At 41.9% G+C, this 72089-nt stretch overlaps 1 protein-coding gene across 1 annotated transcript; it reads left to right on the top strand.

Annotated features, from left to right (window-relative positions):
- Positions 1-14863: 14863 nt before the first annotated feature.
- efna3b (ephrin-A3b) lies at positions 14864-66638 on the top strand. Its single transcript, XM_026370058.1, has 6 exons — positions 14864-15254; positions 15545-15757; positions 55052-55344; positions 57028-57093; positions 58178-58252; positions 63481-66638. Exons 2-6 carry the CDS (start codon positions 15648-15650, stop codon positions 63597-63599), a joined length of 663 nt encoding a protein of 220 aa, XP_026225843.1. The 5' UTR covers positions 14864-15254; positions 15545-15647; the 3' UTR covers positions 63600-66638.
- The last annotated feature ends 5451 nt before the right edge of the window (positions 66639-72089 follow it).

Below are 72089 nucleotides of genomic sequence, written 5' to 3'. Positions count from 1 at the left end.
CGAAAATTTGAGGAATGGAGGCAGAAGAATTGATGGATGGATGGATGTTAAAAAAAAAGTCAGTTAGGTCTCAGGCCCGTCTGTGTCTATGTGATGATGATCACAAACAGATTGAGCTCCTATAACAGAACTATACACAGCCTCGTTTCAACCCTCACACAACACGGACCAGGAAAATTATAGACAAAGTTTAGTATAACATGCATTTCTGAAAATGTTTGGTGTGAGATTGTCTGTGAAAGACACAAGTAGAGAAAGTAACTGCAACTGGCAACAGAGACAGATCTGGCATCCCACAAAAACAGATGCATTGGCCCCATTTCTTACACTAATGGTGGAAACTGTTCTGCAGTTATTATACCAGAAATCAACATATGTTGCCATTTCATACCAACAGGAAACAGTACATGCAATATTAAACATCAGTCAGTTAGATACATAACCACGCCCGACTCACACTTAACCCTGCTTGATATGTAGTGTGCTCTTGGGACGTGACTTGAGGCTCAACTGTGTCAGTTTGTCAGCTAACAACAAAAGGCAGAGATGGAGCATCACTCCTGCGCTGCGGCCTGCATAAAGAGATGAGAGACAACTTCTTTACCAAAATAAAACCCAAATACCAAGTGTCTGACACATTCTCAACCCAAAACAAAATTTAATGTTTACTAGGGGAAGGAACTGACCTTGTCATAGACTCAGCAAAATCTGTCAAACTGCAGAACAACCCAGAGGAAAACCAGCAGTTTTCCATAAAACTCTGTCCTGTAGTTCCCAATTTTTTGTATGGGCAGTTTGTTTCTGTGGTTCCAGCCATTGCTGTGACATTGAAATGTTAAAAACAAATATCACACATCTTGACAAATATATTCTTTTGTTTTTGCTCATAATGAAATCGTACCTTTCAGTCTTTTGTTATTGTAGGATATATAGATGTAGATGTACAGTGTTATAAAGCAGAAGGAAAATGAATAATCACTTAATTAAAAGTTCACTTTTGGAAACAAACAATCTCACAACACAGCTGTTTACTAGCTGTCCTGAAGCATTCGGCTGTATCCCACATGAGTTTTCAGTTGCTTTGGAAATATTGATGTCTGAATCTTTCCAAGAACCTGTGTCTTTATGCTGAAGGATCTAAAAGAGATGTGGGAAAAGGTTGATGACCAGTGTTGAGAATTAACCAGTTACATGTATGGTAATCATAATCAGTTACAAAGAAATATGTAATTAAATATGACATTAAATGACCAATCAAAACGTTGGAGAAGTAATGGGTTACATCTGGATGTGTTGTTTTTGGTAAAAGTACAATATAATGTGCATCCTGTTGTTTTGAAGCTTGTGCTTAAAAATCTAAAAGTTTTTGTGTAACTTCATGTTAGGTTGGCTACTCAGTGCTGAGTATTGTTAGAGACTTTATACTTCCTGGTTTAGATGGTTGTGTAGAATCACTTTCAATTAACAGTTTTATTGATTATTACATTTTTAAAAAGTATTGTCAGAAAAGTAACTTGCATGAATAATAATAGTGGATTCATTGTTCTCTAAGTGCAACTTCTTATCTAAATTTCAAACTTGTCTGTGTTTTTCTATCATTTTAAATTGAATCTATTTGTTTTTAGACAATTCGTTTTGGCAATAAGTTACTTACTTATGGTCATAATGAGACTATGAATTCGAGACAGACGCAGTATGGAGGAGACACAGGACAGAGGACGCACTTTGAGCGTGTCATTGACACGGCTTCGAGGTTAAGTGGTTAAATTGTTTAGGGCCTCATAAGTGGCTGTTATTTTTTCTCCTTCATCCCTTGCCCTCTGCCTCTACCCCATTCATCTTTAAATGTCTAATATGAGGAGAGAGACATCAATCATAACTCACAGACACACAAATACACACCAGAAAGCACGTCCACAATCATTATTTTTATCCACATGGTGTATATTATGCACTTTTCACAGATGGTCACTGTGCTCGTGTGTGTGTGTATGTGTTTTTTTTAGAGATTCTGGAAACTTCCAGGGTAATAGAGAGATCCAGGGAGCGTGAAAGAGAGATGGAGCAATAAAGAGCAACACTCTTGTTCTCTCTCCTCCATCTCTTCTCCCACTGGACCATGGGATGGGCTGTATTTCACTACATGCATTTAAAACTGAAAGCAATTATTATTTGCCAAGTCTGAGAGTGATTATGTAATTTTTTAAACAAGCTTCCTCTAAGGGCAGTGTTTTGTATTTTAAGTGAAGCCATTTTTTTGTTGAAGGTCTGACTTGATAATGCATGAAAATAGAATTTAGGAATCCCCCTGCTGAGAGCTAATTTAAGCCACTGTTATAAAAAAGGAAACCAGCTGATCAGAACAGTGTTTCATAATGGATCAAGAACTGGAGAAGTCAGTCATTGGTCCTGTCTGAGGATCTGAGGACAGCCAGAAATTACATACAACATTTGACAGTTCCTCCAAACATGAAAATGCTTTCCTGCTTAACATTGTGATGATTAAATTCTTTGAAATCTTAAATTTGTCTTCACTCAAAAGGAACCAAAGCCTAGCTATAATTTAAGGTAGTTCATAAGTTCATTTTAAAAAGTTATAACACCTCTTCAATCGTCTTCAAAACCCACAATGAAATTCTATTAGTGTTATTGTTTTAAATAAATGCCTCTGGTCAACTCTTTTTGAATATAATTAGTCTTAAAAATCTGGAAACACTGCAATACTTCTAGCCTTTGGTTAGATGAGTGAACCTTTCATGCCTTTTCCTCCATGTGTTTGGGACTGAGGCAGGAGTTGACCCCTAGAAACAGACTTGAAAGACAGTGGCATCATCCTGCTGCTGTGAGCATGGAAAACAACTGTGAGTGCAGAAAAACAAGATAATGAATAATGGAAAACTACACAGTGATCATCTGGAGAGGACATTAGCTTGAGACTACATGGTTAGGCTATTGTTTGCTGTTTTTGTCAGTTCATTTTAAAATGCTAAATTGCAAAAGGTTGATTCAGTATTTTTGCCACCAGAATCTTAATTTACAAGATAGCCTTTCATTTTCTATTCTTCTGTATCTGTCGGCCTTTCTCTTCAGCATACAAATGTCTGTCTCTTTATGCTCAAGGATCTAAAAGAGACGCGGGGAAGCAGCACCATATATATATATAAATGTTTTTACATTAATGAATGGACTTGTATACAAGCCCACACACACTAATATGTCATACACACAAGATATCTGTCACTTCTGTACTGTATTCCGTGCTAGTAATTTAATCACATATTACATTTCCTGGAAGATTAGTTTAGCCTGAGAGACTGGCGACTGCAAGGGTTGTAAGACAGTTGGCATTTGTGCATCTCTGTGTGTATTCTGTGTATTCATTGGAATAGATAACCTACATATCAATAATTCATTTTGTGAGGTGCTCAATCACATACTCGGGAATCCATCTCTGCCTCTTTCTCACCTGCAGGGATTACAAGAGGTCTGGTGATGGGACACTCTGGTGGTTTCAAATTAGCATGCTGTTGCTGCAATGGCCACGAGAAATTGTGAATATGCCACAGTGGTGCTGGTTTTCCTGGGTGATTTGTTGATGCAATAGAATATCGTGCGATTGTGTATAGCTGGAGGTATTTCAACCATCAAGACCTGGAAGGGGGCATATAAATTATAAAAACCTATTCTTGGAAGCCATACAGACTGCTGAGAACATATTGAACAATAATTTGAAGAAACATAACCATTTGGGTTTAAAGTGGGGCCTGTAGATGGAAATGATTTTTTAAATATAGCTCACTCAAATGTACTTTTTAAAAAAACTCATGCTCATATTATTAGCACAGCTGAGGAAGTGAATTCTAACAGTTCTGCAGCTATTTGGTTAAAAACACAAGACAAAATAAAACCAACTACTGCTAAATGTGTCTGAATGTCTGAATGTATGTGGAAATATTTCTACAGCAAAATGTCAAAGCAGGTCATCCAACACTTTCACTCTAAACACCACAAATGTCATCCTCATTAAGGCGCTAAGACTATGACAGGGCCTTCACTGTAACATGGCCAAAAAGTTCATCTGAAGAAAATTCCTCAAACAATTGTTTCTGATATTCCTCTATAGTGTTTATTAGAGCCACGGCTCTGTGTTTCTATTTTCTGCCTTCATAAATCTTTATTTTGTATAAAGAACTGCAGTCGTTGCATTATCATACTGTAGGTGTCCTGGGGTCACCTACACGTGATGGGCAGGTGGACAGTAGCTTGCTAATAGGCACCAGCTGTGAGTGCGGTGTGACTCTTGAACACAGTTTGGACCTGCAAAGAGTTGGGACTCATCCACCAGTCTCCTGTTTCTATCTGTTATCCTGCAGCAAGAGGTTTATACGAAGTTTGGTCCCAGGTCAAAGATAAGGGGAAAAAGGTAAATAACAAATATTCACACAGGGACCACTTAAGAAAAGCTTAATAATAGTGACATTTGGTTTTGCCATGTTGACTGCTATTAGCCCACCGCTGCTATTGCTTACACAGTTGATGATACTGTACCAGCTCATTTACTTCTGAATAGCACTGCCACATCTTCTACTGAAACGTTGCCCCTCAAATAAGCAAATTACAGCTGTCTTATTGACTCACTGTGACAGCACGTGCCAGTTGTATCAGGGATAGTGTGCTTGTGTGTAAATGAGGTTTCCATCTCTACACACACAGATGATAATGCAACTCTACGAACACTAAGAAGTACTATACAATTCAAGTGAAGGTAGGCTTTTTTTTAAGATAAGAAACCTCACCAACTACAACACAGTTGTTGTAGTTGTTCTGGAGTTTTAAACCGTCATGATTGTATTTTTATTGTAGTACAAATTAAAATTTTTACTGAGACTTTTCATTGGAATAGCAACTGAACACACAATAAAACCAAGATCCATTTACAAGCTGTTCTGGAGCTTTTGATGATATCACACAAGCTTGACATTCTGAAAATAGCTGTAATAAAACAAAACTATAAAAAAAATAATAATACTAAATGTTTATTTTTCTCTGTTATACAGATCAGTGTCTCATTGTTTCAAAAACACATATTTCAAACAGTATCAGTACAGCACTAAATAGAAACATGCTAATTGCATGTACATGGATGTTTACTGATACTGGGCAAGTTTTATATCTACAAGTTGATAGTACTGATTTTAAATTAAGCAATTAGGTAAACAGTGAAACCCCCAGCTCTGTGCATGGCGCTGCCTCAGTGTGAATGTGTACATAATTAACGTAAATGTAGATAATGGCCTAAACATGTAAAATCAGCAAATACTTGGCTCATTTAATTACATTGTTGCAATCAGTTGCTTTGTGACTGCACAGTGCATATGGTATTATTTTGCTTCATGCTGTGTGTATGTATATGAATGCCAGAAACAAGAACTGGCATGGACCACCCTCAACTCCATCCAAAGTTATCCCTCTATCCCTGCGGGCTCTTGAGGGGAGAGAGACACAGATGACAACAGTATGAGGCATAGAAAGAGGGATGAGCCAGAGGAGGACAGTAAAATGATAAAGAGGACAAGAGTAGTTCTCAGAGAGTGTGTGCGGAAAAGAGAAGGAAGGGGAAAGGAAGCGAGACAAGAAGAGGTAAGTGGTTTACAGTACTGTGTATACTGTTTGTAGGAGGGGTGGAGTGGGAGCAGCAAGACTAGAGGAGGCATTGACTGGGTTGGAAAGACAATAAAAATAGCGCTGACATGGTACACTTAGTGTGTGTGTGTGTGTGTGTGTGTGTGTGTTTGTCAGCATGAAACAAGGAAAAGGAAGAGGGAGAGAGGAAATGAAATCCTTCCCAGAGCAGGGATTAAAAAACATGGAAAGATGTGGAAGCAAAGGACAAATCTAAGAGAGAAGGAAGTGGAAGCGCACAAGTTGCTTCGATTACGGTTCCAGGTGTTAAATGGCACCTATTTAGTTAACTGCAGATGGGACTGCTGGACTGGGGGAAATTGAGAAGGTGGGAGAAAAGATGGAGTGGAGAAAGAGCTGGATGAAAAGTGGCAGAGAAAGATTGGAGATGGTGGGGGCAGCGAGGAGAACTGTGGGAGAAAATACGGTTGCCATGCACAAGCAAGAGCAGGGGAGAACAGAGGTGTAGAAGGAGGGAGGGAGGGAGGAAAGAGGGATGGAGGGTTGAGATGATGGATGTGCTGCTCTCGTTTCGTGCCCCCTAACGAAGACTCTAATTAGTGTTTGTGTAATTCCACACTGTCTCCTCCGCCTGCTCATCTTAATTAACTACATTCATCTTCTCCTCCCTCCATCCATCCCTTTCTCTCGTGCCCCCTCCCTCTGCCCTCCTAAAATAACATACTGACTGTCTGAACCCCACCTGGACCAGACCTGCTTTTACTTACTCACTATCTCTCTTTCCTTCTCCTCCTCCCTGCCACCCCGCTTTACTCCCTCCTTCTCTTCATCCTTTTCTTTTACTGTATGCATTCTTCCGCCATCTGATGTCTCTCTGCTTCTGTTTTCTCACTGCCTCACCTTGAAAAAACTCTCTAGTCCTCTTTTCTTTTTTCTTTTTTTTTGCTCTGTCTCTCATGCGAGCACTGTGTTAGTGCTTGGCTGGTGTAAAAGCCTGCCCACCCCTGTGAGTCTCCAGAGCCATGTATTGTGACGGCCCATTTAGTCACCTCAGTCATTAATTTCATCAATAGGCTCAAGAAGTAGCAGCGACACCACCAGATATACATGGCTACTCCAAGTGAGTCATACATTAAAGCCAAGTGACATCCCCCCTGCCCCTCACCAACATAACAAGCCAATAAATTCAGCACTAACTCTAAAACAAATTGAGGATGACACGAGGCAAACAAAACAAGGAAACAAGGGAAAAGGAGACACCCAAATGATTTCACTGAATCTGGCTCTACTTCAGCTATATGAGGGCCAATTGGGTTTAGGGGACAGTTACACAAGTGTTTGAATAGCAATCCGAGGAGCAGGAGAGATGGAGAGGGCTGTGTGAAGTGCATTTACAGACGGAGATGACAGAGCTGTTGATGACTGGTCTGTATTGTGTTATTGCAGCGAGCAGCGGATGGATCGGAGTACCTGTCATCATTTAGCCCCAGAGTCTGAAATGGCTTTCCTGCTTTCAGCCTTTCAGCAGTCAGTCAGTGTGACAAAGGAATGCTGGGAGTCAGAGCACCCCATCTCTGCACACACACACACACACACACACACACACGTGGATGCACTGTTGTAAATATTCTGCACACATGAGTACCCATGCACACAAACCCAATCAGACAAGCTGTAGAAGAAGGCCCTTAGCACTCCCTTTTGCACAAATCAGGTGCCATTCAAAGTAGGTACAAGGGGAAATAATACATTTCTTTTATATTAATGTCTTTCTTATGCTGGATGTGTATGTGTGTGTGTGTGTGTGTGTGTGTGTGTGTGTGTATATATTGATGCTCTGGACACAGTGATAAGCTCCACTTTGCTGAGAGCAGCAGAAATGTTTTTTTTTTATTATTATTACCTGTGGTATGGACACCAAAGACCCGCTTACACCCATAATGCACCATCACAACCCAGAATGCATTTCACCCTTTAAATTTGAAGGCTGGCTGTGCTTTGCCAGATATCTATCTTACTGCACAAATGGAGAAAAGACACAAAAATGCCTGACCTACACCCACACACACGCTACATTGATAGCAATTACAAGCCGATTGGTGCCACCTCCTGCTGAAAGGTCAGAGGTTAATTTACCAGGGTTTTACCTGACAGTGCTTCCACACAAGCTGAGAAAAGGGATGGGAGGTGAGAGAGCAACCCGACGGAGGAGGAAGCCAGGAGCAATAGGACGACAGAGATAGCGCCGTAGACAGAAATAAGGGGATTGAGATAGAATGACAAGGAGGAAGCTACAGGCAAGAGGAAAAGAAACAGAAAGAGAGATACACCCATAGAGGACGACCAATATCTACCAATCACAATTGTCCATATGGGCAAAAATCTCCCCACTGTCCTTTAAGCTACATGCGAAGAGATGTGATGTCACCATCAGAAGCTCCAGGAAGCCGTCCTTGAAGGTGGAAGGTGCCTTTAGGCATTGATCTCAGATCAGCTTAGCCACTAGAATACCTAACCTTTAACAATAAAAGGAAAATGCAAATCTGACCTTAGATGACAGTGTAAGTTAAACCTCTTCCCACTCTCCTAATCTCAGTTCCCACTGGGCTCGGCGTCACCTGCGCTGCTGCTGCTGCTGCTGCTGCTGTGGTTGATGAAATGTAGATGTTACGAAGAACTGGTGGCATCTGGCTTTTTCAACCTGCACCTGTACCGTTTCCATGTGTGTGCCTGAGCGCTTGTCTAAGGGAGGAGCTGGTTCTTTTGTATGTGTTTGTCTGTCCGTGTGTGTGTGTGCACGCCTGCTGTTTTCAGTGTTTTGTGCTGTTTGCAGAAGTACACTCAGGGGGAATGATACAGAAGTGAGAGCTGTTGATGTATGAGGCGTCAGGTAGATTTGTCTAAATATCCCCGAAGTCCAACTAATCTTGCAGCCGTTCACACTTGCTTCTAGCAGATAGATACACGGCGGACACACGCACATTTTGCTAAATATGTACAAAAGCGTAAACCTTTTACATTTTTTGCCAGATCTGTAAATCTGCATTTACAAGTATAAAGAAGCATCTCATGCGTTGCATGGTTGCAGCCACCTTCAGTTAAATGTAACCTTCTTGATGTTGACTTATAGCCATCACACTAGTAATTAAGTTTAGGTTTTACTTTGTTTATTAACATTTTTACATGCATTATTTTGTAGAAGAAGCTCACACATTCAAGTTCACCTTTACGTCCAATGTATATTTCTAACTATTGCAGTTATTTTATTTTAGAAAACCATCATTGGCATTGGGGGTAAGTAGTAATTATTATTCTCTTACATACCTGAAATCGCAAACCTGTGGACTCATTTCTACACGCTTGCTGTGTAACTGAAGTTTTAGTTCACCCCAATTGTCAAAACATCACATAACAAAACATCCTTTGAAACAATGGCGCTCCCTCTATTCAAGAAACCTTTTATACCAAAGAGCACAGTTGTTTCCTTTCATTTGTCACTCATCTGTGTATATGTGGCATATAGTGTGATCTATCCCAGTTTCTCTTTTGCGGGAGTATAAACACACGGTGCAAAGGACTTTTTCTCCCTGTGAAACAAATGTCATTACTGGTATTGTCGTGTAAAATGAAAAGAATGAACTCTGGATTGAGGAATTGTTATTATAAAGTGCATAATTACTTTAGTAAATAAATGAACTATGTGTACTACTCCTCCATTTGGTCATTTATCTGTCATCTATGTATTATTTTGTATTATACACATTTATACAAACTAGACATTTGCATTATTTTAAATGGATGTGTATCTACTTTTTGTCATTCAGCAGACAAGTGAATCATGTTCAGGTGTCTTTACAGCCCAGTAAACCCTGGTTATAACTGTAGCCCGTGTTCTTCCTCATTTTCTTTTTTCAGCTACTATAAAACCATCTAACCCGTCACTGATGCGCTCTATTTGATTTATGTCGGGGTCTTTGGTTAAAAATGCAGACTAAGTGAATACACGACTTTGTGTGTGTGTGTGTGATAGTGAAAGAGAGAGAGAGAGGGAGAGGGGGGAAAAAGAGAGATTTGCTATTGTGCGTCACTCTCTGTGTGTGATGCTAGTCAGATATTTCTATCAGTGCTGTTGTTAAAATGATAGGCCTCTCAGGCTTAGCTGAAGATTAACATTCCCTGCAGGGCTGCACAGGGAGAATTAATTAAAAATTACATTTATTTATCCAAAAAGAGACATAAAACATCTTTGGACACTTTAATAGCACATGATGGAGGCAGAGAGAGTGCTGACTCATCATTTTGAGGATATGACTGTTCGAGTAGTGTCTTTTCAAACTATCCAAACTTTCCCAGTTTACTTCTCTAAATGAATCGTTCATGTTCTTTCCACAGAAATCCACTGACAGAGATTCCCTACTTTAAAAATAATAAGTCAAATGAGTAACTCAGCAGATTCCCCCTTTTTTTTTTTTTTTTTTTTTTGGGATCAGTGTCGGTCTCCTCTCGTTGAAATTTGGGATCATCCTCCCGAGGCTACTGACGCCGACTTCTGATGTGGAAGTTAAATAAATAAAATCATTTCTCCATGGTAATTTTCGTCAAACCTGCCAAACGCAGCCTAAATATTTGACATGGAAGGAGAGAAGATCAGTAAGAAGTGAGATCAAAGGAGGGTGTGTGTGTGTGTGTGTGTGTGTGTGCGAGTGTGCATTGGTATGGTGCAAGTAGTGATGAAATGTATTCTGCAGTGTGATATTTTATACCACCACCAAATTCCGCTCCATCTCCTCCACACATGGGAGTAATATAAACTCAAAGCGATGTCAGTGTGAGTGTGTTGGTCTTCAGCCACTAGCAACTATTCTTCATATTCCTGTCACCTACTCTTCGTCTCTCTCATCTTCCTCTGTCTTCAAAACAACGCACACACACACACACACACACACACACACACACACTAACACAAAGCGATTGTATTTTTCTTTATCAGTCCCTCCATTTTCTTCGCCTCTACTTGTATTCTGTCTCCTTCGTTCAATATTTCATGCCGTTGAGAGTGTATCTATTCTGAGCTCTCTCTCTCTCTCTCTCTTTCTCTCTATCTATATATGCCCTCTCCTCCCTCTCTTCCTCCATCCCTCCCATCTTCAAAAAACCCTCTCTCTGCACATCACTCTTGCTGTCCTCTCGCTCTTTCTGCACCTCTATAAATCTCTCTTTCCCTCTCACTCTCTATATCTCATTGCACTCCTAATGTTCTGTGCCCCATCTAACTCTTTCTCCCAACCCTGACTTACAGTCTCTTCCACCCTTTCATTTCCTTTTCCTCCCCCCCCTCCCCTCGTCCTTCTTCTCTTCGTCCCCTTTCCTGGCTGAGTTTGCGTGACTATTCAAAAGTATCAGCTCCTCTTCTCCTTCCCTTAACCCCTCACTCCTTCTCTTTCCTCTTTCCCCCTTGGATTCCTCTCCAACCAAAACACAGAGAAAGCCCTGTTCTCTCCCTTTGCACCTCTTTCGTTTTTGCATCCCCTCCCCGCCTCCCCCGCCTTCGCCGCTCTCCTTCTCCCATCCAGCCTTAGGAGCACCTCTCCTCCTCCTCTGCCTTTTTTCCTCCTTCAACGCTCTGTTGTACTCAGCTCCATCTCCATCCCCCACCCCCTCTCACCCTCCACCAGTCTCCTCCTCGCTCTTAGCCTGTACCAGTGTTGTTTTAGGCACAGCAGTGAAAGGTAAACAGAGAGATTGAAAATTCGTGTCAGTCAGTTGGGTGAGAGAGGGACAGGGAAAGAGGGAGTGAAGCAGAGGTGGTGAGGGAGAGAGAGGAGGTGGGGGGAGTGTCAGTACAATTTACTAACACAACAGTGAACAGTGAAGCAGGCCAAGACACAGAAGGAGTGGGAGGTGGAGTGAGAAAGAGACTCCCAGTTCAAGAATGCCATTGAAATGCAATGAACATACAAGTGTACAAAAATAGTGTTTACTATTTACATGATGCACGTTCAACAGTCCTGCTGTATTTATACGTACATTTTTTACTTCCTGGAGCCCAGGAGAGGGATCTGTGCCCTACAGGGGCCTAATATCCAGTTATCAGTGCTATGAGAAAGCTCCGATTAGATTTCGAGGTTGCAGAAAGGAGCACTTGACAGATGTGTTGTTGGCCAGCACTTGGTTGGAAATGTCATAAGAGCCTCAGTGTCACTGCATGCAGTCAGCCCGGAGGTCGTTTCTCATAATAACCCCAATACAAAAGTAATCCAATAGCACTGCAGCCCACGCCTGGAAAATCTAACGTGAATGATTGGAATTGACAGGGGAGTTTGCTGAAACACAACATGTCAGCATCTGTTTAAAATAAACCAAATGGAAAAGAGTGAAACTGAAACTCTTTTTTATTTTAAAAAAGTATCACAAACCTGCTTTCGTAGGTGTTGAATATCTAAACTTTTTCTTGCAGCTTGGTTTCTTTAACATCCAGCCATACAGTATATTTACAACCCAACGTCTTGTAGCCTGCATACAGTAAATCATCTACTGTATGTTCTATATACTGAAGGTTTGAGGGTCACTTCACCGAAATAAGAAAAAAAAAATCTTATTTACTGCATAGTTTTGGTTTTATCTGCACAGGTGTTTTGACATCTGCCTCTGAATTTTCTTTACTGGATATAAGTGTGATTTTGTCTGTGGTGCCCACAGGAATAATAATAATAACAATAACATGTTGACCTGATGTGTGTAGTGGTCTGGATTTGACATGAGTGAAAGTCACATGATGGCACCTGAAGTTGCATTCACTAAAGAGGCAGCAGCAGAAGTTAGGAAGTGAACCTTGAGTTGGGACAGATGTAGGTTCAAGGTCAGCAATAAACGTAATTTAACATAAACACTATGTAAAGGCATATCTTTTCCTTTAGGGAGACATCCTTATTTGTTGTTTTCTCACTGAGAGTTAAATGACAAACTGATACTACTCTAATATTATTAATTATTAAGGATAAACACCGTAAATGTCTGTCTCTGTCCAAATGTAACACAAATCCTGGAATCAGGAACCCAGAGCCACCAGATCTAGCTGTTTCACCCTGTTACCACTCTTTGTGCTACACCAAGCTGTCTCCTGACTGTACCTTTGCATTTATTGTGCAGAAATGAGAGTTTTATCAATCTGCTCATCTCGGCAAGAAAGCAAATAAGAGTATTTGCCAAAATGTCAAACTATTCGTTGAACGGGAAATGGCACCGTTTAAAACCTAAACACGCCCACGATTATCTGCATGGAGATCACTAGAGACTTAATCATAAAATAATCTATTCTATGATTACTATAGAACAGCATTTTAAAACAGCACATGTATGTACCTCTATCAAGGCATGAACACTCACTGGTCACTTCAGAGGTGCATGTGTACAATGTAGTGTAAGGTATAGTTTCTTATTTCTTATCAAAACTGACAGAAAAGGTGTTAATTCTACTCCATGTTTAATATTGAGGTCATAGTGGGTGGTGGAGTATTGAGGTGTGTTATATTAAGAGGTGTTTCTAATGTTTTGTCCTCCTCATTTATGTAAATAGGGTGACTGAGGAGAAATAATAGACCGAGGAGCAAAAGGAGGGGTGCTCATTAAAAAGTTGCATGCCTGCTGTAACGGAGAGAGATGGAGAGAGAGGCAGAGGCAGAGACAGGTAGACCACCAGAGACAAAGCTAACAAAAGACAGAGGCAAAATAGCAGAGCCACGAAGCAGGGATTGCAGAGTGGAGAAAGTTTGCATTGGAAATAGGAGAATAAGGTGAGGAGAGGAGAAGGAAGGGAGCGAGAGACAGAGAGGAGATTAAATGGACAGCTCGTGAGAGAGGTGGAAGGACCGGAGAAGACAGAGGGATTCCCCGATGGCATCTCATCTCTCTTTCTTTCTTGCTCTCCTTCTCCTTATTTCCCTCCTTTTTTCTCCCAATAAATCATTCTGACTTCTCCTTAACCAACTCATTCCCAGCAGGCAGCTAGAAAACTGTAACAGTCTTTCTTCTATCTGCTATCTCTCTCTCTCTCTCTTTTTTTTTTCTTCTCCCCGTCCCTGTCTGGCCTCTGTCCTCTCTTTTCTCACACACATGAACATACACCTGAGATGCACAGTTTGTGGCAGTGGAGCTGTGGGGGTGGGGGGTAAGACAGTGCTGATGCATTGGTTTCCAACTCAGAAATATATGAGTCACATCACACTTGCACAGAAAGAAGGCAAATACAGTATAACTTAATTGCTTTGAGGAAATGTAGTCCTGAAATTGAATTTATACTCTAACCTACTAAATAAAACAGCGTCCACTTCTTAAAACTCCTAAATGAAATCAGCATAATAACTCCATTTAATGCAGTATCACATACAGCTTGCATTCTTTCTTTATGGTGGATGGAGATTAAGTGGTATGACATGTGCGTGCGTGTGTGTGTATGAGCCTGAGTGTTAATGTGCTGCAGCTGTAAGAGGATTGGACATGATAATAGTGCTGTACTAGACTGAGTTACAGCGTCTGAGAATCCAAGCAAAGCAGGGAGGTGGTGTGGAGAATACACACTCGCTGGCCACTTTATTAGGTACACCTGTCTGATTTAATGTAATCCAACACAGCAGCTGTGCCATGAATTCTACTTTTGCAACCAATAAGTGAGAGCACAGCGGGCGGTGGAGGTGGAGGAAGTGTGTGTCAGTGTGGCCAAAACATTATAAACACTTCTTAATATAATGCACTCCTGCAGGACTTCAGTTGTGCAAGTGTACCTAATAAAGTGGACAGTGCATGTATGCATGTGTGTGAGAGAGAGAGAGTTACAGGGTGTAAAAATGCACAATTGCGCACGTGTTTGAGAGAGTGTGTGTGTGTGTGTGTGTGTGTGTGTGTGTCTGGGGAGGAGGAAGAGGGGCGCTGAACCAGGCTGCATGTGGTGGCTGCAGACTCAGTCTCAGGCAGAGGAGAGGTGTGTGTGTGTGGGGGGGGGGGGATCCAAAGATTTCTACCTGTGCACCGGCGCTGGAGGTCGAACAGCTGACAAAAAAAAAAAAAACATAACTTGAGTTCGCAGTGATGCCTGATGTGCAGAGACTCGGCCACAATATTGGAGGAATGCGCTTTTGTCGCTCGCAGGGGGAGGAGTTAGAAAGTGAACGAGTGCTGCCTACCAAACACAGAGAGGAGAAGGAGAAGGAGAGGAGAGCGAGCAGGGAGGGAGACGGGTGGCCAGGCTGCTTACCGTCAACGATGCTTGTCGGATAGGCTCTTGAAGACCTGATGAAACTGCCTGGTTGACTAGTTTGCGGCTTTGCATCCCTCGGATCCTTTTGGGGAGGAGAAAAAAAAGAAACTGCAGCATCAGCAGCAGATTTAAGAACTGTTAAAAAAAAAAAGAAGAGGCTTTGCTTGTTTTCTTTCTTTCTTTATTTTTTTTTTATTTCCCCATCAGTCATTTCCCCCTTTTTCACATCAGCAGCACTTTTTTCCCAGCGGACAGGACCGTTTCATGCCCGGAGGGGGGCCCGACCTCCCGCTTGGACCCAGCACCACAGCACCGGCCTCCCTCGCTCCTCTGGCGGACTCAGCAGCAGCAGTTCCCGGTGAGGAGAGAGGAGAGAGGAGCGGGCGCAGCTCGGTTATTAAGGGGACCTGCTCATAAGGACTTTCCACTAACACCCCCCCCCTGTATGAAGCCCCAGGATTTGTTGGGGAGGGAGGAGGAGTGCAGTGCCTGGTTTATGGGGGGGAGGGGAGGAGGGGGCATCAGTCACCTCACACCACAATAGAGCCTTTGAGTTTTACACCACTTATTAACCACAGTATTACACTCTTTGACCGTTTGTGTGCATGCATGAAGCTTTTGTTTCCCCCCCCCTCTCCCGTCTGTTAGGCATTTGCTGGGATGTTTGAGTCGCGTTGTTTGGTGGGGTGAAGGGACCGAGAGAGTGGCCGGAGAGACCGAAGGGACGGAGGCCGAGAGAGGAGTCGGGAGCATGGCTCTGGTAGCGCTGTGTGTCTGGGTGCTAACGAGTCTCACCTGGGCGAACCTGCTCCAGGTGTCAGCCAACAGGCACTCCGTCTACTGGAACAGCTCCAACATACAGTAAGACCATCAGTCCTCATGCTTAACACTCTCACTGTGTGTGTGTGTGTGTGTGTGTGTGTGTGTGTGTGTGTGTGTGCGTGTGTGCCATTTCTTTTGATCTCTCTATTCTCCACCTGTTTAAAAGAAATCCTGTTTTGCAGTCTATGGGCTGCTGCGGTGCAGTTTCGGAGCTTTTGCTTGTGTGTGTGTGTGTGTGTGTGTGTGCATCTCTCAAATGCTTTATCAGTGTGGCAGCCGCGTTCCTCATTCATCTTTCTGTCCTCTGAGTGGAAGAAATAATTCAGATCCCAGGCTCTCCTGTGTCTCTGTATGGTACAGCTATTCCTGAGCCTCTGTCAGACCCCTGCTGTGAAGTCAAGGTGGCTCCAAATCATCATCTCAACACCTTTTTTTTCCTTTGCTCAGCTGCTCAGACACATTCAGATCATGTCTGTATGTGCATGTTACCATTTACGGGGGGGGGGGTTTCTCTGCTCCGTCCTCACACATGAACCGCATGTGGTTCTCTTGCTCGCCTCTCCATCATGTGGCTCTCCTCTCGCAGTCTTCCAGAGCTGTTTCTCTCTGTCTTCTACTCTATCTGGTTCAATTAGGAGCACTTCTTCATCCTGACCTCATTGTGTTGTAGCAGTGTCACTATTCAATCTCTCCTCCTCGCTCCCTCTCCAACTTGCTCTCTCCTTCTATCCTCTCTAACCCCGTTTCTTGTTTACACTCAGTCCGTTGGCCTTTTTGTTATCCTCCTAATCCCTCGCTCCTCGCCTCTATCTCGATTCAAGTGAAAAGGCTCTTTTTTATCTCCTTTTTTCCCCTCAACGCTGCCTTTTTCAATACTGTCCTCATGAGTCCATGGCTCTGCTGCTAGATTCTCAAGAATGTAGTGTCAGTCTGCAGCAACACACTGTAGACTCCTGTCTCCTCCTGCAATTCACATTGAAACGTTGTTAAGTTTACGTTGTACCATTTGTGTTTGTGCTTCCAAATCCGCATTTATTCATTTCATAGGTGCAGTCTCCTCTGCTATAACTACTTATAATGATAATAAGTAATCACAGGCACTTAGATATTTTGCTTGCTTGTAAGTCACTTTGGATAAAAGCGTCTGCTAAATAATTAAATGTAAATCATCTATGTGGCGTTAAAAATTAGGCTGATTAGAGCGATTTTGTTTTGGTGAGCAGTTCAGCAGGGTTGGATGTATTTTGCGTTCCCGATTAAAAATAAAAAAATGATGCAACAATCTGCCTACACTGAAGTTTTTAGAGGTGCACAAGAGCGCATGTCACACACTAACACACCTTCCTTTTCATTCTCCATCTTGTAGTGAGCTCTGTCTATGTGTAAGCTATGTTTCGGCTGCCACGCGTCCCTCAACACAATTCGGTGTGTGGTAATTACCGCTTCAGCAGAATTTACTGGGCTTCTAAGATGAGCAGTCAGATACATAGCAATTCATATTTTATGACCGCTCTTATTAAAGACATAAACAATATGAAAACTGTGAAAATATGCTGTTGTTTTTGCAGGAGGATGAATGATCCTGTTCGCCGACAATAACTCTAGGCCAATGATTTTAGTTTACAGCGTAAAATCACGGCAACTATGAAAAGCAAGTGAATTTATGCCCCAAAACAGAATTACTATACATGAGAAACAGTGTGAAGCTATAGGAGCGGAAAACATAAGGTTATTGGTTGTGGTACAATTCTGTAAACAATATTAGTATTCCTGAATATGAGCAAATTATTTCTGCACATTTTTGACAAACTAATATTGCGTGCACGGTTGCTGCTAATGCATTTTAGATGACATTTTTCTGCAGCTCTCAATGTGAATAGTGCTCAGTTAATGCTAATGAAATGCAACCTTTGGATTAAATATCTGAGACAGATGGCGATTTAGATGAAATGTGGGTAAAAAACCCACCAAAATAAGAAGGAAACGGGCAAATCGTGCACTTTGTACGTTCAACGCGACGTAACAAACAAATTTTACCCTTAGAAGAGACTAATATTACTGTATATTCAGAGTTTTTACTCTTAATGAGCTGTAGTTGGTGTTTCAGACAAAGCAGAGGTGGGAGTAAAGCAGTCTGGAGCAGCCTAACCTTTAACCTGGCTGTCCAGTACCTGAGTACTGCAGAGCCCTGCAGTCTCTCTCTCTCTCTCTCTCTCTCTCTCTCTCTCTCTCTCTCTCTCTCTCTTTCTCTCTCTGCACACGTTCACTGCAAAAACAGTTTTCACCCCAGCGGCAGAATATTCTTAGCCCCTGCAGTGTGAGTCTCGGTGTGTGTATTATGTCTATTATAAAAGACTGTGGTTAATTAAAGAACAGTGCATCTCAATGGACCTGCCTCATCCCTGATCTTCACATCTCTTGCTCGCGCTCTCTTTCTCACTGCACTCATACATAGTGACAGTGTATGAGCAGTGAGTGGGGATAGCCTTTTCAAATCAGCCTGCTTAGTGAATTAGGAGACAAAGGGGCTGTGGACAGTGGCATACAAAAGACAGATAAACTGCAGGATAACCTGTCTAATCTGCTCTTTGATACACTTCTGAGCCATTTTTTTCAGCAGCATAGATCCTATTGCCAGCATTTATTTTAATCTCTGCACTCAACACCACAACGTTCAACACTTGTAGGGTTGGCTGGCGCGTCTCTAGCCGTTGGCGATCGGCCTCTCTGGAGTTGCTCTAACTCGTAGTGCAGTGGAGGTTTAGAAGGCCAATAATAAGCTGTAGTATAGCTGTCAGTTTGAGTGGTAAACACATTGTAAAGCCTCGGGACCCTACAGTTTCTCAACCAGCTTCTGACCCTGAGCCACTTGTCAACCACATGAGACAGGCTGGAGACTATTACCAAGGATTAAAACTTCTTCACACCCACGTTAATGCACACGTTTTGCATGCACACATGCTAGCATCTATACATGTGCACGTGGTAGCGTGCGCTTGTATTTTTCTAATTATGCGAGAACGCCCAAGCATACACGTCCCCGATGTGTGCTTTTTTTTATTTAACTTTGTGAAGATGGATCATTTCCCGCGTTTGTGTCTTTGCACAGAGGCTGTTGCCACTGCCTATCAGTCACTTGTCACTGATATCCCTGGGCATGAATGTGTGTATAATGGCGTGTGTTTTCTTTTTTTCCCTGTGTGTGTGTGTGTGTGTGTGTGTGTGTGTGTGTGTGTGTGTGTGTGAGAAACCCAGTCTATGTGTTTGTTTGCCCTGTTACAGATGTCTCTGTTCATTGATGGGTGACCGAAACAAAAACAGATCCATCAGCCCGTTAAATCACACATTATCTTCCACCACCTGGCAATTAACCTCCGCTGTGATTGTGAGTGTGCGTGCGCATGAGCATCTGCATCCATATACATGTGTATGTGTGTAATCTAATAATGCAGCAGCCAGCTGATTTGCATAATGGATATCTGGTGATATCTCTTAATTTATCAGTTGTATATTTCGGAGGCGATTAGGCTTCAGATAAACAAACGCATAAGCTTCTCTTGACAGTAGGTTTGTGTGTGTCTATTTGTTTGTGTGTGTTTGTCCATGACACTTCTCACCTCAATGCTTGCCACCTAAATGGAGCCAGCTATTGCAGCTATTCATATAAATGCACGTGTGTGGTAATCAATGCAGAGGATGGAACTTGTTTAATATTCATCTGTCTCATCAGAGTGCACAAAGCCATCACACAGGGCAGGAGAGAAATAATGCAAGAATATGATGGAGAGGAGAAAGACAGTGAGGGAAGAATACTACGGGACTGTTCATTGGAGTAGGGGGGAGTTCGGGAAGAATACAGATTTTGTGTTGCGCCGTAATAGAGCAGGGGGAGGAGGATCATCATAATAATGCTAATCATGCTTGGCCAGTGCCCTCATCCACACACTGCTTTCTCACATTAGGCACCTCAACACAAGCCTAGTTTAGCCTGGAGGAGAGGTGAACATAGACAAGTGGAAGTAAACAGGCCAATGAACCAACACTTTGGCAGAAACACAAACCGATCTGTCTCCCAGCTCCATTCAGGACAACAACATTTACATGTATGAATATCTCCAAAAGGACAAAGGACTCTTAGTGTGGCACTACCGTGTGTGTACATGTGTGTACAATTCATCCATCATAGATGCTGCTGCTATATGTGTGTTTTCGAGCTTGCACACACACACAAACAACCCTCACACACAGGTTCAGCGATCAGTATAGCTCTTATATGGACACAGCGATCAGACTGTTCATTAGTAACGAATAAGGCCACATAGTGCACAGGTGAAGGGATTCTGGTTGGAGTAGTGACGTGTGGATGTGTGTGTGCATGGTGTGCAGACACTTGCAAAGAGACGTCATTAATTAAAAGCAATAGGGAACACCCGTGTGATGGATGACTACAGTTTGCATAATAAGATCCAGTAGTTTTGTCTTTCTCTCTCTCTCTCTGTGTAGGAGTAAATGCATTTTTTTTTTGATTGAACAGGTATTGTCGGGTAGCTGAGCCGAGCAATAAGAACGGTGTAAAAGATTGAAATTACTTTCTTGTCCTCTATCTTTTTTCTCTTTGGGGATGAGCTAGATTTCAGGAGCCACTCTGTTCTCCTCTCATACTCAAGTTGCCTGATGGGAGAGCACTCTTGGGGTGGTGGTATTTTGGGAGCTGTGTGGTTTAATGTACATGTTGCGAGACTCTTTCTCTGTCAAATTAACTTGGACTAAATCTTTCTAGTGCTAGAAAATATGTTGCCTTGCTTTGAGGTCTGCTTTTCTTTCTTTTTCTCTCGCCACTTTTTCCCCTCTTCTCCCACGCACTTTTAGATTTTGACCAAAGCCACCTCTTATGTGGCTCTCTCTTAACACGCCTCCTTGCAGATGCCACAAATTTACACACACACATAAAACACTCCCATTGATCTTGAGAAAAGGACAAGACTGAAATATCGAGCCCACCCTGTTTTTCTGCATCTTTCCATTGACTCTTTTTCATTTCCTCAAACGCTGCCTCGCTTCCGTGATCGACTAATCGGAAGCATGGCTATGAAAATGCAGTATTGATGTTCAGTGGTTGTGCTGGCTCGCTCTTGAGCCAAACACTAACTGGTCAGTGTAATGGTCCGGTTTCAAGTCGCAGGGATTTTAGGGATGTTTTTCTACTAACACCAAGCTTAGATGAAAGTCACACTGAGTCTGTTAATTCTGATCATGCCTGACATAAAGGAAAGGAATAAATGTCTGGCCCAGGATTGGTATTGATTTAAGTGACTGATTCCATGCTGATGGCTCAGTGCTTAGCACAGCTGCTTTGCAAGCTGTATCTTTCAAGCTTTTCAGAGTCTTTGCTAGAAGTCTCATTGACTTGAATAAAAAAGATCACAGTTGAGGGTTAAGTTGTTTTAAAATGAAACTTCCTACACAAATTGAGCAAGTAAAATCATCTTAACAATTTTATAACAATCACAATAATAAGGTGAAATGAATGGAAATTAGTTGATCATTGGAATTTTGATGTGTACTAAAACAATGTCCAGATGGAAAAAATATACAGAAAGTAGCGTCACTGCTAGTGTTTCCCAGGTTGAGAGTTTATTTTTGTTGTCAACCTCAAGGGAGGTGGAGGTGTAGCATGGTGGGCTGCAGAACTGCACATGAATGCTGTGTTCTGGCAGCCTTTTCAGTTAACGCTCAATTTCATCAGCAATTTCACACTAACTTTAACAAGAAGAAATAATAAATACAAAAGCACAAAAAAAAAAATCTTTCAGTGGGAGCAGATGTGCTTGGATGGATCTTTTTGTATGGGTTTGATGACCTACTTATGCACGAGTAATGCTAAAACACGTTTTTCTGGACTGATAAATAACACATACAAATAACTCAATAATTTATATAAGGATGCAGCTCTACAAATGTGACTGTGCCTTGCTTAAAACATTAATGTAGGTGATGTTTTGTTGCTGCCGTCAGACGGTTCTTTTGATCTGTGCACGTCTGTGTGTCATTTGGCCAAAACATCAAGGATAATTGATGCAGAACCAGTCTCTGTTGATAAGGCGATATGGGTTTCCTTGGAATGTGAACTTATCAATGCTTGGACCTGTTATTCATGTGATTTATGACACTGACAAACCTCAAAAGTAGCACATTTACACAAAATCTTTCTTTCATGACATCTAATGGCGGCAATTGTGTCGTATTAGAGCTTTGAAAGACGGTTGTTATGTCTCATGTAATTGCTGTATTCCTTTGTTGCTCGTGCATGCTGTGTGTGTGTGGGGGGGGCATTATATTGAGGATAAAACCAGTCGTAATAAATTAAAAATATCAAAATCAGAGTATCTTTGAATATTTTTGAGAATGACATTTGTTGTTTTAAATCGACTATTCTGCAATAATTAATTTCATTTATTTATTTATGCATCTGAGTGCAGGCATGTTTATCATATCATTTGCCACCTGCTGGGAACTCCTAACAGCTTAGAGCAGCTCTGCAGCGCAACTAAATCTTCGAGCAGATAGACGTTTTCCAGTAAAAAATAAAATAAATAAATAAATGAGAAAAAATGATTTATACTTATGTCTAAAAACTGGCCAAATATGTGTCACTCTAAGATTTTTGGGTCAGATTTCCAAGTGAGAGATGCTCGATAAATATGAGTCCAGTTTCGGTTCTTGTGTGGAGTTCATTTTGCTTCCAGCTCCTTATGTCCCTTATTACCCAAAGGTGGCACTGAGAGTGTGAGTGATTGCGTTGTGTCTGCTTTGTGTTAACTGTCCACTGTATACTGTCTCTCTCTGAAGTCCTGTCTTGACAGTCTGAATTTGACTAAAAGCTGCTCTCAGGTGTTTGGACAAGACGGGCCTGTGGTGCCCTCTTATTGTAACCTTCCAAAACCAGCAAACTGTCTGTGGCACCTGCGTCCTGGCCAGGTGAACACAGGTGTGAAACAGTCGTGGTGCTTTTGTTTTTTTGTTTCCTCCCATTTCCCATCACTGCCCCAGACGATAGGAGCATTGTAGCCAAAACTGGGATCAACATCTGAGCAACAACTCGCACCAGTAAGAGCCCACAGACAGACCCTCCCAGTCACTCCATTCCATATTTTCTTAAAGTTGTCTATTAAAACGTACACACATAAACGTCTCGTTGTATATTATTTAGTTGTTTTTCCTCCACCTCTAGGCTGAGGTTTGTGAGGCATTGTCCTTCCGTTTCATGCCACATGTCTGCTGTGTTTTCCTGCCACTCGCCCACTGACGGTGAAGTGGGTGAGCAGAATGGCTGACTGTTCATTAAGGAATATACCTCCCTTACCTTTGTGAGATTTTACCAGCATTTCTAACAGCGGCTTGTGAAAAGAGATCCTTTTTCCGTAGTAGTTTATTGGCTTTTTATTGCACAAAGACACACAGGAGTTCACACAAAGTCAAACATCAATATTGGTTTCTCCATTTAGTGATTTCAAGTTGTTTGTTGGTCTGTGTACATTGTTCTGCACATCCTGGAGGTGATCTGGGGACAGTGTCTGCGTTAGCAGGGTAAGCGCATACAAAGAAAATGTAGAGCTCATTGTGCTTTCACTAAACAGATCTTTTCAGAACAGTTTGTTTGGATAACTGCGGTCTTAGTTGACTTCTGATGATAAATTCTAATGTTACAATACCAAGAGGAGCTGTGTCATACTCAGGCAGTGTGTACGCTATTTTAAGTTAAAATGGTGCCATCTGAGGCAGATGAATTGCCTTTTTCCTTGACAGCCAAATTACCGAATGACCGTCTTCCCTCGTTATCTCTGAGATTTTAGGCAAAAATGCGGGGCAAAATGAGAATTTATCTTCCCCACCCATGTGTTAAATTTGAACAAATTGTCCACAGAGAACAAATCCCACAGTGATGGGCTGGAGGCTGTACACAGAAACACTCCCAGATATACACAGGCAGATGTACACACTCGATGTTGTTGATATTAACGTTATTCTCTAAGCTGATGCCTAAGCTCCAGCGGTGTAATCAGGTGCTAATAACAAGGCTGTGATGTTTACAAGCTGTTTCATAGTACTTGTATGTATCTGTGTGTGTGTGAGAATATTCTCGATGTGATGTCTACTCTATTCCCCGCCAGTGCTGTTGGGGCTTTGGGGGGTTTCTAATAATGTAGACTGTCAGCTTGTGCACACACACACACACACACACACATACACACGCGTGCACACACCAGATGCTCATATGGTGTGTTTGTGACGTGGCTAATGATAGCAACGTAGCAGCAGTCTGAGGCCATATGCTGAGCTTGATCACAACAGAACAGAGTGATCCAGCGTTAATAAACTCTACCGACGTGACAATTAGAAATCCTTCACATAAAAAGAATACAGTCACCTGTGAAAACACAACTGTTTTTATCAAAGCCACACACACACACACACACATAGCAGGAATCAACTGTCGCTGGCCGGGACAGAGGAGCAGCAGGGAGGAGAGCTGTTGCAATGACAGGAAACGTGTCTATTGTCACTGCTCACAGGACAGAAATTATGCTCATTGTCGAGCTTTGAATATTATAATATCGCTTTATCAAGACGTAAACAACTTCGGTTCTGAATTGGGAGCATGCAAGAAATGGAGAGCAGCCAAACATGTATTGTTAGAGATGAGAAAGTGTGGATTGTGAAGGTTTGGTTTAGCAGCCCGAAGGGGATAAAAAAGGCAAGGCAGGGACCTCTCTTCAACAAACTGCAGAGGACACAGAATTATGCTTATTCCATCCACAGAGAGAGCGCGGCAGAGAGGCAGAGTCTTTAATTGAGGTTTTATCCATTTAAGCTGTCACTAAGAGGCCAACTCTGAAACCTTTTAACCACTTTCCTCTCAGTAATGACACAAATCAGAGAGGAAATGTGTTTTTGTCAGAGCATTGGTGTGAATGTGTGAGGCTGTGTGAGGGTTTGCGCGTGTTAGTGTTCATGAAGCAGGAGGGTAATTATGCGGAAATTGGGAAATGGCTAAGTGAATTATGACCTTGTTTCAGCAGAAGGCTTTAATCAGTCCCAGCCACGCCAGGGAGGGAGGCGCTACACAAGCACTCTTTTCCTGATGGCAAAAGCAACTAGTCAGTAAAACTGACATTCAACTGGTCTGATGTGTCAGTGGAAACAGGTCAGTCAACCAATGATTCATACACAAATGGGCAGATCTGAAGCGCAGTGGCTGAAAAATCAAGTATGATGAAACCAAAATGGTTTTGAAGTTGCATCCTTCCGTCAGTGTTGTTAGTGTAAGGAGTTTTTAATGCCTTTGTCAGTAAAATGTCTGAAAATCAGGGAGACTGCTCAAAAGGAAAAACAATTCCCTTTACAAATCTGAGTTGATAACAAAAAAGTGTGATAGTTTTGTCTGGCTAACATAACAATAACAGAATCTGCAGTGCGTTTTCCACATTGAGAGACTCCTACCTGGCTATGTTAGCTGTGTTAAAGCAGCATATCAATTATTACAATTGCTGCCGAATCAAATTGTTTCAGATCTGAAGATATTGTGTGTGTGTGTGTATATCTGTCTAACATGACCATGGACAAGGTTTCTGTTGCACATTGCAATGAAAAACTATTTTGATTAATTTGATTATTGTCATATGGATCAATATCAGAAAAACAAGTGCTATTGATTTCAGTCATATTAGCCCATTGCCTGATGCATGAGAATGAGCACAGCAGTGTGTCGCAGTCTGCTGCCAGTTGTTCTCAGATTTTGCCATGTTCCTAAAGACCACCTACCAGTATTGTGGAAGCAAAATAAAATGTTGGCAAATCCAAACTTGGGTCAAATGTGTTGCTACACACTGATTCTTGGGTTACGTATGTGAGTTTATTTACGTTTTCTTTATTATTCCTGCTATGGATGAGTAAAGAAAGAGGGGGATTAACATAATAAGGTGTAAACAAAGAAAATATGCAGCCCAAAGGACAAATGCACACAAGTAATTAAGTTGTTGACTGATTGCAGGTGGTGTTACAGGTTGAAGCTGCACGATTCTGCAAAGCCTGTTCATACTGTTGTGATCGGTTCCAGTGCAACATGCCGTTTTGTTCACTGGCTACATCACCAGCCAAAACAAGTGTTACAGTTTAAAATGTAACTTGAACATTTAAGGCGGAAGAGCTGAACTTTCTGCACTGCCGCCTTAAATGTTTATGCGTTTGTGTGTGTAGCCATGTGTGAATCCCAGCTTATGTGTGAATGAAGAGTGTGTGCGCATGTTCATGTATGAATAGCTCCTTGCTGCGTGTAAGGTCGGCATCACTGCTGTGTGTCAGTGTGTCTTACAATGCCTCTCCTGGTTCTGGTCTGACTGTCTGTTTCTGTCTGTGTTGGATCGATGGCGTCCTACAGACATTGCACTCCACTCCTTGATGTTTCAGCCTGTTCCTCCTCTTCTCCTCCATGGATCTGCCACCCTCTCCTTCCTCCCTCTGCCTTTCTGTCTCTCTTGCTGCCTCTCCTGTTGCCTTGGCCTATTGGCATCACTTCCTCTTCTCCTCCTCATCATCTTGATCACACTGCTCTCAAATCTCTCCAGATCACACAATGAGCTCTGAGTGTGCTTTTGTGTTTATCTGTGTGTATTTTCGGAGTGATTTTTTTTTTTTTGCCGCCTCTATATTAGGGATTCTTTGTCTTGGCATCACATTTTGGGAAGGTTGTGTTGTTGTGCTGAATGCCAGTACAGTATATGCTGCAGCTTCTACGTGTGTGTGTGTGTGTGTATTGTGATTTAGCACCAAGATCGTTACTTGATTAGTAAATCTACAGAAAATCAATCCACAACTATTTCCAGAAGCAGTTAATTGTTTAAAGAAAAAAAGTGATAGATTTTTAGAAAACAACTTTTTTTAACATGTTGTACCAGACTGGAGAAAGTTAAAAAAGCTTTTTTTCATTAAAAAATCAATAGAAAAAAATCTATAGATGAATAGAAAACAAAATATGAGTAATTTTAAGCGCTACTCTGTATAAGTGATATGGCTTCAATCTCCTGTCATGGTGTATTGTATGTAGTAGAGTGATACAATAACAACAGTAGTAACAGGATGAAACAGTTAGTAGGTTTTATTGAAAAGTCAGTTGAAAAACCTTTAAATATTATAATGCAATGGTCCGGTATTGTTTAAGTTTTTTTATTGAGCCAAGTTTTAACACAAAGACTTCCCAGATATGAATATTTAATGATTTTTATGTATTACATTACTTAAAATTGAACATTTTTTGATAGTGGAAGGCTTGATAGACTAAATTAAGGTAGCACTCTGGGTTCTGGGAAATTGTTGTAGGTGCACATAAATGAAAAGAGAGATTTACTGATAATCAGAATGATTTGCGGCTTTAAAATGCAGTTTATTTTGTCAATGTCAATGTGGCTGATGATGATGATGGTACATTTTTTGGAGTTCTGTTGAAAGAAGCAAATCGCCCTGCACACATTCGATTGTACTACTTTTCTAATCAACATTTTGGTGGTCTGACCCTCATCATATTCTGAAGTCCGAGCACAGTTAATAATTTAAAGAATTCGGCGTAGTAGGATTGTTTGATCATCTGCTTTTTGCCGAATCCTTGTAGTAATTGTTACAGACTGCAATCATTTTTTTTTTTTACAAAATCAGCTAGAATATAAATAAACAAATGGTAGAGAATTTGTTTTTAACATTATGCAGTAAATTAAACGCCTGAAAAAGCCACATGCTTCATCACAGCTCTGCAAAAATGGGATGCTTTTCAGATTTGCGAAACCTCCTTTAACGTACTAATTTCAGACTCACATTGTCATTCAACATTTGGAAAGTCTTGAGTGTGTGTGCGTTTGTGTGCGTATGTGTGTTTTGACCTTTGTGAGATTTAGTGAGATTTTCTTATTACATGCTTATGCATTTACATGATCAGCTGTGTCTTTGTGAACAGACCCAGTGGCTGTCAATGGAAGGGGATGGAGAACGAGGATGGCTGAGAGCTAGTGATGCTGGCTGGCCTCAGTGCTAACACCCACGCTGTCTGTAGGCTCTGCTCTGTGCTCCTACGCTTTGAGGCTCAGGAATGTGCTAGCACTGCTGTAGTAAGACCGCATATGAATGAGTGTTTACTACCTCACTCAGCCAACCTCTCTCTCCTGTTTGACTATCATGTTTTTAATGAAGGTGCAGGATGGCTGCTGGAGGTGGCTATGTGCACTGTCTTTATTTCACTTCATTTAGGGAGGGAGAAAGAGAGTAGAGGATAGAGATGGGTGGGGGAAAAGACAGTGGAGGGGGTGTATGGAGGAGGTGGGGGTTGCAGGGTTGTTGTAATGAATGTACTGCAGTTAAAAAGAATTCTGTGTCACTTCCCGGGAGAGAGAGAAATAAAGATGGTGGAGGGGGAGAGGAGATGTGGGAGGAGATGTTGCGAAATAGGATGTGTTGTGTTGATGGAGCAGAGTTCTTTGCAGGCGGGCAAACTCTCCTCCCATCCTAGTATGTCTGTATATGTCAGTGGTGTGTGTGTCTGTGCGCATGTGTGTGTGGGTTAGTTTTGGGGGGGGGTGTGCAGAAGGAATGTGAAAAAGAAGGCTTACGAATGCCCCACAGCCTACAAGCATACCACCCACACACATTACCCACATGTATTAGACCCATACATATGCATACCCCTTACTTTTTACTTGTGTGTATCCACACACACACACACACACACACACACACACACACACACACAGTCTTTCACAAATTCGCACACACACATGCATGGAAAGCGTGTTTCACTGGACCAGTCTCTGTCATTACCTCCCACAGGTTCCTCAAGGGAGTACATTGTTATTTTCTTCCACCCCTGATCAAATAAAGCGGAGCAATAATATACACACACACTCCTTCACACACAGCTACATAGAAAAACACACTATACACTCCGATGTTTGCTAAAGCGCGATTGAATAAAATACAGAAGGATGACACTCATTCACCAACATGCTGTGTGTGTTGTAAATTGTCCCTCTCTCCCCACATGCTGAGCGTTTTTCCCTCTTGAGGTGAACAGTGTATGTATTTTCTACAGTATCAGTTCAGATAATCAAAGTCTCATTGAGACTTGTCTTAGAGCAGACAGGGCTGTAGAGAATGGAGAGCATCAGGCAAAACGACCAGTTTAACTCTGCACCTGCCATATTTGTTGGCCTGCGTTGCTGCTGAAGAGAAATGAAAAGACAGCGAGAGCGCACAACATGAAAGACCGTACAGAGGAAAAAGAAAAAAGTCATTGATGGAGGGTGAAGGGGACGAAGGGGAGGGCACTGAAGAATAGAGAAAGGAGGGCCCTGCAGAACCGTACTGCCAAAACCGAGGTCAATTGTGATGAAAATGGCTGTTCACATGACCACAATAGTGGCTGACTGACAGCACTAAAGCAGCATGGATGGGCTTATCCTGATCACTCAGGGTCTTGACTGGGGAAATCACAATGCCCTGGAGATGTGTCCTTTTTGGGCTTGGAGGATCACAGAGCGCCCACGGTCTCAAGCTTTGGCCCTGAAATGTCCCTGACATTACCATATCAATGCGGCCCCAGCTATTCCGCCAAGGAGCAGGGCGGCTAGCGATAGTGCCTCCTGGTTAGCATCACCCCGTTCCTTCACAAGGCTATTCAGCGGGGAGTCAATGCTAACTCAATGCTAAGTGTGAATGGGAAGAAGTGTAAGCTCACTCCTGTAGCGTGAATCCGTGTCTGGCGGAGCATTCAGGCTTTCAGTGTTTGTGTGTGTCTCTCATTCCTCCTTTATCTCTCCGCTCCACTCTGTTTTTCACATTTTAAGTTGTTCTCATGTATATAGGGCTAAGTATTGAACGTCTGAATGCGCTGGGTGCCAAATGAAATGTATGGCAGAAAATATTGAACTTTTTTTCATCCAGAAGTTGGGAAGCGAAAGCTTTCTGCTGTTGTTCTTCGATCAAATTTTTAGATACTAGTCATGATTGTCGACTGTTTTACTCGACACCATTCGGCATTGATCTTATTTGAAAAGTTTGACTTCTCAACAATTAGCGATATTCCTGGAAGCTTCCAGAGTAACGACCAAGCTGACCTTGTGGTAAGATTATTTTCACAGCTGCTCCGAGATCTAAAATTAGCTTTGAAATCTTAGAATTTCAGAATCGCAGTCAAACATCTACAGTTCCTCGATAAATAGTCCAACTCCTCACGGACTGGGCTGCACCAGCTTTTCGTAAACACATCGCTAAGTTAGCTTTTTGTTTTATAAGGAGACAAACAAACTTAGTAACTCCTACCTTGTTTCATACTGCTGGATTTCACATGCTTTACATGCGATATTCCGCTACGCCTATACTCATAGAAGCTGGGGTTACAATACGTAACCAACGTTCTCAGCCGAAACGTCACACTAACATTAGCTTCGTCAGTCTGTTCAGTTAGCCACATTAGCTCAAACTAGCTCTTGGTTTTGTCACTTAGTGTCGTAAACTTAGCATGAAGTGTGAACTTTAAAGCAGCCAGTGTAATGGCTCCTGCCGGTGGAGATAATATGATATGTTTGAAAGCTACAGAAGAGCTAATACAAGGACACTGTCATGCATGAAAAAGGCTCGCTTAGGCATCAGCTCTCAGGTATCATATCTGCTGCTAGTATCAAGTTCTCCACAACCTCGTACAGTTTCCTCACAGAAACGGACTAAAACAGCGGAGATAAGGGTGTGTAAGGCAAGAGAAAAGGTTACAACCTTCCTGTGTTGCGAGGATATATCACATGACACTTGCAGTAGATGGCGTTTGATATCATCGCAATGCAATTAAAGATATTAGCCAGCAAGAGTACAAGCCACGATGCAGTGTTAACCTGATTATTACACCATGGGGAGGAAATAGATGATCTGGAGAGGAAGGGCTGGTTTTTAAATGATGAAGAGGGAACGGACAATGAGATAGAGAGAGGGAGAAAATCGATGACTAAAAGTAAAGGATGAGAAACTAAAAGGGCAAAGAAGAATGGAAGATGAGGAAGACAGGTGCGATATTGGCTGTAAACTTCTTGCTTCGTCATTGGAAATCAGAGCCACAGGGCAGAATGCTGTTTGATTTGCCGTACTTGTTTTAATCTGTCAGTCGGGTCAGCTCGCACAGACACACAAGCTCAGAGATGGCCTCCAGTCTGTCACTGAGTATCGGCAGAGTGCTGAGAGGTTATCATGCGTCGTCAGGGGCCAGACCGACTCTTGGTAGCAGGTTTGTCATTTGTAATTAGGGAGAAAAGGAGAGCTGGCTTGTTTTTTCTCACCTCTTTCTCCTATTCTCTGGCTGAAGGCTGTCTCTAGGTATCGACAGACGAGTGATGAGGACACACACACAAATACGTTCACCGAGACACGTCTGATGGGCCAAGTTTGATTCCATTAAGTGGAGTTTGTCAATTAGTCGGTGAAGTGTTGGCGTGAATGCTGATATCCAGACAGTGACTTCCACAGAGCTAAACGGGATCTGAAGCAGCTTGTACAGACACACACACACACCACACCACACTGAGGGTGACTGAGCAGTGGCAGACCTAACTATGACTATTTTATGTCAGTCACATAGACACACACACATACACCCCCTATCTGGTGTTGTATGGCTATGTGGTCACGGTCCATGCAGCTCTGAGTTCTGGTCACGGTTAAAAAGGCTTCCTTCTGGAGAGGAGGGGGAAGTGGAGTCTTAAGACGGAGATGGAGATGGAGGGGGGGGAATAAGAGAAGCAGGAGATAATAGGAGAGGGCTAACAGGGGGGAGGAGGGCTGGGATGGACCAAAGAGAGAGTGAAAAGGGGAAGATAGAGGCTGAAGGTGGGTTTTCGGAGTATGAAAGCCTGCGTGCCTCCATTCCTGTGCCATTGATGTATTCTAATGCTAAGTGTGTAATGCTGGGCCTCGACTGGTCTCTGGGAGAGACGAGCCTTTGATAGGCACAACCAAGCTCTGGGACAGATCCCTTGCATGGCATTCATATGCATATCTCTCTGTGTGTATATGTGCGTGCACACATGTACACACAGTTTTTTTTTTTTCATTTAAGCCATTTAAGTAACTGTTTTTAGCCGTTTGTGCCAGGCGATGATTGGTCTAATTTCCATATCAATGTGAGCATGTTTTAGCATCGCACACGCTAATCCTAAATTACCCCCTAGGACCATGCTGGTGGATGTTTTTATGATCTTGCTTCCTATGAATCTGTGTCTTTGAATTTTCCACGGAAGACGCATTTGAACACGCAGCGTTTCGTGTGTGGCTGTGGTGTAACGCTCCGCATCTGATCACGTAATTGGCCATCTGCAGAAGAGGGCAGAGTGCAGATTTGCAAAGAGACTACATCTCATCAGCCCGTGCAGGAGCTGCATATGTGTGTATGTCTGTGATCCATGTGTGCCCCTATAAGCTGTGTGTGAAGAGAAAGCACGTTGTTGTGTGGACGGCTTTGTTTGCCATGTGTTCCGGTCCCCAAGTGATTATAGCATGAAATTCCACACACATTGTATAGCCATGGGGAGTCTCATGTGGACAGACACACACAAACAAGTGTATACATGCCATGACGAAAAGTCAGACAGGCCGGTTAATGACTGCTGGGGGCAGAAAGGGAGAAGGGCTGTGGTGGTGTCAAGGCTTTGTGATAGATGCTGGTTGTAAAATGCCTTGCTCACAGGTTTATTGTTATGAAAAAAAGTAACGATCAGCTTCAACAAGATTGATGCCATCCCTTATTTCTTTCTGTTGGTGTCACACACCCTCGCACTCTAAATCCTAATCCCTCTCTGTGTCCTGGAGAGTCTCTCCCACGTGTGACCCTCCTTCCACTTGAGCACTTGGATTTCGTCTTCTGCTCCACCTTCCTTTTCTTGCTTGTTCATCTTACTTCACCTCCTCTCACCTGCAGCCTTCATGGACTCTGCTGTGTATTCGTTTGGGTGCACGTGCCCCACGCATGCGGGTGTATGTGTTAGAAGGGGAGGCGTGCCAAAGAGTGCTCGCCTTTATACTTTCATCGCCGCTCTTTTTGCTCAAGAATTTGATGGATGTTTCAAAACACAGCGAAGCCTGAACATCAGTGCCAGCCACTGATGTTGCTTTCACCTGTGAGTGTGAGTGTCTGTACAGTATGTATATGTGTGTGAGTGTGTGTGTGCTTGCGCTCAGAGGCACTGGAGGTTATTTGATCTCATTGTGTTGTTGGAGAGGAGGCTGCTCTCTTGCTTTATGACCAGTGCTGTAGGGAGATATTCAGCTTCACCTGCCTCTCCTCAACAATCCATCATCCCTCTCTCAGCAGACAAACGTACTCCACTCATCTTATTACTTCCTCTCACACTCTCAGAAACATTTAAGACTTTTTGTCGCTAGCTCGCACTTATGCTCGCCCTAATGTATGCACATATTCCCAGACACTCGCCACAGTTTATCTCACAAGCCAAGAAGAAGGAGGAAAAACTGTGTGTTGGTGTGTTACACATTGTACAAATGAGTGACAAAGTGAGCACGTGTGCATGTTATAATTGTGAAAGTGTTTCTGCAAGTGATTATAAGCCGTTGCAGTGTGAAGGCAATGCGGCTCCTTCGTTAAGATGTTAAGTGTGTGGTAAACTGAACAGGGATGAGGACTCAGCTAATGACTGTTTCTGCACACTTCATCAGATTGCTCGCCTGCGATATTGCCTCATATCATTCTCTGGCACCATTGGCGCTTAATAGCGTGTGTACGTTCGATAGTGTTTGTGTGCCTGTGTGCACGTCTGATCGCGACGTATATTGCTTTGTTGAGCCATTACAGTTTAATAGGCATAGTGGAATGTGCGATGCGTTAATGCTCCGACAACATGAAGTAATGACACACTGAAACAATTAAATATGGTGGAGGAGAATTACTTTTCGAACAAGCCGCACCTAGAAGCAATTTGGAGTACAGATTGGGCTTATTAAGAGAAGAGGGGGAGCTCTAACTCTCTCTCTCTCATCAGTATGACTTTACATCTGCTGATTCATAGACTGACGAATCACTAAGAAATTCACCTTGAAATTAGACAGAGATGATTTCTGAGTAATTATATGCATATTTACATGGGTGTGTTGTACGTTGGCTCCAGAACACACTACAGTTTTCAGATTTTCCACAACTGATCAATCTGTGTTTGTGTAAAATGTCAGAAAATTGTGAAAAATGTCAATCACAGTGTTTTCGAGCACAAGAAATAAAAGATAAAAGCAAGTGGGGAAAGCAAGTCTTTGTAGTGTCGACACTGGAGGCAACCAATGTGCAGCAAAATCTGAAAGAGTGAATAAAAGTTTATTTTTTTCCATTACTTATTTACAAAATGTTAAAATGCAGGGAATTTGTTGTTTTTTGCCAAGTTCTTCCAGTGACCCTGCAGGTTTGCTCTGGCAGTCCAAAAGGAGGCCCGGTGAACTGGAAATGTTTATTTGTGTTTGTAATTGTGAATGTCCTGTGCTGGTGTACATAACCTTAGGTTTGACCCCCTGTTTCATTGTATTCATTGATATTTAATGTATTCTCAATATATTGAGATTAATATTTACACTTTTCTCTTTGCGTTTCCTGTTGTTATCTATTTGATAAGCCCTTGTACAAATCCCAGATTGATTACTTACTCCTACCTACTCCTAACTTTCAGAGAAACATGTTCTCACAGTGAAGGTCCGTACACAAGGGATGAGTGCATGATGCTGAAGAAAATACATTAATTTCATTAGGTTGGTGGGCAATAAAGTAATGTAGTTTTACTTTCAAGTAAGTAGATAGCAGGTAATTAGAGTTCAGATAAGTGGTCACAACTCGCAAAGTCCGTCAACATCAATGCAACAACCTCAATCATGTGTTTCACACAAAAAAGGCAGCAGTAACTTGTTTTTTTATCGTGTCATAGCCAGTTAGAACAAACAGCTCCCTTTTTATGCGTGTTAGTTTGCTCCCTCTCGTGAGGTGCATCATTTCCAAGGTTAATTTTGATTAAATCAGTGGCATCTGGAGTTAATTTGAAACATGTCACAAATATACATTGAGATTTTTTTGCCAAAATGTTGTTCAAATCTGGTCAGCATTGGGCAAACTAACAAACACAAGAACACCAATTAGGGTCAGACCTCCAACCATATTTAGTGTGGGCGACAGCCATATGTGTGTATTTGTGTTTAAATGTCGATTGCTTATGTGTTTTTTAAGCGTAGGAGTCAGTGAGACTGTAGCTTCTGAGTCATCAACTAGACCGAGAAACTCCTGGGAAATTGTGAGAAGATTTGTCAACTTTCATGTAGGCGTGTGTCTGTGTTTCCCCCTCTGTTCTTCTTCTTCGCCTCTGTCTTTCTCCTCTTGTCCTCTCTCTCACATGTGTATCTTTATGTAATCGTTTATAGGGATCTGTGGAGAATTAGAGATCGAAAACCCATTTACAGAGGTTACCTACGTAAAGTCAGTCTATTTGTCTGCTGTGAAATCGAAACCTTACCCTCTGCCACTTTCTCCTTTTTCTCCTGCTCTTATTCCCCTTTCTCAAACTGTCTCCCTCTCTGTCTCTTAACCTTTTCTCTCTGGGGGGGTCACAACTCCACAATGGGAGAGCGATAAGAGGAGAGATAAGATGATTGGGAAGAAATGAGTGAATTTATTAAAGATAGTGGGATGGACAGAGAGGTCATTAGTGAGGAATAAAGAGGAGACAGGGTGTTGAGGTGAAGTCACATTTGATAAATGATGGAAAAGGAGACTGCGTACACACCAAGGACTTATATGTTACTTTCTGTTGTTGACACCAGGCAGATGAAGCTCTTCTGAAAGTCTTGTTAAAACAGCAAATGAGGATGTTTGATTGTTGCTTTTTTTATGAACTGACACAATGAAATTAAATTGTGTATTGTTTGTGCATACAAACGCAGAAAACTGTCATCATGGCATATAGCAGCTAACGGTTGCAGCTTATGTCGGACATCACTCCCTACTTTCTATGCCGTGCAGTGTAAAATATATTGGACACGTTCTATATATTGGCCTCACATATTCGTGACGTATACATTACTTTCTGCTAATAATCACAAACTGCGCTTCATCACGTTTACTGCTTTTCTAAATGTGAAAATTAACAGTAGTGTGAAACTAAACCTGTCAGCGATAATATAAAATGAAGCTGATTCATTACTGTCTGAATCTCAATTTGCTTTTCATTATAGAGCAAAATATTGAGTGACTGTTATATTAGTTGTGAATGAGGGAGCGAGGGAGTGAACCCAAGATGTAGTTTAAATAAATGACTGTTTCCATTCTGAATACTTTAATAAATATCAATTCATAGTGACCTTGAGGTATTTTTGACCTGATCAGATTGCTGCTCTCTATTTGTGAGGTCTAGGAATAGAAACTGAAAAAAATAGTCTTGTTGTAGATCAGGCAGATGCAAAAGTCATTTTGTGGTCACATGTTACAAACGCCCTTCAATCCTATATAACTTTAGCCTGGTTTGTATAAATACTTGCTGCATGTTCAGTCTGCATGCAGCAAGTATGCAGGTGGTCACAGGTGACGGAACGAGTCTTTAACTTGAAAACCAAAAGGTTTGTCAGTATAATCTAGAGGCCCTTACCAGAGGATGGTAATGGCCAAATGAAAGAGGAGCAAGACAAGGTTTATCAGCTTTATTAATTGTTTCAGCTTGCATGCCAAAGTTTTAGAAAAAGGCGAGAGTGGATGGAAGCATCTCTGACACAAACACTGTGCTTTTCAATATATCTGCATTAGAGTGGTCATCGCTAAAGTGAATGAGCGAGAGAGAGATAGTAAAAGACAGGTTGGAGGGGGGTGAGAGTGTGTTATTAAATGATGCATGGTGGCTGAAGGTGGGGGGGGGGTAAAGATTTATGGTGAGAAATAGCATGATGTGAGTGTGAGAAAAGAGAGGAGAGTGCGGAATGATGGAAAACAGGATTAGATAGACAACGCCACGGGGAAGTGGTTTGGGCCTGTAGCGAGGAGAACTGTGTGAGTAAAGTGGCAGTGAAAGCCAGTGTACGAGGGAGGGAGGGAGAGAGAGAGAGAGAGTGTGTGTGTGTGTGAGACAAATAGAGGGAAGAGAGGAGAGGCATAAATGAGTCAAGGTAGAGAATCAGAGTGGATAAGCTGGAGCCCGGCAAAGGAGGACGAAGGGGATGTGTTGGGGACGCAGTGAAGGAAGAGAGAGGCAGAGGAGGGAGACAGAAAGTCAGTGTAACTGTAACAGAGTCTGACACAAAGCTCCAACCTAAGCTAATAGCCTGTCTATTAATATCTCCTGCTAATGACTGTCGCTCCCTGTCACAGAATAGCAGAGAGCGTAATCCTTATTCATCAGTTTTTAACTTTTACTTCCTGAATAATGATCCTAATAAATTCTCTATATTTGGAGGCGAACTGAGTGACCTGCTGTGTGATAATCGTGTGGTCCTGTCACAAGACTTCTGTAACTTTCTAGTCCCGACGATGTCATATTCATACCCACTTCCACACCATGATTGGCCAGCTGTGCACAGGTGAGAAATGAGCCAAAGTTGCTCCCTTTAATTCACTACACAACTATAGTTGTTCCTTTTTATTATGAACAAGTGCAACAAGAGGAGGGAACGTCTGTAAAGTTACCTCCACGTCTACACAATATTTTATATCCCTACTTTCTATGATTCCTGACTTTCAGCTCCACCAACGATGAACACTGTTGATTTCCAGTACAGTCAGACAACACATCTTAACTTTAATAGTAGTTTTGTTGGAGCACCAGTCAGCCAATTGAATACATCGTGATGCCAATTATCCCTCCTGAGACTTTTTTTGTGTGTCATTATTCTGTGTAGTCTTGCGTTTATTCCCGGTCATCTCCCCACAGTCCACTATCCACTAATAAATAAGCAAAGATCCGTGCAACATACAAACTGTAAAAATTTAAGGAGCTACCTGAGTGTAGACGTGTTGCATCAGGTTCTGCTCAGATGAAGCGCTGTGAACACTGGTTTCAGTGATAAATCCTTGAGTTAAACGGCCTATCAGGCTTGTGAGTTATCATGAGAATAATTTAGCCTCAGTGTTTCCTTGATAACTACAAAATAGAAAACCTCTCTTCACCATGTGTTATTAAAGCCTTTGTCAGGTTCATCAACAAGACGCAAAAAAGTGATTTGAATTTTCTTTTTTTTTACTCATATTTGAAATTGTTCTCATCCCTTCATTAAATCTGTCTTAATATACTTGGTTAAAGACATTTCAGTCCTCTCAGGCTCATTAATTCCCATTCAACTGCAAACAGCACAGAAAGCCCCAGAGACATGTAATTCAGTCGGTGAAGGTAATCAGTCAGTGTGTGAATAAGAATCCAATAATTGTTTTTTAAAGTGTTGCATCAGCACGCTGGCATCAAGCTATAGAACTCTGTAAACAAGTTAGGATCCCCGTTTCATAGAAATCTGCACCTTTCAAAAAGAATGAACATCATCAAAAATTGAAAACATAAAGTTTAAGTTATTGTTTATCTGATTCCCACTTTTTTCCTCTCTGAATAAAATTTAAGCATAGGCGGACCTCAATTGATTTTTGGGTCACAGGCCTGGAGGAAGGAAGACAGTGAAGGCGAGCATGAATAAATTGTGGCGTAAGAACAAAACAATCTCTGATGTGTCTCGATAGATGGCCTTCAACAACTCAAATCAACAGACAAACCAAAGCAAAACACTAACAGCAGCTCATTAGGTTTAGTGTTCAGAAGATTTCTTTTTTTCTTTCTTTCTGAATAATAAAAAAAGTTTTAATGAATCTAAGAAGAGAATATGTGACTTAGATTAGTTTACTGTATTTGGCAAACACTTTTGTCCAACAAGACTTTAAACTACAGTGCAAATATGTTTTGAAAGCATTAGAAAGGAGACAAAATAGATTTAACAATAGTAACACGTTAGGTTAAGATCTGAAGATGACAAAAAAATTGTAATTAAAATCTGTCCAGTAGGTTAACAAGACAACAGATGGAATCACAGATATTCTGATTGGAAAGTGTTGCAGGGAAGAATAACTTGACAATCAATAAAAAGGTGTTGCAAACTGTTATAAACAGTAACTGCTACGTACATTATATCCTGTACCTTTCCTGATTGTTTGCATCCTAACTTCTTCCACCGTGTGCTCCTTTGTGTTGCCCACTTACAAAGTAAGGGAGAGATGTTTATCAAGAACAGGCAAGTCGTGCAACGCTTATTGGTTAAGTGGGATGTCTTTGCTCCGTCAAGCACCTTTAGAATACGTCGCACATTTCAATTAAAGCCTTCCGCTTAAGATGCTGTTGTGATTGGTCTCTTCAGGCTTGCCTGAAAAGCTTCACCCTCTGAGAACCAGTTAAAATGTCCTTGAGAACAGAGGGTCTCGATCGATTGTGTGCACACAAGCCTGTAGGATGGAAGTGTTGTGGAGATGAAGAACCAAATCTCCTCTCTCAGTCCAGACTATCTGCCCTGCCTGTCTCTCTCCATTTCTTCAGCATTTCTCCTACTGAAACATCTCCTCGTCGACGTGTCCCCTGACACACACACACACACAAACAGTGCGTACAAAAGCCAGAACAAACACTTTAACGTTTCACTGTCTCTCTGGCTGCCCCACTTTTCTCCTCGCACAGTGGTTATGTAAAGCCGAGACGAGTGTGTTCACACTCAGCCATACATGGAATAACATCAATGCCATTCTTAAATGGTGCATTTATCTCAGTGAGCTGTACAAACGCTGCCATATAGGTGCAATTACGCTGTTACATCTCTGCTCCCTCTCTGCTGTAACGACTGCACAGAGAGGAAGTTGCGAAGCAGAGGAAGCGAGGCGAGAGTGTGCTAGTGAATAAGTGGAGAGGAAAGTAAACAAGTCGAGAAAGGCAAGAGACAAGGGGGTAATAAAGAGAAATGCAGAGGCTTGAAAGCTGACACTGCACATTCATGCTCAGCGGGAGAGCTGAAGTCCTCTGAAGTTTCTGCGCATCAAACACACGGACACAGGCACCACTGATAGGTGTGTCTGTCCGTTTGTTCAGGAGACACTTGTCTGGACCGTCTGCTGCTGCTGCATTCACTGGCATGAAGAAGACCGTTAGAGTCACCAGGGTGGTGTGACACATGCACACATAAACACACCTGCGACGTATAAGTGAACCGCAGTCTTTTCCACATTACAATTGGATGACTCATTGTAACAGAGCTACACATACGCATTAGTGCACAAGCCAAGCTTGAAGGTTTATGTCGCAGGAAACATCTGCCCGGCCCTCAACCTTCTCTTCATTTTCTCCATGACTTCTCTGACCTCTCGCTCTGTCTCGTTCTCTCTCTCCCCTGACCACCCTCATTTGCTCCCTCCGTCTCTCCCGCCTTTGTTCCACACTCCTCTTTTCAGGATCTACCACCAGAATATTCTTTTCTCCCGGTAACATGCAGAAAACTAGGGTAAGGGTTTGTTTTTGCAATCAGCACGCTAACAGAGGCAACAATAGAAGCCCAGTGGTATGTACACACAAAGACACACAACATAAACAAGAATTTAATTTGTATGTTTATGCAAAGCCAGCATTTGCTATTCAAACCAGCCGACCACAACCAATTACAACCAATCCAATTACCTTCTACATGCAACACTTGGCATCAAGAAAAGGTCTGCTTAGACACACAATGCTGTGATTCAAACAAGCACATGCACAATCATAGTGTGTGTGTGTGTGTGTGTCTATGTGAGCTGACCTGCGGGTTATCCTCTGGTTGGCTCATCGTCATGTTTGATTGGCTACCTGCCGGTTTCATCACATTGCACCAGAGACAGAAACAGACCTCATGGCCTCTCACCTACAGGTCTCTCCGTCTTTCTCCCACTCTCTCTTTCTTTCTCTCCCTCTGTCTCTCTCACTGTTTGCGTCTCAGTCTGACTGGGCTGAGCTCTGCGCCCAGCGTTGGCTGACTTTGGCTATGTCTGCTAGGCCGAGCTGTAGGGAAGCACTTTGATTGAAGAGACAGAACAAAGCTCACACTGCCGCGTTTGAAGCAGCTGTCCTGCGCATGACAGTCTCACAGATAATGCACACGCATGCCAGACAAATCCACATGGACACACTGACTTACTGCACATGCACACATGAGGAGACACACACGTATGAGAACGAGCGGCCTGAAGGAGCCGCTGTGACACCTGCAAACGTAACCTGTGTGCTGCTCAACACACCAATGTGGCTTTGTCTCAGCCCCTTCAAACACACAAACCCTGCAGGTGCTTATCATCTCCACCGTCATTTGCTTAATTTGCTGCAGTTTTTAGAAAGTTTTCACAATTTTGCGTCAGAATTTGTGGTATCTTGGTGGCACTGGTGATATCACACATATTTTAAATACCTTAATATTAGATTAGATATTATTTTCAGAAACCTATATCACTTAATTGCAAAACAGCCTTGACAGGACATCATGAAAAGGTTTATGTTAAGTTCAGTATCTGCACAGTATCAATGCCAGCTATCACCATCTACTGCTCTCATCTCTTATTCTCAGCTGTTCCTCTCACTAGGAAAAAGAACGGGGAAGGATTGGGTGAACAAATCAGGGCAGAAAAGGTGAGAAAGACTGTATGACAGAAGTAGAGGAGAATAGATAGAGGTGTTAAAGAGAGGGGACAAAGACCAGAAGCTGTCGTGAGGGGAGTTTAGAGTTTAATGCACATGAGCCAAAGCGTTTAGAGCGAGTTAACACTGCCTATGTGAGACAAAGTAAGTTCAGAGAGAACAGAGAAGGCGGAGTGCCGGCTGGTTGCCGCTGCTGTTAGCTCGGTGGTAATGATAAACATTACAGAAAACTAATGGATGGCCAAGTCAGCCGCGACGGCCTCTGATGTTGCTTTATCTTCTCTGTTAACGCCCCAGCACCAGGTCGCTTACAACCTCCACAGCCAAGGGACAAGAATTTCTGCTAAGCAAATCATCTGCCACACGGGCCGATAATAAAGATTGGGTTTGAATTTCAATCAGCCTGTGACCGGGAGGAGGGATGGAAAGATGGAAGCAGGCTGGCAGAAGGAGGGCTCTGATGAGAGGAGGAGGAGGGAAAGGAGAAAAGGATGGAGGGAAGAGAGTAAGGGGTCAGCCCAGTGAGATAAGGGAGGGCAGGGAATGAGAAATGGAGTATGAAAGTGAAAGCAGATGGAGATATTTTACATAGAGGCAGATAGATAGATGACAGGGGGTGCGACAAGGGGACAGGGCGGAGAGATAATTACTAAGATAGGGAGGTAAACGACAGGAGAGAAAGGGGGAAAGGGATTACAACTTTACACTGGGGTGGAGAGATTGGCAGTGGCAGATGGAGAGAGAGAGAGAGGGAAGACGGCAAGGTGCAAGAGACGAGAGGAACAGGTGATGTCAAATAGAGAGAGAAAAGACTGGAAAAGAAAGTGTGTTTGAAGGAGAGTGAGGACAGTAAGCGAGGGAGAAAGTCATTGCCAGAGGGGACGGAAACATCCAAAAGCAAACACTTTTGATTCATTTCTTTCGTGTTATTTTCTGTGATGTCAGCTGTGCCCGTTTGTCTTCTCGCACACATTTCGGTTGGCGCATGAGCACGCCAACTCACATGGCATCAATCTTTAGCCAGCTGCACCACAAACGCACCACCCATCCATAAAGGCATGACTAAACGGCCTCCCAAGACACAACAGTATCTTTTCATATTCTCGAAATTGGCAGAATCAAAGAGCTGTTATCGAGGCAGGGAGTCGGTCTGTCAAAAAAGGCTCCACAGCAGTAGAGGTGAGCGGGCGGCACATCTGGTTTCAAAAGAGATATTTTTAAATCTTCGACCCGAAGCCAGAACTACGACAGTGACTGTCCCCGCGTATACTGTAGCTGCAGTCGTATTTTGTCAGGAAGCTGTGCTGTTGTAGCTGGAGGTGTGTTGCATCTTTTACCCGGAAGGACGGTAAACTCTTAGAAATAGAGTTGTGTAGTGGGAGGGGATATTTTTGGCATCCACAGTTCAGGATGGGAGTCCTGTTTAGATTGTACATAATGCAATATAAGGTTATGACCAGGAGTTTGAGCGAATCGCTTGGGTTTAGCATTTATCATAAAAGTTGAACAAAGTTAGAAAATATATGGTCTTCCTTCCTCTCTATAGCTACAGCAGTTGCAGCTTGTGTTTATTATAGTATATAATTACTCCGACTTTTGCCTGTGGAAGTGAAAACCAAACTGTCCTTGCCTCATTCTTTCAAATAAAATGAGAGCTTCTCAGACCCGAATGGGCTTTTTAGGCCGCGGTGTGAAGTAACGAGAAAAGTGCACATTAGCAGATTGATGTTGGCTGCACCTGCTCTTACAAGTTTTAGGAGAAACAGGATGGAGGGATGATGGAAGGAAGGAAGAGATTAGATAAAGATGAAGCCCGTCTTGTAGCTGTCCTGTTTACGTGTGCTCCCATCTCTGTCTGCATGGATGATAGAATATGACGCTGACTTAGTGTCAGACTCCGTGCTGACACATACAGTAGTTAGAAAGAGATTAGAGAGATGTGTTGAGAGAGAGAGAGAGAGAGGAGGGGATGGGTGAGGGAAGAGAAAGCGAGAGAGAGAGAGTGAGTGAAGGAGGGAATGATAAGAAAGAGGACAGATAGATTTGAACACAGCGGTGTGCAGTGTGTGTGCGTTAAGTTGTTCGACTGAATGGGAATTTACTCTCTCGCAGAGTCATTCTGTCGTTCCTCCTCATCGCTATCTTCTTCTTCACATCTCACCTTCCCCTTGTCTTTGTTTTCAGCCTTCCTCCCTTTCTTTGTTGTTTATCTCCATTAACATTTTCCTTAACTACTCCTGCTGCAGGACCAACTGGCCACGAGTTAGGCTTTTTCTGATGTCCAGCTATTGTGACTGTGACTTTGTCTCGTTCTCTCTATCTATCTACATATGTACCTATCTTTCTCTACCTCTCTCTCTCTCTCTCTGAGTTTCATATTAAATCTTAATTCCCTGCACTGCAGGGCCAGAGAGCATGATAATGACAGAACCTGACAGAGGTGTGGTAGAGAAAATATGGACAACTTAGAAGGGTGGCGCACGCGCGTGTGTGTGTTTTGTAGATTGCGAAACAAAGACATATGTTCATGTTTCTCTACGTGAAGACGGTCTTCCACTGTTATTATGTGACAGCTGTTTGTAATGTCTTTAGATTAAGACTAGAAATTTAAAGTGAGCCAGTGTACACAAAATGTCACATCTCTTTCCTAAAGGTGCTCGGATGTGAGCCTGTGCGTGCGCGCACGTGTCTTTGCCTGTGATTGCGTGTGCACCGTCAGCAGAAACTTGGCACTGAAACTGATAAACCATTATGCACAACGTAGGAGTGCATGTTTATGTGCCATTTTGTGTGTGCAGTTGTGTGCGCGCGAGCCCGTGTGTGTTAGGTTTAATGATCTTTTTTGATGGTCTGGTGTAGCAGATATTGAGATGGATGGTCCATATGCTCTTTATGGTCCATGCATATTTCATATTCCAGCAGCAAAGCAGAGCAGAGCAGACATTGCTTATATGGCCAGGATGTTGCACTGGGACGTGGGCTGACTTTATGAGAGCTCATATACACATCCCACTGCTTTGTCCCCTTTGAATAAATGCCCAAGTACGAATAAATACAACACATATCATATCACTTTCAGAAAGACACCTACATATCCATAAACTTTATTGTTGGGCCGAGAACAATCTTAAATGAACCCTTGTGGCCACGTGCTGTACGATTCGCTGTTGTCCATGGTGCTCGGTGTAAAGGACAGTTCTGTAGTTGAGTTAAGGTGTTAACCTGCTGTGTCTTCTCAAACACAATAGCTGGTACCTTTTTTCGTTTCCTGTTCATTTTCAGAAACATCATTTTATGTTTCCGACAGCAGCAGCCGTTTGTTTTGGAATAAACGGATGAAGAGCTCAGTAGTTAGACTGAAAGAAAGGAACACACACAAACTCAGACTTCATCAAAGTGAAGTGCATTTTAACAAAGAACATCAGTGTTTCATATTTCACTACAATATTTGAGTGATTTTTATCTAATTAATTTATGTTTTTTTTTCTTTTTGTGAAGGGAAAAACACCTAACACCAGTGAGCAGTGATCAGTTAGCTTGTTGCCAAAAGAATGAAATAAAGAAGGTCTACAGTATGTGTATTATCACTTAAATTAAAGCAGTAAGTCACAGCGAGGTTGCAGCTCAGCAACATGCGGTACACCCACACAAACACAAAAAAGGAAAAAAAATATTTTTCATTATGGTGCTTTGTAAAATCCATGATACAGTATGTTACAAATCATTTTGCTAGCACATATTCACTGAATTGCAAAGATGGGCTCAACATTAGCGTATTTTCTTGTCGACATCTTGTAAAAACGTGCTTCAGCTCTGAAATCTGGATATCTTGATGTACAGGGACATTTCAATTCTAACATTTTATTTACTACAGATTCTCTCAAATGTGCTTGGAAAAGCCCCCCACACAAGCACACACACACCCAAGGTCCATATGAATGCACATTTTGCTGACTGTCATTTGATGATTGACAGGTTGCCACCACATGGAGAGGCATATTGACTTCACGAGAGAGTGAGAGGGCGGGGACAACAGATTGACGGGGCAGTAGAGGAAGACAGAAAGCGGGGGAGAGGTGTCGTTGGAGGAGGAATGAGAGGACGTCAAAAAGATTGAACCTGAAATGAAAAATTGAACGGGAGACGGATGGAGGGACACTGATAAGGATGGAGAGACATAGGAGGAGAGGAGAGGAGAGCAGCGCGAGTAATAGTGGGGCGGGAAAGAGAGACAGAGAGGGGGAGAGGGAAACAAGAATGGGATGTTCTACTGATAGACTGTCGAGTCTGACAGAGCCTGCTCATGTTCAGTGGAGAGAGTCTGCCACATCATGGCATACTGACACCCTCTAACACACACACACACACACTCACAGGAACACACACATATGCTTGTAAATTCGCGGGCCAGACTCGGCGCCCAGTTCTTGCTGCTAACAGTTCTCAGTTCTGGGTAGCAAAGAAAGTCTGATTAAAGATAGTCAAGCAAAGTTTCCTGTTGCAAAGCTGCCAGTTGAAAAAGCAGCCAACACACACACACACACACACACACACACACACACACACACTACTGCACAGACCCCAAATTTAAGGACATTGTGTGTGTAAAACTGTTGTGTGAAGCATTAAAAAACTGGCATAGAGAGATTTTCGGCTCATTCATCATCCTACAAAATCTTTTTGGTGCTATTGTCACTTTGGCCTGTGCACTGTAGAAGGTTTTAGTGCTGAAACATCTGTGCGCTGCTTGTCTTTTATGTTGTGCTTTAGTAAAGTATAAAAATAGAAAACTCTTGAGGTGAAGTGAGTCTGAGTACTGTGTTTTTGGAGTACGTGAGTTTTCCTCCTTTTCATTATTTAACTCCATTGACTCCACACAGAGAAATTGTTATCCTAAATGGCTAATTGAGCACTTATCGCTTAGATTAGCATTGTGTCTCAATCGGCGTGCTTTAATTTCAGGCCTTTGTGATTGAGTGTATGTGAATACATTTAATTAATTCCCCATGTCATAGTGCATTAATGGAGCATCCATAATGCTTGAAATGTTAAAGCTCAATGTCATCTTCTATCTGAGAAGAATACCCAGATGCATTTAAACACACTGGTGCCTGCTTGTCCAACCAAGTCTGCTATTTATCTCACTGCATTTGTGTGTGTATTTATCCATCTGTTGCACCCTGAGAGTAACACAGCTTCTAATTTCCCCTAAATCCGTTTGCTTGTTCTGTTTGTGCCCTTGTTGCAATGTGCTTTGTATCTTTTCGAGCAAATTAGGAGGCCTATGAGATGAATTTAAAGTAGTTCCAATGCGTCACTTGGTTAGCAGATAGTGGATTTTTAAGACGGTGCTATAGTTGTTTAGCATTGTAAATAACCTAAATTTAGAAACGTTAATAACATTTTCACTTTTCTCCTAATTTCACATTAGGATGAAGCAGCACAGCCCTGCAACATCTACTTGGTCGTAGTACCAGTGTCTGCTGCTCTTAATAAGACATCCCTGCTCACGCTCTCTCTCTGCTTTTAGCCTGTTTTCTTTGTTCATTTTGAAGCCAAACCAAGATGTAACAAAAAAAAAAAAAAAAAAAAATTTCTCCCAAAAACGGTGTGAAACACAATTTGCCACAGTAATAGCTGATGATTTGTGATGATGTAGACTAGTAATAAGTGGTACTTAATTAGCCATTAGAGAGACAGAGGAGAGATGGTGGATAAAGAGGGCATAGATGGGTTTTCACACAAAGCAATGAACCCCTGTAGCCCCCTTTTTTTGCTACAATAGCTCCAAAGCGAGGGCTTCTTCTGTCGTCATGGAGACTAATGTTGAAAGCCAGCTGTGGTTTTGTCTTGGAAGCCCATTAGGCTGGAGCTCAGTTGGCACTCCTCTCTGTCTCGCTTTTCTTTTTTGGCTTTGCCTTCTTGGACTTACAAAGGCGAAAATATTCTATCTGTGTTTAACTGGTCTGTGACATCGGACATGGGTCAAATAATGATTGGAAATCATTGTGAGCCTTTGTTTTATCCTGTTTGAAGTGCCCGAGAGTAGATTTTTGCCGCCACATCACAGAAGAAAAGCAGAGTGAGTTTGAAATAGTTTCCTGCTGTAGTTTATTTTGCTTATATGGCAGACCCCACCTACCTTGCAGTTCAACTAGGTTAAAACAAGTGCAAGCAGATAAAGAATTATTTACAAATGCTACCTGACCTAGGTCTAGTTGATGGATTACACTACTTCTCATTCCACATTGTCCTTCTACTCAGCAAGTGCCGCTTCTTGTCCCCGATCCCTTGTTAAATCTGGCTCAGGAGAGGGATCTGAGTAATGTTGTTGTTGTCGAGAATGGTTTATCCCAGCGCTGTAGCTCTTTTTCCCGCAGCTCTGATATTCAAGCCTCCAGACCCTGACCCAAACACATCAGTCAGCGAGACATGGGTGCCATGTGACTCGGGCCAGGAAGTGGGCTGAGAGAGGCAGGGAGAATGATTGTTATGCAGCAGATTGATCAGGTTTCACAGGACACCGCCAAGCGATCAATCCGTAGGACTGTACACACAGACGCGCGCGTGTATGTGTGTGTTTCTATGTGGTTTTTATTGCATGGGCAGGGTCAGGGCTAGTGTTGTGTGTTTGGGGCAACGAACGCAAAAATCAATAGCTGGGTCAGAGGGTAATGTCTCACTGAGTGCTGAGTCTATACACAGCCATCAGACAGGATCACTATCAATCATGGCAGAGCTTAGGGAACATACACTCTCTTTCTCTTCTCTGTATGTCTCTTTGCCTATGCTGGCCAAGTGTGTGATGGATTCTATCACTATTGCTCGTGTAAGGGCTTTGGGAACAGAGTCAGAGGGAGACGTGGGGAAACAGAAGGGATAGAGTGGCCCAGGAAGGATTGATGGGAACAAAGTGACAGAATAAGAGGGAGAGACTGGTTAATATTGGCAGATATGTGGTGAGTGACACTAGGGGTTTTGAGAGGTAGAAGAAGTCTTAAAGTGAAGAAACCCCTTGGAGCGTAAAATAGACTTGGTGGGTGGGATGGTGGTGAAACGTGCGATAAATTGAAGTTGAAAACAAAATCAATAAACACGCAAATTAAGGTAAAAACCACAAGTCCTGGTCTTATTCAGAGGTTAAACAACATTTTTCTCAATCGAAGTGTTCTGTCTTCCCTCCTTTTTGTTGTTGTTCATCCGTTTATCGGTCCCCACCTCGCTTTTTTTGTCGCTTTGTCTTCGTATTCTGCTTGTGTTTGCGCCTTGGCTTTCACCATCTGCCGTCTTATGTCGTTGTTCAGTTTGATTTCCTCACAATTATCCATCTATGTCATATGTTCGGACACAATGTAAAGCATTTATGATTGATTGCGAAAACACACGTGTGCAGGAGTACATGCTAATCATATGCACAACGGCTCAGGAGTGTGTCTGTCGAATGTGAATGCGAGGCAGCTGGGTTCAAAGGGCTAATAACGCCTGCCATTAGGTTTTGTGCTGCTGGAACACGGCTCTTACACTACATACTCAATATCCACAGGGAGAGAGAGAGAGAAAGAGAGGGAATGATGGATGGAGGATGTATAAGAAAGAGAAGGTGCTTAAGAGAATGTGAAGATGACGAAGATGTTAGAAAATGGTGGAAATAGAGAGCGGGAGAGAGAGAATTGGAGAATGCTGCTCATGTTATGGGATCATATCAGTGCTCGGCAAGAAACCTTGTTAGTTGTAATACTTTGATCAATTACCAATGATGAACCGTTATTTGTGCAGGGCAGGGGTGTATGTGATTGTGTGTGCACGAGAGAGGAGTACATGTGTGTACTGGCCTTGAAAGAAGGCAGCATCATTGGACATACTCTAGACAGGTATTGATTTCAGTGGGGAGAATTTAGAACGTACTTCTGCACTACACCAGATCAGACATCCTCCCTGCTACACACACACACACATACACGTAAACACACACACTTACAGGCATAAAAGCACACACACATGCATGTTCCTCCTGTCATCCATGGAGATATGATAGCAGGGTAGAGGGAGAAAAAGAATGAGAAGAGGTAGAGCGCGTGTAAATAGAAGGTGAATTATTGAATCATATTGCATCACTAAGTGAAATGCGTGCACGCCAACGAGTCATGAGTTTGTCAACATGCTGTCTCCCGCACAAAAGCCAAACTTTAACAAAAACAGAAAGAGGGAACAAATGGAAGAAAGAAGAAAAAGAAGAGAGTGAGCTAAAGAAAGACGGTCAGAGCAGGAGGTGGAAGAAGAAGAAGAAGAGGATCTCCTGCCTGGGTTTGATGAGGGCCTCGTTGATGCTACAGATCTCTGGGAGTCTCCATTCAGCAGGGGAGCCATTCAATTATACCTACCGCTCCGCTGGCTGATTGGAGTCCTCCCGCAACAATGTTAGCATCTCTGTACCGAACTGAGATGGGATTAAGAATTCTGGCCTCAGGAGGCAGAGTGGCTTTTAAGTCCTGATTGGCAATCATTTGTAACACTGCTGGACAGGTTTTAATCCAGCCTAACCTTGTGCCCATCATCAATGTCTCCTTTGATTTCTTTACCCTTGATTTATGTTGGCATGCATGTTTTTTGGCAGTTAACTGACGCTCACGCAGTTACATACTGTTGCAACCCAGTCAGCCATTTGACGCCCTTTACTTTGGATTGTTGAGTATTAAGACTTAGTTACTTCGAAGGAATACAAAAACATAGACACCTATGTAATAGGGGCCAGGCGATAAGGAATGAATTGTGTTCCTTGTAATTTCTGATTGATTTATACCACCATTATATCAAGTCACTATTTCTGTCAAGCTTAAAAGTTCCTTTTTACTCCTACATGAGATGTGAAGATATAAAAATAATATTTTTTACATTTTATACTTATCTGGATGTGTGTTCATTTACGTAATGGAGGTTGGTTATATCAGAATATTGCTAATCCAGACAATGAACTGGAGTTTAGTATTCGTAATGAAGCCGAGCAGGACTACAACACATTTTTTTAAACAGCATATATCTACTTTCACTTGGTTGCTACAAATGTTGGCAACTCATTGTTGCTCATAGGTTAATGCTCTAAATATAAACTCGACTTCCGTAATAATGAAAAAATGAAACCGTCGGCTAAAGAAAACATTTTGACTACTCACAGAAGGAAAGGCACATTATTAATGGCTCTGTTACACTCAGGTTTCCCAGTAAGATGTGACAGTGAGCCAACATTCAGCAGCTAAGTGGAATTCAGCCATCATTCAGTTTATTTTTTACACCTGCCATATTTGGAAAAGTCCTATTGATAAATATGTGAGCACAGAAAATCACCTATTTAGAGAAAACTGCAAATTACTTTTACTAATAGTAGTGAAGAGGTCATTTGGGTGCTGAACTAAGGCTGAAACTGGTCCCAGCTGTCGTTGAAGAGCTGGCATACAGGGAAAGACAACAAAGTTTAAGACCTTAAAAATGTGAAGAGTGAATATCTGCACACATGAACTACTTCCTCCGTCCTCATTTCTCAGCAAATTCACAATACTTATTCACCATGCTAAGATTGTACTTGCAGTGGAAAACTACACTCACTGTCTTACATCCGTGGGCTTTGAGACCCCCTCAGTGCCCCTCTTCTCTACAGAATCTACCATCTTACCAACAGAGAAGAGCACAGTAAAAACCAGTTCTCCAAGCTCATGTTATAAAAAGGAATGATTGCTCTTACTGTCAAAGTGTTTTATTGCACAGAGCTCCAGCAGGCCAGGCAGATAATGGGCAGGCAGGGGGTAACTTTGTGACATTACATTGCCTACTACTGATTTATATAGGCAACAAACTGTCTCTCTCTCCCTCTCTCCCATCTCTCGCACTTCTTGATGTGATTTTACAGTAGTGACATTGATCCGGGCCCACTTTGATCTTGCTCTTAGCTGTTGTTCCATCTCACTCCCTCCTGCTATCTTCCTCTGCTCCCTGGTGGCCAGACTCTCCAGCTTTTAACCCCGACTACCCCACGTCTCATCCTATAAACCCTGCCGCCCATCTTTCTGTCCGTCCTGCCATCGGTCTCTCCTGTGGTTCTCTATCTAAGTGTTCTTTTGCTCCTAGAATCTGTTGCTCAGATCGTCAGAGTTGCTGATGAAACGTGCCCGTCCATCTTTCAGCTCTCGCTGCTATCAGCCTCAACTAGCCAGGTGTCAATTACAAGCGAGGAGATTTCTGGTGGCAGTATGAAAGGGAGGCATCAGGAGAGAGCAGACGAAAGCAACACATCATGACATCTCATAAGCTACTCTGCATCTCTGTTTCTGTGTCTCTCTTTATTTTGAGTTTTCACTCACTCTAATAACATTAAAGGGGAATGAAAAAGATTTTGGGAATTTTATTTTCTCAGAGTTTCCACTCACAATTCACTGAGAAGCCGGTTTTTAAAATTAAAATATTTATTGCATTTTCTTTTGTCTTGAAGAACACTGGAAGAATAATGTGATTGTGACTGTATGGAGTTGTCACATCAATTTTGCACAAAGGAAAAGATAACATTCCCAACAGACAGTTTATATTCAACTGTTTCACTTAAATAATGAACATAAAAACCTAAAGTTATTTCATAGCTCAAAGAGTTCTCTTTCAAAAAACCCATTGTCAAAGATTAGTTTTATTTAATCTGTCTGTTCACATCAGCACACACACACACAGTTATAAAAATATTAATATTCAACAAAGAATCCACATACACTCAAAACAATATAATACATGTGCAATGAATATAAAATATTCAACACATGAATTTAGTTATTGTTTTGCTATTTGTTTTTTCTCCATTTTGATTAAATTCTCTGGTACATTTTGTGATTTCACTCTGTGCTGTTATATCAGAATAATATTGAACATTTTCCTGATATTTTTTTAAACTTAATAACAAAAGCAGGAGCAGAAATTTTAGCAGAACATTCCCATAACTTTACCAACCTCACCTCTGGCACACTGATTGTGAGGATTAACTGGGATCTGTCTTAGATTCTGGCTTATACCAAGTACCTTTACCTCTGTTTATCCACCTACAATTAAAGTTTAACATGTAATATTTTCAATATTCCAATTTCAACAGTATAGTTGTTACAACATGGTGTTCTTACAATTTTATATCAAACGTATAATCAACACCGTGTGCAGTACCAGTCAAATGTATATAACAGCCAGCACTTCAATTTTCAGAAATTGCATACCAATATGTTGAATTGCAATTCCAAAGAAAAATCTAATCTAAACTGTCCTGGCACTGATTCGTATTCTATTTGTGACGCCAAATTATTAAGAGAAAAGTCACTTCAATGAAGAGGAGTCGGTGTAGGAGTAGTCAAATCTGCAATCTTCTGTGGGCAGACAAACCGTCAGTAAATACACACCATTACAACGTCTGGTTCGGCGGGAGATAGAACACATTCAAGAGAGTTTGAGCAAAAAAAACATCTGGTAACAGATAAAAGTGGTAACAGGTTGAGATGTTCTGACAAAAATCTGGCAACAACGAGTTTATTCCTCAAAATAACTCTAAGAAACTGGTTAACCGTCTGAGTTTCAACTTTTTACTTTTTCCAGAGTCTTGCAGTACATGGAATGTGTTATTGTGTGGTTAAAAACACAAATTAAGGTTGTGATATTAACCTCGCTCATAGCGAGAGCCGCCGTAGCTTGCAGTCAATGTTTACTTTATGCGTTTGCATTGCAGAAGGTTTTTGTGTGATGTCACATGACCTGCAGAACTGTGGCCATTTAACCACACGGTAATGATCACACCTCCCTCCCTCATCAAAGACACATTTGTAGCATCGGGTACAAAGCAAAATACGTATGAATGTCATAAAACATATTGTTACATTGTTAAATCTAATATCTCGATGGCACATGACTTAATGCTTTTTGTATAATCATCCTTTTTTGTGTTTGTTTTTTATGTGACACACACGCCCCTTAAACATGCCACACTGCCAAACACACTGGAAAAGGTTGGAAAGAAAGGTGATGTGCTTTGATGGCACACAAAGAAAAGTGGGTGCACACACACACACACACAATGGGGATCCTAAAGCAAGCTTTTATCTTAGAGCAGTGATTTGCTTTCAGATTACTCAAGATGCTCCGAGCTGCCCTCCTCCTCATTTTTCTCTATTTCTTTTTCTCCCATTATCCCTTCATCTAAGAGAACTTGCTTTTCTTTGGTAGTGTAAAACCTCTTTTTTGCTGCTCTGTTCTGGCACTCACTGCTCTTTTACTCAATTTGCATTCACGCCTCCCTGGTGGAACCAAATTCATCCTTCACTTGTGTTCTCTCTCTCTCTCTCTCTCTTGCATTCATTATAAATATAGCGTAAATTAAGTATTTTACACTCTTCTCAAATACTGATACCACAAGAAGTAAATCTTCTGTGCAGGCTCCCTTTCCCCTGTTACAAATGATGTAATGGGAGAAAGGGAGAGGAGGAAGAGAAAGCACAGGGTGAATGTTGAACAATTCAACCTCCATTCATGTTTGGATGAAAGAAAAGGATGAGAGCAATGGAGAGAAAGACAAACTCAAGATGGATTTGAAGAGAGCGATAAGAAGTGATGGCAAGAGGGAGACATTGGGAACAGTGTTTTCGATCTTCATTTAATAATTGAATAATAATCTCCCCAGAGACATGACCTAGAACTGGCAAAGGGGGAGAGAGGAAGCATCAGGCTGAGGATGACACACTGCTGCCCCCTTCTGATTTCATAGTGTCACCACTAGTACATCTGAGAGAGAGAGAGAGTGTGTGTGTGTGTGGTGTGTGTGTGTGTGAGCGGACATGCTCATCGACGTGTGTATGATTTACAACTGCAACCTGTCTTTGTCACACAGATATGGGCCTGTGTCTGTGATGGAGAGAAAAAAAGAGCTTTTTGGATGTCAGGAAAGAATCTATTTCACTTTGTCACTACACACACACAAATGCACACCCAAACACACAGACCTTATCTTCCTGTCAAGCTGAGTCTTTTTTAGGGTTGATGCAGATATATGAGCTTTGGGTGGGGAGAAATGTAGCCAGGATGTTGACGGCTGACGTGAGCGCAACGTTGTGCTCAGGTTGATGTACGAGCACTGGGGTTAGGGGACAACGCTGCGCTGACACCAGGAGAAGGAGCTGTGGCCCTGGGGCCTTGAGTTCGTACTGAAGAGCTAGCTCCGCATTCTGCATGCAGCAACCCTGCAGCTACAAATACACACACTCAAACACACACACTCACACCTGTTTGTTTGACCCGGGTGAATCCAAACACAGCATACCATGCTACATACCGTGACATGACGTTGTCTTTGCAGTGATGTACAAATGTGAAAAATTGTTGTAATTGGTGTACCTTGTCTGTACTATGAGGAACTTGTATTAGGTTATGTAATGACATTATTTCAAACACACAAGGAAAAAGATGAGGATACTGATCCTTTTTGTGTCTAAAGACAACAACACTAATTTATGTTTGCTATGTAAAATGTAAATAATGTGTATTCTGAAACTTACATGATTTCTAAACCGTGTGTGTTTTATTTCTGTTTGTCCAGTCTGCGCAGGGAGGGATACACAATGCAGGTGAACGTTAATGACTACCTGGACATCTACTGCCCTCATTACAACGACAGCCAGCGCATGGTGGGCACCGGCGAGCAGTACGTCCTCTACATGGTCAGTTACCGTGGTTACAGGACCTGCGACCCCCAGCTGGGCTTCAAGAGGTGGGAGTGTAACCGACCTCACGCCCCCCATGCGCCCATCAAGTTTTCCGAGAAGTTCCAGCGCTACAGCGCCTTCTCCTTGGGCTACGAGTTCAACGTTGGACAGGAGTACTACTACATCTGTGAGTGGCACCAAACCAGTAACCAGTGCAGCAGCTGAGGGTTGTACTGAAAGTAGAGCAGCAATGATTCAATTTGATCTTTAATTGTTACATGGATTTGATGAATGCTCAGTTCAAATTAGCCAGAGTCTGTCCTCGGGTAATTTCAAGATGACAAAGCTCTTATGACATCTCCCTGCAGTCGGACAGGCTCATCAATTTTGTTGATTGCTGATCAAATTAACTCGCAACACAGTTGTGTCAGTAGGAAATGTGTAAAAAATGACTTTTTAGCTGTCATAAAACAATGTAAAAACATATATTTCAGGGGAATTCTAGATGTCTTACACAGTAATTGGCTCTTTAATGAATCCATAACTACACGGGGGACAGCTCTAGAAAGATGCTGCTTTACCACAAAAGGATGTCTTGTTCACTTGTCACCTCAGCAGTACCTTTCCACTATCAGATCAACGTGAACATCAACACAATTGCTTGGTTATACTATTATTTATATTTAAGGCATTTGAACTTGAAGGTAAAAACTGACTAAACTGAATTTATGTCATTTTTAAAATCCTGCACAATAACAGTCATTGCAGGAAAGGCACCGGTGTTAATGTAAAGACGGTGAGCAAACATGAACAATACCAGAACCCTGAAGGTGGAGCAGCGAAATGGAGTTCAGCTATTAATCATGTTATAATAAACCTGTGCCTTCCTGCAGTGACATGAAAACAATAATATAAAATATCTCTATTAACTTTATTTAGCTTTACATTATTGTGAATACTTTATTGAAATATTTAACAATTATTCATCTTCATCTTTCTTTTGTACAAATGGACCCACATTCGTGTGTTGTAATGTTCCAGTAGCTCACAGTGATCAGAGCTGTGCCATCCAAACATTTTCAACTCACTGCTCCGACAGTTTAACAAACCTAATTGTTTTCTTCACAGTATTTGTGATGCGAATGTTTGGGACAAGCAGTTCTCTAATTAAACATGATTTGGACATAATCAGTACAATAGTGATGAATTGTACAGTCAGTTATAGCAACAGACTGCTGCTTTGAGGATAGATTAATTTTATTAGTGGCAGTAAACGTTCTCTGAAATGAACAAGTTCACATTACAGGACTAGTGGCAAACAGCCCCATCTGAGCATGACCTTTATCTAATATAAAAATCACTAAAACTGTCAAACTGGCGTCCGCTGTGGGCAGATTGGCTGGAGACCGTTTTGTGTTTACTTGATAATGGTACAGGTTATCTACTAGTAAAGGCTACAGATCTCTTGACAAAGGAAAACAGTTCAGACGTGCCAGAAACTGTACGTCAAACACATGTAGTCCCATCTAAAATATGTTCTCAGTGAAGCCTGCAAGTGTGCGTGGTGCACCGTGGGGAAAAAAAGGAGATTAACGACAGATAACTCGATTAATCTATGATTCAAGAGACTTGAATGTTCACTTCATCTCCCCTCTGAATCCAAGACTGGATCAATCATGCCCGTCATAAAGGCCTGATCCAGTGTCGTGTATTGTTCTGGTTTATCAGTAATTAGTTGTAAGGTGTACCTGTTATCAGTGCAGAACACAAAAACAAATCTTTACCACATAAGTTAATATAATTCAAAGCAATAAACGTATATAAATATACAATGGCATGATGACCTAGTGTGTATTTTACATTTTCACAGCCACACCCACCCACCACCATGGGCGTAGCTGTCTGAGACTACGAGTGTACGTCTGCTGCTCTACGGGTGAGTCTCTCAGTTGCCCTCACTCTGTGTGTGTGTGTGTGTGTGTGTGTGTGTGTGTGTGTGTGTGTGTGTGTGTGTGTGTGTGTGTGTGTGTGTGTGTGTGTGTGTGTGTGTGGTGACCTTTAATGCAATTCACGGACCTGTTTGCAGACTGTACAGTACTTGCACCCATCTGGCCACTGTACCCATCTGGCATACACAGGGCTCCCCACTCACAAGCGCACACACACTTAGATTCCTACACATTACTCACAGACACACACTGGCTGCATACAGATGCACACACAATCTAAATACAGTCTGAAACAGGCAGAGCTATTAATACTCCTGCTGAGTTTCCCCTGCAGCAATTTCACTCACAGCACAGCACCCCCCCCCCCCCTTCTTTCTTCTTTTCTTCTCTCTCACTTTTTCTGTCTCGTCCTTCTTTCTCCTCCTCTCTCTCCATCTACGGCAGCAGAAAGAAGCAGCTCCAGCTTTGAAGGTCCTTCCTGTCCTTCTTCCTCCTCTGCCCCTCCTCCCTCACTCCCTGTCAGAATCCATTTATTGCTGTATGCAGCCAGTGGGTGGCTGTGTATATGTAGTGTTAACCTCTCTCGCTCGCTCTCCTGCCATCCTTCAATCTCCTGACCCTCTCTCTCTCTCACACACACACACACACACAGACTTTGATCCCTGGCCTGTCCGGTCCTTTTAACTTCCACAGCCCTATAGTATTAACCTCTCCTCCCTCTCCCACTCCCTGAATCCATTGCCCTCCATTCCTTTTCACACACTGCCTCTCTTCGGTGCAGTCTGCCTCCCCTCACCTTCCTTCTTGCCCCCCCGCTCTCTCACTTGTTTAATCATTCCCTCGTTCTTCTTCTTCTCAGGGTTGCTGGTGATGTTATAGCTTGTCAGTCTTTCTGCTCCAGGGGTATTTTTAACCCTTGCACTCTTGCCTTGTTGCACTCATGCATTTTTTTCAAGTTGGTTGTAATTACAATCCTCTGGGCTGGAGCAGTGGTTCAACTCTTTCTCTTTCACCATCCCACTCCCTCTTTTTCTGTCTTGTATGATTTCTTGTTCTGTCTCTCCTTTTCAGCCTCTGACGTGGATGATGAGCCAGAGCCTACAGAACCAGACTACCCACAACCAGGTCTAAAACTTGATGATATTGGTGAGTCATACACACATCCGCTTCAACTTATACACACATGACGTTGAGTAACTGTGGAGAAGACTTGTGTGAGACACCTGGGGTTGTAAAAACAGACATACACTCATGGTTTTCTATCAGATCACAAGCCTCAAATTATGGAAATCAAATGATTCACACTTTGTAAGTGTCCATATTGCAGATCAAGGATAATTATTTTATTGTTCAGTTCTTACAAAATAATGTGTTAGTCTGTCTCCCAGTACTTTCCAACTTCCATATGCTCACCATGTGGCACAGAGCCCAAAGCTCATTAGTTCCTACCGGATATGCAGAACTTTAAAAACTGGTCACAGTTTTTAAAAAATGACTATTTTCAGCAGTGGATTAAAACACTTTATGACTCTAAATAAACTACCCATGTACGATGAAACAAGATACTATAATATGACTGATAGTTCCTAAACTTGCTGTACTTTGGGATAGAATTGGTTTCATAATAATTGTATTTTAAATTTGAAATCACTTTAATTTTCGTATTAATAACTGAAATTATACTTATCAGTGAAATAAAGACAATATTTGTATCTGAATACAGGAATATTTGGCCTAATTCACCAATATCCTCATACGTTTTTGTTGTATTTTCACATCGTTACCTTTGAATCAGAACAAAAAATATTTTTTTCAAAGGGTTCCTCACGGGCTTTGGATATTTGGGACAGTCTTTGCTGTATAGGCAAAATCCATTGCAGCATGAAGTCTTAAGTACAAAATTTCATATTTAACTCTCATTTGGACATGACAGCTGGACAACAAGCGAGCACAGAGAGAGAGAGAGACTGTTATCACTGAGTCACTAATGTTTTCATTAGGCTGCTTGACTGTATCAAATGTCATTAGGTCTCTCAATACTGACAGCTAATTGATCAATAATATCTAATGGCAGAGTGGCCAGTTCGTCTGTCATACAGCATCAAAAGTGAATCAAACTGGAATATGTCCTTTTCAAAAACCTCCAGCACAGTTAACTTCACGGCACCAGCTGGCTTGGCAAGCTGCTGATCCTGCGAAACAACTACATGCATATTCATTTCACACTCGCAGTTTTCACCGGATAAGCAAAGAACACAGAGTTTCATGGTTATTTACAAAGAAATATATAAAGATTCATTCAGAAAAGAACATTTTGGATCGAACTTCCTGTAGTCACTTTTAGATCTTGGCGAGTGCTCCCTCTTTGCCCGGTTATTGCTGTTATCAGGTTGACTCGGTGCAGTAGTGGGAATCACCTGCATCATGCTAAACCTGCATGCACTGTAAGGAACGTAGCTTTGATTTAAGAGGGAAACTGAATGGCAACTCAGATAATGTCAGATGATTTCTTCTCACTGTTATGGCAACAACAGTGAAGCAGCACAATAACAACATGAACACCTTCCACGGTGTAGCTACCTACCATTACATAACCAGACATGTGGGTATCAATCATCATCCTGTCTAGTTTCACATGTTTTAAAGGTAGCCTGTAAAATATGGTGCTGTGTTGTTAATCTGTGTGTGCACACGCACACTTGCATCGGCGTGCATGTGTAATAAATCAGACTGTTCTTATATCTGTCATAAGAAAACTCATCACGGGCTGCGGTGAATGGCTGCAGGTCATATAAGTTTGTTGAGATACCTCTGCCTCGCCTCTTTTTCCTCCCTCCATCATTCTTTCATCTCATTTCTCTCTCACTCCATCTCCTTCTTCTGTGCCCTCCTCATCCTCCCGCCTTTTAATTCCCACCCTCCATATTTCCTCCCAGAGTACAAGTAGGAATGCAGTGGAGGGGAAAGCCACCAAAACCCAGTTTATTCACCTTTTGATGTGTGAAATTGAGTTTTTTTTTTCCAAAACTATTTTAATCTCATAGTTGTACAGTATAGTATGCAAGAACGTTATCACAGTGATGTAGTCAATATGAATACAGTATATACATCATCATCGATCCTCACTACTTGTATTCATTCTTTCTCACACACAGTTTTAAATGTGTGCATTCCAGTAATATAAAATATACAATTCACATACAGTTCACACCTAGTTAGAAGTTACACAAATACAAAGTAAAAGATTTTCCACAGATGAGGTTGGACTGAATCTACCGATAAGAAAAACAGTACCTGAATATACTGTTAATATTAATGAATGGCCTACACAAAAGCAGAGAGCAAATTACTCCTGCTCCTATGGGTCATTTTCACCTGTAGTGCTGTGTTGCCAATTAAATTAATAGGATAACTCGAGTGGTGCAAGAGGAAGTGTAGAAATCAGCAGAGAGCTGTAAAACGAACTGAAAACAAAGAAGCAGTGTGGTGTCCTGTTGCCCTCCCTTCTTCTCATCCTGCTGACTGCCGATTAGACTCATCGCATCATATTTTTTAATTACTGTTATTCAAAGTTCACATCAGCACGTTCACACAAACGCAAGGCGACGCACAAACTGCTCAGTTCGAATCTGCCTCATCACAATGTGTCTGAAAATGTTTAACTAAGCTGAATGTTGGGTTGCAGGCTCATATTGTAAACCACCCATCTCTCTCTCTCTCTCTCACTCTTTCTCTCACTCTCTCTGTCTCTCTCACTCTCTCTGTCTCTCTCTCCGTGCTTCACTGCTCACAGTTTATTTCCTGGGTGCTGCCCCTTTCAATCAGTGTCTACAGCTCAACAGTGGTTCCCTTCTGAATACAGCCTCTAGTATTAGATTTCATTTAGATCTCATTTACAACACAGATGGAATGGTGCTAGCAGCTCCCCATGCAGCCATGTGATTACTGATGGCTTTCAGTGGGAGGATACTCATTTACCAACGCTGTTGGCTGAAGTTACTGTGTCTGACGATCTGGTCCAGCCATTAGTGGGGAAATCAGAAGCTTTTTCTTAAATGGGGTTTATTGTAGCAATTACCACTCCTTTAAGCGACAGTGTGTTTGGGGTACTTTGCCAGAAATGTCAGGTTGGATATCAGACTGTTTCAAACGGACGGATTTGTTGAAACTATTATGGTATCTGTTTTTTATTTCAGCCAGTTATCAATATGTCATATAAAGGTTAATGAATGACACTTATTATTAAATGTATGTGTATTTAGTCTTTCAGACTTGTAAAAAGATTTGTATTTAATATTAATACTAATAGCACTAGTAGTTGCACTTTACACCATATTTCATGATAGAAAATTATTTGCGTTGCAACAGAACCAATTCAAACTTATCCATCATAACGATGTGGTGTTTCCATCTGTTTACCTGCAGTCATACTGCTGTAGGGTGTAATCAAAATTACATACACAAACACTGTGCATTTTCAGATGTCACAGCTGACGTCTGAAAATGTGCCAGTGGTTTTAAAAGTAGGTCAGGAAATTTAACACCAGTTTATATTCACAATGACAACCAACGTTTGTTCAACCAAGTTGAGAAATAGTTTTTTATTGTGCAGAGGTGTTGTGTTGATTTTCCTTATCAAACTCGGTTTACAAGCCTCAAGGAGAAGCTGTCAGCTCTTAAAAACACTTTGTGGCACTTTGTGTGGATCTAATGAAAGAGGCAGTTGTATCAGTATTGGCCATTATTATTTTAATCTGTGTCTCTAAATTTCCCCAGCTATATTAAAGTGCAACATTAACGCACCTTAATTAGGACATTCTGATCTAAAAACACCACAAATTATAATGTGTAAGACGATTACAACACCTCTCTCGCAGTGTCAACAATAATTAAAGATAATTATTTCCACAAAGTGTTTATTACAGGACTCTTGAATTAAATTACATAGTAGCGTGCTTTCTGCTTTCTAGGTCACTCAGTGTGCAGGAGATGAAGTATTTGTGATCATCTAAATTGTGCATTTCATATTCATTATTTGACAAATAAATTATATTATACAAGACTGGACAACATATACAATTTGATATTTTAACTTAGATCTAAATAATTACTACTAAAAAACATACACATCTTCACTCACACTCACAAATACAGAGCCTCCAAGGTGTCTAAGTTTCCCAGTTATTGAAGTGTTTCCTACTTTAAAATGTGATATGCACACACATCCTCATACCCAGAGACGCGGCTGCAGACATTTCTTCCTTGTGTGATCTGATGTTTGAACATGTCAGAAGGTTGCGATGTACGTCACATGCTCCAGAACAAACATCGTGCCAAAACTGCGCGCCAGGAATAATGTGTTTATCTCTGACGGTTAGTGACAGACAGCGGGTATGTGTGTGTGTGCGCGCGCCTGTGTGTGATGGGGCGATTAGTAGAGTCACGCTTTAGAACCAGTTGTGCGAGATGCTCCAGAGTCTGCTGTTTGTGTCTTCAGAACCACATTCCTCTGTCAGTCAGAGCCAGAGTAACGCATTGTTTTGACCCCTCAGCTGCACTCTCAGTTACAACACGGTCAAAGCATTTAACCTGAGCTCCACTGCTGCATAGACCTCATTAGATTGGGCAGCAGAGCACACCAGAGGAGGCCATCTCTAAAACCAGGTGTCAGCCAGTCATTACTCTGCTGTCTGACCCACGGAGCAGCTGGAAATATTCTGGATTCTCGCAATGGCACCGAGTGGAAACAATGAGAACACCCCCACATTACATTAGAAATGTGTGCTTCAGTCTGGTCTCCACTCTTATTAATCAAGTGACTACTAAGGGTGGGTCTCATAAGGGGAGGCGTGTAGTGAACTGTCTAGGGGCTAGTGTTTTTGTACATCAGCTAGACATAAACAGTCTGTGTGTAGCCTGCAGCAAAAGACCACAGACTATTTTAAGGTCATCACCAGGTGTACATACAAAGGGTTTGAGAGGGCTTAAAGTGCCTACAGTGTATGTAAGTATGCAAGTGAGTTTGACTGGAAATGTCTCACTTTAGAACAATGAGGGCTCTTTAATAAAAGCTGAAGTCTACTCCAGCACTGCTGTTGTGCTGTCTTTCTTGCAGTTTAACCACATTTCAGTGGGAGTGAGACTCTGTGCGCTGATAGCTGCCTTTTGTTCAGCCAGGCTTTTTAATTGCAGAATGTAGTCATATTTAATAACAGCCATGCTGTGTAACACGATTATAGCACAATTAGGATCTCCGATAAACTTATCTTAAAACTCGACTTTTCATGGTTTTTAAGTGTAGTAATAGATGATATGAAGACATCACTTCGCTTCATTGTTTTCTCCTCTTCTGCCCCGTCTCTGTATTTTTCCAGGTGAATTCAACCCTGAGGTTCCCAAGCTGGAGAAGAGCGTTAGCGGAAGCAGCCCATCAAGGGATCGCCTTCTCCTCACCATGATGATGCTCCTTCTGGCTGCTCTTTTCATCTCCTAGCAACGGCCATCCCATCAACGTCGCCATGCCAACTAGCCTTGGGAGGGTGTACAGTATCAGCGGGTGGGAGAGTGGGGGGGGGAGGGAGTCAGGAGGGGAAAGGAGTGGAGAGGACAGTTAAGATACCACAAATAGAGCAGGAGGCAAGAGGAGGAAGACTTTGAAATGAGAGTTTTCAAACATCACAGTCCGAATTTGTGTGTGTGTGTGCGTGTGTGCACAGCTGTGTGTCTGACGGAGTGTGGTTTTGGTGGAGTCGAGCGACCTTCAGGCACTCTGCGACACAGACTGAACCATGTATTGCATTAGAGCCAGCTGCAGATGCAGGTGTAGACTGTGTGTTTGATGAGTGTGTGTGTGTGTGTGTGTGTGTTGTGTGTGTCTATACAGGCCACAGGTTGAGCTTGTTGAATCATGCACACCACACAAAGCATTTATACAACGGGAGAGGTGGGGCTGAAACCCTAATAACAAGAAGAAAAAGCATCAGATCCACTCATCCAATTGAAAACCATTTGAAGACTTTCCCTTGGATATGATTGGCTGAAACACTTCCTTAGGGCTAGTTGCCATAGTTTCTTGCAACAAGACTTAAACTGAACTCAGATGAACTGAATCAAATACATTTCAGCAGAACTGAACTAAAAATGCCTTTTTTTTTTTTGTTGTTGTTGTTATTATTCTTGATCTTGATCCTGGGAACTTGTCCCAGCCAACGGAGGAAAGAAAAACGAACCAGCTGATGAACTGTGCTGGTCCTCTGTAGGACACTAGTCAAAGTAGCTAATAGTTTGTACACACACACACACCCTGGGACTCCAGATGCAAGTGTTTCAGTTGCCATCTTCACTCTGCTGTCATCCCGTGTTCACTATCTACTGCACAATCCTAAAGACGGCAACGGGACTGGATGGGTCAGGGGAAAAATACAGAGCATTTAAATAATGGATCATTCACCTTAACGTCATTTGGGGGCAACAAAGAGAAGGGGAGTAAGAACTTAGATGTGCCAATGACACAGAAACCTCAAGGGTTTACTGGTGTTGTAAGTTGCTGTGTTATTTTTCTGTCCTGCCTTTGAAGTTCTGGGTTAGTCCTCTGTCATCTTCGAGGTTAACGAAGCACACGATGGCTACAGCGCAGCAATGGAAACACTCAGCATTACTGCCCTGTGCTCGACCGACCGCAGGCTGTATGAAGGAGAGAAAGGAGGAGAAAGGAAGGACTAAGGAGGAAAGACGGTTACTCACACAAGGATCATTGAACAGGTCAAGTCCCGGACAATAAGAAGCTCTGCACTGGTCTGTGTCGGTGTAGCAGCCTGCTCTACCAATCTCATCTATGTAAACCCATTTGTCAGATGCCACATGTGAACAGTTTTCTGTTACAGTATGACTGTATGTGTGTGTGAGAGGGAAAACATAGGTCTGAATGTGCCACGTGGGTGTTTGAGAGTGTGCGAGATTGTTTTAAATGGTACTAACAGCCTGAAAATACATCCACGTACCGTACATCTTGTGAGTATTAAAAGAAAAATGCAAAATGAGAAAAAAAAATCAAACCACAACTAAAGCAACAAGTAATACATACAAAACAAGTGCTTTGGTGGGAAGGTATGGCAATTCAAAACAACTGCACCAGTCAGTTGCATCAGAATAGCATCTCCATAACAACCAGTACCTTATTCACCATGGTTACCCTACCCTGCCAACAATGGACTGTAGTAGGGCACGGCCTGCATGGCCTACCATCGTAGCTGATACTGGTGATGGTTAAAATGATAATGAAGATGATGATGATGGACTCAGAACTGACTGTTGGCCGACGAGGTCACACAATGACTCACCCACCGGCAAGTGAGGCGTTCAAGTGCTCATGTAAATGTCAAAATGGACTGAGAATGGAAATCTAATGTCTGGAAATGTGCCGAGGTGAAATGTGATGTAAGCATTTTTACAAATTTTAAGCGCAGTTTCCTTTTTTATTATAATTATTATTACTATTACTATTATTTTGTTGAGTATAATAGTTTAATAGTTGGAGACTTGGGTGGGTTGAGCCATATGTACCCTTGGGCTATACTAATTTTTAACTTAAAATTATTATTTTGTTTCCAAACCTATTATGATATCAGCTTATGCTCTTAAAAGGACAGTCCGCGTATTATATTCACATGGAAGTTAGTTCACTCATGACTAGTACAACTCACCCTGGTCGTAGGCTGTTATAAAATGTCTTATACTATACATATGGACAGCCAAATGGCAAAAGATGTTTTCAGATTCATAGAAATATATTGTCTCTTGTTGCCCTATCAAGAGCAGCTTTTAATTACACTACAATACAGTGTGTAAACAGCCCAGGTGTACATATGGTAAAGTAGGAGAGGTTTGGGTTCTGGGAGGGTCAAAGAGCTGTGCCAGAGGGTAAATCACTCTTCAAGAAGTTGCACTTAAGAAACTTAGACACGAGAGCAAGAAAGTGTGTGTTTGTTTGTGCTTCTGACAGAGTGTGTGTGTGAGTGTGTGTGTGTGTGTGTGTGTGTGTGTGTGTGTGTGTGTGTGTGTGTGTGTCTGTGTGTGTTAGATAGAGAGAATCATTTCTGTTAATCACTTCATGGCTGTGTGCAGGAGCTTTAGCATGAAATGCTGTCTATGTTGGTATGTATTGGTGTCAGTATGTGTGTGTGTGTGTGTGTGTGTGAGTGAATGAGGGAGCAAGTGAGTGGTCTTTTTGTTTCTGCTCTTTCCATGTGTGTATGAGTGAGAGAGTGTGACCGATTGATTGAAAAACAACAAAAGCATTTAATAGTGTTGGAAACAACAATTTACAATCATGTTTACCTTCGACTGGAATGACTTTAAATGAACTTGAAAATAAACTGTAAACTGAACAAACCATAACAGAGGTTATAACAATGATCATGATAACAAAATAATAAGCTTACAAATCTTACTTTTAACAAGATGCGTGTTGGCCTCTTTATTTGTCTCCCTTTTTCTAAGCATCGCTCGCCCTCCCTGCTCTCTCTGTCTTCGAGGATCTGAAAAAAGGGAAGAAGCATGGAGTTAATCCAAGACAGCAGACAGAGAGGTTGCAGGAAAGGTTTTACCTGGTATATTGTTTTGGGGCTCACAGATATGATTTTCCATATCAAAGTTGGCGTGGCGACGCTCTCCCTGAGCAGTAATACCTTTGCACGCTCCGATTAGGAGAGATAAGCACCTCAATCAGCAGCCCAACATTTGAATGACAATTGGACAGGCCAGCAGCGTGCACCTGTGTGACTGACATGGCTGATGGACAGATAAAGCTGTTGCTGGTGATAAGCGCACACGTCTTTGTCATACGGGTGGAGATATTCTCCACTGACAGGACCAGCGTGGTGAAAGAGATGGAGAGATAGCCATCAGCAGATAGAGGTGAAGTATAGATTAAAGAAGTAGACGTGATGTACAATTGTTAGATGAAAGATACACGGTTTACTTGAGCTTCTGGATTAACTTATGGAAGCAACAAAGATTATCAAAGTGCACCACTAGGTCAAGCTTCGAAATAGTGACTAAATGCTGCTTTTCGTTATCCAACAGAGCATCCGGTGACGCAGGACTGTAGGGTTTGTCAGTCAACAAATGGAGAACATATTTGGGAAACTAATCATCAATAAAAAAATATTCCACTTGCGGTTTTTAGACTTTTTCTGTGATTGCTAAAAAACGTTTTGCAGCCACCACCCAGAGTTTGGGTTGGAGTGCTACTTGAGATACATCCAATCACAGCCTTTTCTCACTAGTCTTTGCTCCGGTTGATTTTAAAACCGTAGAAGGCTCCCTTTAAAATAATCTGTACCGCTCCTTATCACATACAGAGCTAAGTTTTCTTTTGTTTTGTTAACATAATCATAAAAAAAAATTTAAATATTATATAACAAACAGGTGTTGTGATCATCCTGCTGATGTAATGTTTCAAAGAAGTATCATCATTTCCATTTGGAATCAGACACATCATCCACCCTGTGGATCCAGGCAGTGATTCAGACTTTGAATACCATTTGGTAGGAGACATGAACGCTATGACTGACACCACCCAACAAACCATATTCTGCCAAATTGAGGTCTGTTTTCCGAGAATCACCCTGACTCACTTAGGGTGATGTGAGGCTCCCAGAATCTCTTATTGAATTTTATTAAAATAGTCAGACTACTCTCCTTTATTGATCTCAGACCATTATTATTCGTCACGCTTATTTATGATAATTAGTAACTTTACCACAATATGATAAATGTCAACCCAGGTGGATCTGAATCATGAATATGTCTTAAGCTTTTAAGCTGTTCATGCGTCCTCATTTGGAAGCCGATGGAGTCACATCGCAGTTATTAGTTTTGTCTTCACAAAAAGGTGAGTCAAACTTAAGAAAAGTATAGAAAACAAACTGATTAAAAGACTTTGCATCATACATAACTGTAAGTGTGATTCAAGCATTTACAGTAACTCTGCAAATCCACCCTGCAGTAACCAAAGCTGGCCACTTGGTGCCGCTGTTCAGTCAAGGTGCTCCCACTTGTAGTCCTTGTAAGTCATTGTGTCCATTGTGTAACTTGAGTCAGTGGGATTAAACATACAGATTTATTTTACTGGATTATGATATAACCATTTATTTGTAACAAGCTGAAGGAGGTAAGCTCATAGAGAGCGTTTGTTTTGGGAAGGCGGTGAAGTGTCTGCGGAGGCCAGGGACGTATGCACTCACATATCAAGCACTGAAAAATTATGCAACAACCACCCATCCGAGGCTGTTGCAAATGACTGTTTAAATTCAAGGTCTCCCCGTCACGGACTTAAAGGCAGCTCTCCTGTCTGCACTCATTTCTCACAATGAGTCAGGCTGAAGAGAAAATATCTGCCTTCTCTGATTGTGTTTGTCCTACAGAGAATCCAATGTTATGCATGGGCAGGCTTGTAAATACGAAGTTATTTACATTAGCCTTGTTCCACCAATATTTTAAACACTCACACATTCTGTTATTAGGCCCTCTAGTGTTACAGTTAATCCTCCACACAGCTTTGCATGGTTGGCTTTCTTGTCCTGAATTAATATGATTCTGAATTTTAACAGCAACACAGGAGATCTAATGTATCAGCTGCTCGATGCGGATCCATCCTACAATCTAAATCCTAAACATAAAGTGGTCAGACAAAGATACAGGTCAACTTTGTGACTGATAAGCTATCACTTTATTTGTAAGTCAGAACAGAAAATTAAGCATATAGTAACAATGATTAAAAATCACACAGACAAGTGTGCACAGACACTGTGCACTGCATACGACAGATCAGAGTTGAACTAGGAGGTGGAGTTGGAAACCATGATGGCGGTTTCAATCTTGAACAATTGTACAAGTGCTGTTTTGCGCCTTTGCTTCATCTCATTCTCCACTGACTAACTTGGGGGTTGGCTAACAGCCTCTATGATCATCTGACAGCTCATGCTCGTTGCCCCGCTGAACCTGTCCTTGGTGATCTTACCACATTTGGAGCCACAGAAATAAAACAAAAGTGATAGAACGCTTTGACAAACTGCAAGTTGCTAATCATTTGGAAGACCTCTTCCCAGACCTTCTGTCCACCACCCATCCCCACACACCCAAAGTCACACAGGAAACATAAGGAGAAAGACAAGAGGGACAGATGATCCACCTGGGTTGACACACACTCGGATAAACACGCTCCCTCCGTCACTGCTGTGTGTTGATGATGAGTCCTGTGATTGGTGCAGTGATGAGGCGAGGACAGCCTTCCCACTGCCTTATGGTTCCTGTTTAAAAAACCTGCTTCTCCACGTGAACACGCCTTCCTGGACGCGTGTTATTTCAGTCTTAGATAAATGTGCTCCATTCAGACCACAATGTTGCACTGAACATAAGGGGCGACTGCGTCAACGTGCACACACACACACACACACACACACACACACACACTGTGTATGGTGCCCATGCATGTGTGCGTGTTGAGTGATGCAGCATCTTCCCAGAAACACAGAGTCACTGATGTCACGCTGTGGCACCTGGAGCTAAACCTGTTTAAAACTCAGGTGTGGTTGATCGAGCGACGGTGGAGGTGAACGCTTCTCCCAGTGTTAGGAGAGTGAGTGGGAAACAACAGTTCACATGACGTAGTTTGATGTTTTCCCGTCTTTTTCATTGGATTTGAATCAAAACCAAAGTTCTAAAACTTATTTCTTTCTCTTTCCTCTGCAATAACCTCACACATGTTCAAGGTCTCAGAAGAATCCCCACTTGTACGCGGGGCCTATAATTCCTATTTATGGCCCTGTCTGGTACATGCCAAAGCAGCTCTCACTAGTGCTTCGGAGGAATCCCACTGGGTTTTAAAAATGTAATTTCATCACTGATCACTGATGCCAATCATTCAATTTCTCAAACCTCATGGTGAATGCTTTAAGGTCATAGCAATAATCTGTGGCATTTTCATAGAAATACATTTCTGCCATACTATTCCACATTAAATTGATGCATAACCTGTGTGTGGAACATTTTATGCCGTTTACATTTAATTTAACCTTGTACCTTTCCTGGGGAAATGTAGTAAGTTATGAAGGTTGTTTGTGTTTGTGAAAAATACATCTTTAGGCATAAATGCAGGAGAAGCCACTATGAATGGGCAGACACTGAAGAGAAAGCCGCGTAGAACGACTGCGGCACAAAGACTCTTTTTTTGTGTTACTTACTTTAATTTAACATTTGATTGAACATCCTCACACTGTCATATTCCCACAGTGAGCAGCACAACAGTGGAGAACTTGTGCAACATAGTGTATGTACAAGCCCGTGGAGTTTGGACACAGCTTGTTGCCATAAGCCATGAAAAGGCAATCAGTCTTTTGTGCCTCTTTGCTCCCCTACCAATGTAACGACATGCCTCCATCTGAGAAGTGTAAAAGAGATCACTTTGTGATCACAGCTTCTCAAAGTTGCCCAGTGTGCTAAATGTTTTATTAGAAGGTCCATGGACCTACTCTACTGATTTTGAAAACTTTTCTATTCGTTTCTCAGAAATACCCAGCAGTTCTGGAGTGAACATCTCTTCTCCCAGCAGACCAACAACCACATCACCCTGACTTTATTGCTTATTTTTACCATATTTAATGGGATGTTATGACTTTTACGACATGTCTAATGTTTCTGTCTTTACATTACTCGCCCCATTTTCCTTATTTGTACATTTTCCTTTTCCCCACGTTCTCATCTCTCACATGGATGCAACACACTTGGCCCCATCACAACTCGGCACTGCCTGCTTTGCCAGCTCTCCACTTTCTCATCTTCCCTCTGAACGGCTGCTCTGACGCTGTCATTCGCCCCCAGATTTATGCTTCTGTTGTTAGTCACCGCCTGGCTTTCCCCTCGTCCTCTCATCACATGTCCCCCTCTTCTCTAAGTTTAGCACTAATCCTCTATTTCTGAGGCAGCATCTGCACAGAGCCAACAGATGGGAGGGTTATATTTACTCTGTCTGTCTAACGTATGCATACAGTATATACTGTGCAAACATTAAATACACACTGAAGGTGAAAGACTGACATTCTTGAGACTACACAGTAAGTATGTGAATACAAAGTGTAATTTGATCCCTCATTTCATTCCAGTAGGCTGTCAGGTTATAGTGTTGTCATGTTTCATTTATAATTAAAGTGTGTGTCTGTGCAAGGCTACAGCATCATTACACCATTATTAAAGATGTCTGTACAAGGGCAGGGTCTGGCCCTGTCCCCACCATACTGGAGACATATGGCGTAAGTACTTGGCCTGTGATAATAATAGACTGTAAAACTTTTAGACAAAGGTAAACTGACCACATATTATGCTAAAACCTAAATTCAGCTAGGTGACATTATCTGGCAATAATAGCATATTTAAATTATTTATTTATTTATTTATTTATTTTTGATGTTACTTAATTTTCATCAAGTACATTTTTAAAAGAAGCAGCAAAGTTCTGGGTTGTTATCTATTGATATTATTTCATATCAGAAACATTACATTTTCTTTATTGTTTCATATACTGAGCACATATTATTATTGAATTATTTCAACGTTACATATTTCCCCCATGTGTCCCACCCTTCTTCGAGCATAAACATAACTCAGTGTTTCTGTCTAAAGCGTGTTTTACAGTGTTCGTCTGTGATCATCATGTCTTTAAACTGGTCTTAAGGTCAGATAAGGTATCAGATTGACTTAATGGTTTAAATCTAAAGTATTAATTAGTGCGGAGGAGTTATGTGGCTTAACTGTACCTCTAAACTGCCATGTCCTCTTTTCTTATCCTCTAATCACCAGATTATGTGACCCAAGATTTCTGGAGTGACCGCCTCTGATCTTTATTTTGGAGTTTGTTTATTACTGACGACAACAACAACTTGTTGTGCCTGTTTAAATGACACATGTGGGGAGGAGCCCACATATA

Source organism: Anabas testudineus, chromosome 16 (assembly GCF_900324465.2).
Source record: "Anabas testudineus chromosome 16, fAnaTes1.2, whole genome shotgun sequence".
Lineage (NCBI taxonomy): Eukaryota > Metazoa > Chordata > Actinopteri > Anabantiformes > Anabantidae > Anabas > Anabas testudineus.
This window is presented reverse-complemented; position numbering and strand designations above follow the sequence as displayed.

Coding starts and splice junctions, on each gene's coding strand:
- efna3b (XM_026370058.1), top strand. CDS start 15,648: ATGGCTCTGGTAGCGCTGTGTGTCTGGGTGCTAACGAGTCTCACCTGG. Junction 57,094..58,177: donor GTACGTCTGCTGCTCTACGG/GTGAGTCTCTCA, acceptor TCTCCTTTTCAG/CCTCTGACGTGGATGATGAG. Junction 58,253..63,480: donor TCTAAAACTTGATGATATTG/GTGAGTCATACA, acceptor GTATTTTTCCAG/GTGAATTCAACCCTGAGGTT.